This window comes from Macaca fascicularis, chromosome 7 (assembly GCF_037993035.2).
Source record: "Macaca fascicularis isolate 582-1 chromosome 7, T2T-MFA8v1.1".
In the NCBI taxonomy this organism is placed as follows: domain Eukaryota; kingdom Metazoa; phylum Chordata; class Mammalia; order Primates; family Cercopithecidae; genus Macaca; species Macaca fascicularis.
The window spans coordinates 52,806,044-52,876,579 of NC_088381.1; the positions used below are offsets into that span (position 1 = coordinate 52,806,044).

General features: G+C 48.2%; 3 protein-coding genes across 8 annotated transcripts in view; 1 reads left to right on the forward strand and 2 right to left on the reverse strand.

The window, feature by feature from the left end:
* Positions 1–18,420: 18,420 nt before the first annotated feature.
* Positions 18,421–48,566, reverse strand: SNUPN (snurportin 1). 6 transcript variants are annotated; one of them, XM_073996416.1, is made up of 10 exons: positions 47,932–48,044; positions 42,763–42,925; positions 38,670–38,814; positions 33,771–34,404; positions 30,913–31,017; positions 30,580–30,673; positions 28,550–28,647; positions 26,453–26,530; positions 21,816–21,896; positions 18,421–19,020 (listed from the first exon to the last, which is right to left on the reverse strand). In XM_073996416.1, the coding sequence occupies exons 5-10, from the start codon at positions 31,012–31,014 to the stop codon at positions 18,697–18,699; spliced, it is 777 nt and encodes a 258-aa protein (XP_073852517.1). In that variant the 5' UTR covers positions 31,015–31,017; positions 33,771–34,404; positions 38,670–38,814; positions 42,763–42,925; positions 47,932–48,044; the 3' UTR covers positions 18,421–18,696. The 6 variants fall into 6 exon arrangements, with proteins under 6 accessions (XP_073852517.1, XP_065403502.1, XP_065403503.1 ...); XM_065547430.2 differs by lacking the exon at positions 33,771–34,404 and adding an exon at positions 47,316–47,394; XM_065547431.2 differs by lacking the exons at positions 33,771–34,404; positions 47,932–48,044 and adding an exon at positions 48,500–48,566.
* Positions 48,567–59,171: 10,605 nt separating this feature from the next.
* On the reverse strand, positions 59,172–60,282 carry IMP3 (IMP U3 small nucleolar ribonucleoprotein 3). The gene has a single exon (XM_005560120.3). It carries the CDS (start codon positions 60,247–60,249, stop codon positions 59,695–59,697), a length of 555 nt encoding a protein of 184 aa, XP_005560177.1. The 5' UTR covers positions 60,250–60,282; the 3' UTR covers positions 59,172–59,694.
* Positions 60,283–66,957: 6,675 nt separating this feature from the next.
* The window catches only part of SNX33 (sorting nexin 33), a 10,777-nt gene continuing 7,198 nt past the window's right edge, over positions 66,958–70,536 (forward strand). Inside the window, exon 1 of the mRNA XM_005560119.5 lies at positions 66,958–69,619. Within this exon, the coding sequence (XP_005560176.1) occupies positions 68,149–69,619 (1,471 nt within the window). The 5' untranslated portion in view covers positions 66,958–68,148. The remainder of the gene's footprint in view (positions 69,620–70,536) is intronic.

Genomic DNA, 70,536 nt, shown 5'->3' on the forward strand with positions numbered 1-70,536 from the left:
TGCGACAGCACAATCCTGGCTCACTACAACCTCCACTTCCTGGCTTAAGCGATCCTCCAGCCTCAGCCTCCCAAATAGCTGGGACTACAGGTGCACACCACCAGGCCCGGCTCATTTTTGTATTTTTTGTATAGACAGGGTTTCACCACGTTGCCCAGGCTGGTCTCAAACTCCTGAGCTCAAAGCAATCCACTCACCTCAGCCTCCCAAAGTGCTAGGATAACAGGCGCGAGCCACTGCACCCAGCCAGATGAATTTTCATAAACTCATGTGTCTGTGCCCAATGCACAGATCAAGAAATAGAATATTCTCAACTTGCCAAAGCCTTGCCTTTTGCCCACCCCCCACTCCCCACCCCCTAGTCAGTTGCCACTCTGCTGAAGGGTAACCACTATCTTGCCCCCACTTTTTTTTTTTTTTTTAAAGAGACAGGGTCTCTCGCTCTGTCGCCCAGGCTGGAGTGCAATGGCGCGATCTGGGCTCACTGCAACCTCTGACTCCGGGTTCAAGCGAATCTCCTGCCTCAGCCTTCAGAGTAGCTGGGATTACAGGTATGCACTACCATGCCCATCTAATTTTTGTATTTTTTTTTAGTAGAGATGGGGTTTCACCATGTTGGCCAGGCTGGTCTCGAAGTAGTACAAGTCATTGATTGGAGACAGGAGAGGATGGAGTCTCTCAACTCACTATTTACACTTCACATTTGTTTTGCCCACTGATCCTCAGGACACCAGGGGTCAGTGATTTATCCAAAGTCACACAACTAACTAATTAGTATTGAGCTAGAACTTGAACCCAGGCATTCTAACTCCTGATCTAGGGACTGGGTGAGGAGGATAATTAATAAAGATATTTAACTGAGTGGGCTGAGAGAGAACTCAGCAGTGTTTTCAGAGGCACAGCTGTGTGTGTGGGCGTGTGGGTGTGTAAGGGAAGAGAATCACTGTTTTAACAGGACAATGTTTGGAAATTTCTGAGCACAAACGTGAATAACAAAACAAAGTACAAGGCAGCTGGCTGGCCGGCCACTTTGTTCCGAGAGGTAAATCCAGGAGACCCAGAGTAGAGAGGCAGCTACCTGGCTTGCCTCTAACTGCAGGCTTGAACCAATGAACTCCAATATGGTACTGTCATCCTGACCAATCAAATCTTAAAGGCTGGGCTGGGCACTGGGGCTCACACTTGTAATCCCAGCACTTGGGAGGCCCAGATGGGTGGATCACTTGAGGTCAGGAGTTGGAGACCACCATGAACAATCAACATGGTGAAACCCCATGTCTGCTAAAAATACAAAAAATTAGCCAGACGGGATGTTGCATGCCTGTAATCCCAGCTACTCGGGAGGCTGAGGCAGGAGAATTGCTTGAACCTGGGAGGCGGAGGTTGCAATGAGCCAAAATCACGCCATGGCACTCCAGCCTGCGCAACAAGAGTGAAACTCTGTCACAAGGAAATAAAAAAAAAAAAAAATCTTAGAAGACTGCAGAATGGCTTGTAATATCAAAAGACTGAAAACATTATGAGGCTGGGCGCAGTGGCTCACACCTGTAATCCTAGCACTTTGGGAGGCTGAGGCAGGCGGATCACACAGTAGAACAAGACCATCCTTGCCAACATGGTGAAACCCTGTCTCTACTAAAAATACAAAAATTAGCTGGGCGTGGTGGTGCTCGCCTGTAGTTCCAGCTACTCAGGAGACTGAGGCAGGAGAATCGCCTGAACCCGGGAGGCAGAGGTTACAGTGAGCGGAGATCGCCTTACTGCACGCCAGCCTGGCAGCAGAGCGAAACTCCGTCCCAAACAAACAAACAAACAAACATTATGGCCCATCAATAGAAAACTTAGTAAATAAATTACAGTACACACATACACTGAAATAACAGGCTGACATTGTGTCCTTACATTTATCCCACAAACTGTTCTAAATGACTTTCATTCATTTACTCTCACCATATTAGTATAAGAAAGGTGAAACTATGATCCTTATTTTACAAAAGGCATATATAGTAGATCCATATGTACTGACATAGCCTCCTTTTTTTTTTTTTTCCCTGAGACGGAGTCTTGCTGTGTCACCCAGGCTGGAGTGCCGTGGTGCAGTCTCAGCTCACTGCAACTTCCGCCTCCTGGGTTCAAGCAATTCTCTGCCTCAGGCTCCCGAGTAGTTGGGATTACAGGCATGCAACATCCTGTCCAGCTAATTTGTTGTATTTTTAGCAAAGACAGGGTTTCACCATGTTGATCAGGGTGGTCTCGAACTCCTGACCTCAAGTGATCCACCCACCTGGGCCTCCCAAAGTGCTAGGATTACAGGTGTGAGCCAACGTGACTGGCTGCTTTTTTTTTGGTTTGAGATGGAGTCTCGCTCTGTTACCCAGGTTGGAGTGCAGTGGCACGATCTCAGCTCACTGCAACTTCCACTTCCTGGGCTCAGGTGATTCTTGTGCCTCAGCCTCCCAAATAGCTGGGATTACAGGGGTGAACCACCACGCCTGGCCCCTCCTTGCTTTTAAATTTATTTTTTTTGAGGCAGAGTGTCACTCTGTAACCTCAGCTGGAGTGCAATGGCACAATCTCAGCTCACAGCAACCTCTGTCCCCCAGTTTCAAGTAATTCTCCTGCCTCAGCCTCTCAAGTAGCTGGTATTACAGGTGTGCACCACCACATCTGGCTTTTTTTAAAATTATTATTATACTTTAAGTTCTAGGGTAAATGTGCATAATGTGCAGGTTTGTTACATATGCATACATGTGGCATGTTGGTGTGCTGCACCCATGAACTTGTCATTTACATTAGGTATTCCTCTTAATGCTATCCCTCCTCTCCTCCCACCCCATGACAGGCCCTGGTGTGTGATGTTCCCTGCCCTGTGTCTAAGTGTTCTCATTGTTCAATTCCCACCTATGACTGAGAACATGCAGTGTTTGGTTTTCTGTCCTTGCGACAGTCTGCTCAGAATGATGGTTTCCAGCTTCATCTATGTCCCTAAAAAGGACATGAACTCATCCTTTTTCTTTTTTCTTTTTTTTTTTTTTTGAGACGGAGTCTCGCTCTGTCGCCCAGGCTGGAGTGCAGTGGCCGGATCTCGGCTCACTGCAAGCTCCACCTCCTGGGTTCACGCCATTCTCCCGCCTCAGCCTCCCGAGTAGCTGGGACTACAGGCGCCCGCCACCACGCCCGGCTAGTTTTTTGTATTTTTAGTAGAGACGGGGTTTCACCATGTTAGCCAGGATGGTCTCAATCTCCTGACCTCGTGATCCACCCGCCTCGGCCTCCCAAAGTGCTGGGATTACAGGCTTGAGCCACCGCGCCCGGCAACTCATCCTTTTTCATGGCTGCATAGTATTCCATGGTGTACATGTGCTACATTTTCTTTTTTTTTTTTTTTTTTTTTTTTTGAGACGGAGTCCCACTCTGTCACCCAGGCTGGAGTGCGGTGGCCGGATCTCAGCTCACTGCAAGCTCCGCCTCCCGGGTTCACGCCATTCTCCTGCCTCAGCCTCCCGAGTAGCTGGGACTACAGGCGCCCGCCACCTCGCCCGGCTAGTTTTTTGTATTTTTCAGTAGAGACGGGGTTTCACCGTGTTAGCCAGGATGGTCTCGATCTCCTGACCTCGTGATCCGCCCGTCTCGGCCTCCCAAAGTGCTGGGATTACAGGCGTGAGCCACCGCGCCCGGCCTACATTTTCTTAATCCAACCTATCACCAATGGACATTTGGGTTGCTTCCAAGTCTTTGCTATTGTGAATAGTGCCGCAATAAACATATGTGTGCATGTGTCTTTATAGTAGCATGATTCATAATCCTTTGGGTATATACCCAATAATGGGATCGCTGGGTTAAATGGTATTTCTAGTTCTAGATCCTTGAGGAATTGCCACACTGTCTTCCACAATGGTTGAACTAGTTCAAAGTCCCACCAACAGTGTGAAAGAGTTCCTATTTCTCCACATCCTCTCCAGCACCTGTTGTTTCCTGACTTTTTAATGATCGCCATTCTAACTGGTGTGAGATGATATCTCATTGTGGTTTTGGTTTGTATTTCTCTGATGACCAGTGATGATGAGCATTTTTTCATGTGTCCGTTGGCTGCATAAATGTCTTCTTTTGAGAAGTGTCTGTTGATATCCTTCACCCACTTTTTGATGGGGTTGATTTTTTCTTGTAAATTTGTTTAAGTTCTTTGTAGATTTTGGATATTAGCCCTTTGTCAGATGGGTAGATTGCAAAAATTTCTCCCATTCTGTAAGTTTCTCGTTCACTCTGACGGTAGTTTCTTTTGCTGTGCAGAAGCTCTTTAGTTAAATTAAATCCCAATTGTCTATTCTGGCTTTTGTTGCCATTGCTTTTGGTGTTTTAGTCATGAAGTCCTTGCCCATGCCTATGTCCTGAATGGTATTGCCTAGGTTTTCTTCGAGGGTTTTTATGGTTTTAGGTCTAACATTTAAGTCTTTAATCCATTTTGAATTAATTTTTGTATAAGGTGTAAGGAAGGGACGCAGTTTCAGCTTTCCACATATATATCCAGCTAATTTTTGTATTTTTAGTAGAGACAGGCTTTTGCCATGTTGACCAGGCTGGTCTCGAACTCCTAACCTCAGGTGATCTGCCCACCTCGGCCTCCCAAAGTGCTGGGATTACAGGCGTGAGCCACCACACCCAGCCTAAAATAGACATTTTGTTTTGTTTTGTTTTTCTGAGACAGATTCTCAATCTATCACCCAGGCTTAAGTGCAGTGATGCGATCTCGGCTCACTGCAACCTCCGCCTCCTGGGTTCAAGTGATTCTCGTGCCTCAGCCTCCCGAGTAGCTGGGATTACAGGCGCCCACCACCATGCCCGGCTAATTTTTGTATTTTTAGTAGAGACAGGGTTTCACCATGTTGCCCAGGCTGGTCTTGAACACCTGACCTCAGATGATCCCCCACTTCAGCCTCTCCAAGTGCTGGGATTACATGTGTGAGCCACCACACCCAGCCCAGAATAGACATTTTATAAAAGAAGACATTTAAATCTCAAACAGGCACATGAAAAGATGCTTAACTTCACTGATCATCAAAGAAATGCAAACTGAAACTACAATGAGTCCAGGCATGGTGGCTCATGCCTTTAATCCCAGCACTTTGGGAGGCTGAGGCGGGTGGATCACTTGAGGTCAGGAGTTCAAGACCAGCCTGGCCAACATGGTCAAACCTCATCTCTACTAAAAATACAAATATTAGCCAGGCACAGTGGCGCACACCTGTAATTCCAGCTACTCAGGAGGTTGAAGTAGGAGAACTGCTTGAACCCGGGAGGCGAATTGTGCCACTGCACTCCAGCCTGGGCAACAGAGTGAGACCCCATCTCAAAATAAATAAATAAATAAAACTACAATGAGATACCATCTCATCCTGGTGAAAATGGTTTTTATCCAAAAGACAGGCGATAACAAATGCTGGGAAGGATGTGGAGAATAGGGAACCCTCGTACACTTTTGGTGGGAATATAAATTAGTACAACCACCATGGAGAACAATTTGGAGTTTCCTAAAAAAAAAACCTAAAAATATAGCCAGGTGAGGTGACTCATGCCTAGAGGCTGAGGCAGGAAGATCACTTGAGTCCAAGAGTCCAGGAGTTTGAGTCCAGCCCGGGCAACACGGTGAGACCTCATCTCTACAAAATATAAAAAAAATTAGCTAGGAGTAGTGGTGCACACCTGTAGTCCCAGATACTTGGGAGGCTGAGGTGTGAGGATCACTTGAGCCTGGGAGATAAAGGCTGCAGTGAACTGTGATTACACCACTGCGCTCCAGCCTGGGCAAGAGAGTCAGACCTTGTTGAAAAGGGAGGAGAGGAGAGGGGAGGGGAAGGGAGGGAAGGTGTAGTGGAAGAGAGGTGTGAGGGGAGGGGAGGGAAAGGTAGGGGAGGGGAGGGGAAGGTAGGGGAGGGGAGGGGAGGGGAAGGTAGGGGAGGGGAGGGGAGGGAGAAGGGGAAGGAAGGGGAGGGGAAGAGAGGGGAGTAGAAGGGGAGGGGAGGGAGACAGGAGGAAAGAAAAAAGCTGAAAATAAAGCTACCAATCCCCCTCCTAGGTATATACCCCAAAGAAAGAAAATCAGTATACTGAAGAGATATCTGCACTCCCATGTTTATTGCCGCACTATTCACAATAGCTAAAATTTGGAAGCAACCTAAGTGTTCATCAACATATAAATGGATAAAGAAAATGTGGCACAGATACACAATGGAGTACTATTAAGTATAAAAAAGAATGAGGCTGGATACGGTGTCTCACACCTGTAGTTTCAGCACTTTGGAAGGCTGAGGGGGCAGATCACTTGAGGCCAGGGGTTGAAGACCAGCCTGGCCAACATGATGAATCCCTGTCTCTAAAAAACATATTAAAAATACAAAAATTAGTTGGATGTGGTGGCACACACCTGTAATCCCAGCTACTCGGGAGGCTGAGGCATGAGAATCGCTTGAACCTGGGAGGCGGAGGTTGCAGTGAGCCAAGATTGTCCCACTGCACTCCAGACTGGGTGACAGAGTGAGACTCTGTCTCAAAAAAAAAAAAAAAAAAAAAAGAAAAAAAAGAAAAGAAAGAGATCCTGTCACTTGAAACAACATGGATGGAACTGGAGGTCATTACGTTAAGTGAAATAAGCCAGGCACAGAAAGACAAACTTCCCATGTTCTCACTTATTTTGTAGGAGCTAAAAATTAAAATAATTGAACTCATGGAGATAGAGAGTAGAAGGATGGTAACCAGAGGATGGGAAGGGTAGTGGGGGGTGGGGGAGAAGTGGGGATGGCTAATGGGTACAGAAAAATAGCAAGAATGAATAAGAGCCAGGTGCAGTGGCTCATGCCTATAATCCCAGCACTTTGGGAGGCCAAGGCAAGTGGATGGCTTGAGCTCAGGAATTTGAGACCAGCCTAGGCAACATGGCAAGACTCTGTCTCTACTAAAAATACAAAAAAGATTACTTGAGCCTGGGACGCAAAGGTTGCAGTGAGCTGAGATCACGCCACTGCACTCCAGCCTGGGTGACAGAGTGAGACCCTGTCTCAAATTGTTAAAAAATTTAAAAACTAAAAAAAAAAAGAATGAGTAAGGTGTATTTGCTAGCACAATAGGGTGACTATACAGTACAAAACAATTTAATCGTACATTTCAAAATAATTAAGAATATAATTGGATTGTTTGTAACACAAAGGATAAATGCCTGGGATGGATACCCCATTTACCTTGATGTGATTATTACGCATTGCATGCCTGTATAAAAATATCTCATGTGACCCATAAATATATACGTCTACTATTTGATGTACCCACAAAAAAGAAAAAGAGAAAGAAAAAAAAATAGCATAAGTTTCAGGTCTCTGTCTAGAAAGCTTATCCTCCCCTCCCCGCACCTTCTTCACCAAACATATCTGACTCATCCTTAAGGTCACAGCTCAAAAGTCACTTCCCCAGCAGTATCTTCCTTGATTACTCCCTAAACTGAACTGCACTTTCTAAGACTCATAGCACCCTTTTATTCGTCAGAGAGCTGATCACAATTTGTAATTATGCACTTGTTTCTACATTCATTGGCCTAGTGTTTGTGTGCCCTACTAGACTGTATGCTTTAGGACAGCAGGACCACATCTGTCCTGTTGGCCCCTGAACTCCCAGCGCCTAGAAACTAGTACATAGTAGGCAAGCCCTTGATAAATGTGTGTGGAATGACTGAATCAAGGAAGATGGCCACCTCATCTATGAGACCTATCTTACCATTTTCCCCTTTGTTTTGTAAGCTCCTCTCAAACATTGCTCCAAAATCTCTACTGCCTATAAAAGAGACTTGCGTTGTGCTATAATGATGATCTGAGGCTAGGTGCAGTGGCTCACGCCTGTAATCCCAGCACTTTGGGAGGTTGAGGAGGGCAGATCACTAGGTCAGGAGTTCAAGACCAGCCTGACCAACGTGGTGAAACCCCATCTCTGCTAAAAACACAAAAATTAGCTGGGCACAGTGGTGCAAACCTGTAATCCCAGCTACTCAGGAGGCTGACGCAGGAGAATCGCTTGAACCTGGGAGGTGGAGGTTGCAGTGAGCCGAGATTGCGCCACTGCAATCTAGCCTGGGCTACAGAACAAGACACCATCTCAAAAAAAGGAAAAAAAAAAGATGATTTGGCTATAAAAGATTCACCCCACCCTGCCAAAAGAAATAAAGGTGGGCACAGTGGTGTACATCTGTAGCCCCAGACACTCGGGAGGCCGAGATGGGAGGATTGCTTGAGCCCAGGTGTTCAAGACCAGCCTGGGCAATGTAGTGAGATCCCATCTCTAAAAATATATATATCTATATAGAGTGCAGTGGTACAATTACAGCTAATTGCAGCTCTAACTCCTGGTCACAGGAGATCCTCCTATCTCAGCCTCCCAAGCAGCTAGGATTACAGGCACATATCACCATGCTCAACTAATTTTTAAATTTTTTGTAGAGACAAGGTCCTGCTCTGCTGGCCAGGCTGCTCTGGAACTCCTGGCCTCAAGAGATCCTCCTGCCTTGGCCTCCCAAAGCACTGGGATTACAGGTGTGAACCACCATGCCCAGTCTCATTTCTTTATTAGAAAGGACAGCTAGGGTGATTGCCTTTCCCTCCTCCAATGTACAAAGTGAGTTTTTAGGCTATCCTTTTAATCACATACACAGAACTAAATATAGTTCTTGTTCCTAGAAGTCTGCAGCATATCCAAGCACCTGTCAGCAGCCTGCCACACACCTCCATTCCGTCTTCTCAGCAAGGTCACCCCTCTGTGCAGCAGCAGAGAGGAGGGGCTCTCCTCCAGAGTGCATTCTTGTTCCACCTTAGTATTCTTCATTCACTCAACTAAAAGTTATTGATGTAACAAGTGCCAGGCATAATGCCAGGCACTTGGGACCTAAAGATGAGGAAGACCAGGTTCCTGACCTCATGGAACTTGCTAGGTAATAGGAGTGTGTAGTAAAGAACTTAACCTTGGGAAGAGAGTTCTGGCCTTTGCCCTTGGCTCCTGGGAGGCAACCTCTAAGCCCTTGGAATGTCTTGCCTGATAAAAGTATCTTTGTTTACCAGGAGGCAGACCTTAGGCCACACCGGATGGTCTAACAATGTGATTTAGGCAGAAGTCTTTGGGGCGTACCAGATAGTTTAGCAATGTGATGAGGGAGGAGGGGAGACTTTGGATCACACTTTATCAGCTAGACTTCTGGAGGGGCTGGAGACTGAGGTCAGTCACGTAGGCAGACAACCAGGTCCACATGAATGAGCCCCAGTAAAAATTTTGGACATCATTCCAGCCGGGCGCGGTGGCTTATGCCTGTAATCCCAGCACTTTGGGAGGCCAAGGTGGGCAGATCACCTGAGGTCAGGAGTTCGAGACCAATCTGGCCAACATGGGGGACACCCTGTCTCCACTTAAAATACAAAAATTAGCTGGACGTGGTGGCAGATGCCTGTAATCCCAGCTACTTGGGAGGCTGAGGCAGGAGAATTGCTTGAACCCAGGAGGCAGTGGTTACAGTGAGCCAAGATTGTGCCACTGCACTCCAGCCTGGGCAACACAGCGAGACTCCATCTCAAAACAACAATAACAAAAAACAAAACAAAACAAAAAACTTTGGATGTAAAAGCTCAGGTGAGATTCCCTGATTGGCAAAACTCTGAATATTGTTATGTATACTGGGAAAATTAACTCTGTCCATGATTCGACTGGGAGCTCTGCATTTGGAACTTTCCTGCTTTCTGCTCCATGCATCTCTTCCCTTGGCTGACTTTACTCTGTTGCCTTTCACTGTGATAAACTGTGACTGTGACTATAACAGCTTTCTTCTTTTTTTTTTTTTTTTAGATGGAGTCTTGCTCTGTCACCCAGGCTGGAGTGCAGTGGCACCATCTTGGCTCACTGCAAGCTCTGCCTCCCGGGTTCACACCATTCTCCTGCCTCAGCCTCCCAAGTAGCTGGGACTACAGGCGCTTGCCACCATGCCCAGCTAATTTTTTTTTTTTTTTTTGAGGCGGAGTCTCGCTCTGTCTCCCAGGCTGGAGTGCAGTGGCGCGATCTCGGCTTACTGCAAGCTGCACCTCCCGGGTTCACGCCATTCTCCTGCCTCAGCCTCCCGAGTAGCTGGGACTACAGGCGCCTGCCACCTCACTCGGCTAATTTTTTGTATTTTTAGTAGAGACGGGGTTTCACCGTGTTAGCCAGGATGGTCTCGATCTCCTGACCTCGTGATCTGCCCGCCTTGGCCTCCAAAGTGTTGGGATTACAGGCGTGAGCCACTGCGCCCGACGACTATAACAGCTTTCAATGAGGTCTGTGAGTCCTTCTGGTGAATTATATAACCAGAAGGTAGTCTTAGGGGCCCCCAAACTTGCAGCTGCTATCAGAAGGATAGTCTGTGGACTATTCCCTGAGTTTGGGAAATATATATGTAAATACATAAGTGTGATAAAATATTATAATCACTGTGAGAGCTGGCTGTATGGATGGGGAGGGCACAAAGAATGGCTACTCTACCTGCAGAGGAAAATGTTCAAACAAGTGTCTTTTGAATGGAGTCCTTCAAAGATGAGTAGGTATCTCCACCAGGTGAATGAAGTCAGAATGAGAGGGGATGGTGTAGGGGAAAAGTATGAAACAGAAGCGTTTATACACAGAACTGTAAAGCAGCATCACTGAAAAGTAGGCAGCAAAGGAGGCAAGGTAATTTATGAGGCTGGAGACATATACTAAGGTCAAGTCATGAATGAATTTACATGGCAGGATGAGAAGCTTCACATGTATCTTGCAGGCAATGGTACATCCTTGAAGTAACATGATGAAACTTACATTTTTAGAAAGGATCGCTCTGCTATGGCAGGGATGGATTCAAAGGGGAAAAGACTAGTGGCAGGGAAGCTAGGTAGGAGGATCTGGCAGTACCCTATGAGAGAGATGATGAAGGACTGAATTAAGGTTATAGAGGAAATGAGAGAAGTGGGAATTAAAGGACATGGTGACTCACTAGCTGTGAAATATAAGAAATGGAATCATCATTCCATTTATTTGTGCCCTCCCCATCCATATAGCCAGCTCTCACAGTGATTATATTTTATCACACTTATGTATTTACATATATATTTCCCAAACTCAGGGAATAATCCACAGACTACCCTTACTTCTGATAGCAGCTGCAAGTTTGGGGGCCCCTAAGACTACCTTCTGGTTATATAATTCATCAGAAGGACTCACAGACCTCACTGAAATCATTCTGATGATTCCTAGATTCCTAATATGGGTGACTAAGTGCCACTAACAGGGACAAGGATCCCAGGAAAAGCACGGTTGAGGGGGATTGAGGAGGAAAGGTATAGAGTTCAGTTTGGGACATGCTGAGTATTAAGGTGACTGGAGATGAATGGCAAGTAGAGAGATACAGGTCTGGAGGTATCAGCATATAGATGGCAGCTGAAGTCAGATAAGAAAAAGTTGGGGAAATGTCCTTTAGATTTGGAAAAGAGGAGACCACTAGTCCTTTGATGAGAGGACTTGAAGTGACAGGAAGAGAAGCCAAATTTCAGTAGGTTTAGACGTGAATGAGAAATGACCAAGTGGAGAAACAGCAAATGTAGATAAATCACTGCCAAACACAAGTGGATTAGGGTGACACAAACTCTTCCAATGCAGCCACTAGAACTCAGCATGACTTTTTCTGAGTTAACATTAAGACTGTAGGCCAGGCGTGGTGGCTCACACCTGTAATCCCAGCACTTTGGGAGACTGAGGTGGGAGGACCACGAGGTCAGGAGATCAACAGCATCTTGGTTAACACGGTGAAACCCCATCTCTACTAAAAATACAAAAAATTAGCTGAATGTGGTGGCACGCGCCTGTAGTCCCAGCTACTCAGGAGACTAAGGCGGGAGAATCATTTGAACCCAGGAGACAGAGGTTGCAGTGAGCTGAGATCACGCCATTGCACTCCAACCTGGATGACAGAGTGAGACTCAGTCTCAAAAAAAAAAAAAAAAAAAAAAAAAAAAAGGCCAGGCGCAGTGGCTCAAGCCTGTAATCCCAGCACTTTGGGAGGCCGAGACGGGCGGATCACAAGGTCAGGAGATCAAGACCATCCTGGCTAACACGGTGAAACCCATCTCTACTTAAAAAACATACAAAAATCTAGCCAGGCAAGGTGGCGGGCGCCTGTAGTCCCAGCTACTCGGGAGGCTGAGGCAGGAGAATGATGTAAACCCGGGAGGCGGAGCTTGCAGTGAGCTGAGATCCGGCCACTGCACTCCAGCCTGGGCGATAGAGCGAGACTCCATCTCAAAAAAAAAAAAAAGATTGTAAATACATAGGTGTGGTAAAATATTATAATGACTGTAAGAGCTGGCAGTTTTTGTAACAACAAAAAAAGACAGAGAGAGAGTGAGAGAAATACGACCAGGGGACACACTGCTATTCAATGATCAATAGATAATACTGGCTCCTCAGTTAAAAATGTAAGGGGCACTCTGAGATAGGTCCTTCAAGCTACCATTCAAAAATATCAAGTTGTGCTTGTTGATAATTTTGGCTGATATATCCTTTGATTCAATAAGGCTACTTATTCTGGATCTACTGGTTGAAAACTCTGGTCTTTTCTAGGTGCATGGGTTCCAGCAGTACTTGAGATAAAATAGCGATCTCAAATAGTGGTTCTTTGCTAACTCATGCCAAGCTGGCCCTCCTGCCAAGGCAAGCAAGGTAGGCCATGGCAATAGTATCAGTTAGAGACTGGGTGTCATGGCTCACGACTGTAATCCCAGCACTCTGGAAAGCCAAGATGGGTGGATCACTTGAGCCCAGGAGTTCAAGACCAGTCCGGGCAACATGGCAAAACCCCGTCTCTACAAAAAATACAAAAATAGTCAGGCATGCTGGCTGTAGTCCCAGCTACTTGGGAGCTGAAGTGGGAGGAGAATGTGATTGGCCCGTCTTGAGTTATGAACCTGACACTTGACTAAGGGAAGGCAGTTTTCCCAGACTATAGCATCACTCAAATATATTGCATGGGAAGATGACTCCACAATAAAAAGAAACTGGGGGCTGGGCGCAGTGGCTCACGCCTGTAGTCCCAGCACTTTGGGAGGCCAAGGCAGGTGGATCACCTGAGGCCAGGAGTTCGAGACCAGCCTGACCAACATGGAGAAACCCCGTCTCTACTAAAAATACAAAATTAGCCGGGTGTGGTGGCACATGCCTATAATCCCAGCTACTCAGGAGGCTGAGGCACTTGAACCCAGGAGGCAGAGGTTGTGGTGAGCCAAGACTGCACCATTGCACTCCATGCCTGGAAAACAAGAGTGAAGCTCTGTCTCAAAAAAGAAAAAGAAAAAGAAACAAACAAACAACAACAACAAAAAAGAAACTGGGTGCTGTTTAGAGGGTTGGCTAGAAAACTAATATGCAGTCATAGCAACCTATAACACAACCATCTTTTTTTTTTCCTTTTTTTGAGACAGGGGCTCACCCTGTTGCTCACGTTGGAGTACAGCGGTGCAATAATAGCTCACTGCAGCCTTGACCTCCCAGTGATCCTCCTGCTTCAGCCTCTCAAGTAGCTGGGATTACAGGCGTTAGCCACCATGCCTGGCGAATTTTCGTATTTTTTTTAGAGACAAGGTTTTGCCATGTTGCCCAAGCTGGTCTCAAACTCCTGAGTTCAAGTGATCTGCCCACCTTAGCCTCTCAAAGTGCTGGGATTACAGGCATGAGCCACCATGCCTAGCCAACACAACCATCTTTAAAACAGGTGGCAAAAGGTGGTTTGATAATCCCTAAAGAAATATGACCAGGTGGAGGCCAGGCACGGTGGCTCATGCCTGTAATCCCAGCACTTTGGGAGGCCAAAGTGGGCAGATCACGAGGTCAGGAGTTCAAGACCAGCCTGACCAACATGAAGAAACCCTGTCTCTACTCAAAATACAAAAATTAGCCAGGTGTGGTGGCACATGCCTATAATCCCAGCTACTCAGGAGGCTGAGGCAGGAGAATTGCTTGAACCCGGGAGGCAGAGGTTCCTGTGAGCTGAGATCATGCCACTGCACTCCAGCCTGGGCGACAGAGTGAGACTCCATCTCAAAAAAAAAGAAAAAAAAAAAAAAAAAGAAATATGACCAGGTGGAGCCTAGGCAACATGGCAAAAGCCCATCTCTACAGAAACTACAAAAAGAAAAAAAAAGAAATCAGCCTGGCATGGTGGTGTGTACCTGTAGTCCCAGCTACTCGGGAAGCTGAGGTAGGAGGATCATTTGAACCCAGAATGTCAAGGCTGCAGTGAGCTGTGTTCACACCACTGTACTCCAGCCAGGGTGTTACAGCAAGATCCTATCTCAAAAACAAACAACAACAACAACAACAAAAAAAACAGGTGGCCAGGTGTGGTGGCTCATACCTGAAATGCCAGTGCTTTGGAAGGGCAAAGGAGGAGGATCACTCAGCCCAGGAGTTCAAGACCAGCCTGGGCAACATAGTGAGACTTCAGCTCTACATTAACAACAAAAAAGACACACAGAGAATGAGAGAAATATGACCAGGGGACACACTGCTATTCAATGATCAATAGATAATACTGGCTCCTCAGTTAAAAATGTAAGGGGCACTCTGAGATAGGTCCTTCAAGCTACCATTCAAAAATATCAAGTTGTGCTTGTTGATAATTTTGGCTGATATATCCTTTGATTCAATAAGGCTACTTATTCTGGATCTACTGGTTGAAAACTCTGGTCTTTTCTAGGTGCATGGGTTCCAGCAGTACTTGAGATAAAATAGCGATCTCAAATAGTGGTTCTTTGCTAACTCATGCCAAGCTGGCCCTCCTGCCAAGGCAAGCAAGGTAGGCCATGGCAATAGTATCAGTTAGAGACTGGGTGTCATGGCTCACGACTGTAATCCCAGCACTCTGGAAAGCCAAGATGGGTGGATCACTTGAGCCCAGGAGTTCAAGACCAGTCCGGGCAACATGGCAAAACCCCGTCTCTACAAAAAATACAAAAATAGTCAGGCATGCTGGCTGTAGTCCCAGCTACTTGGGAGCTGAAGTGGGAGGAGAATGTGATTGGCCCGTCTTGAGTTATGAACCTGACACTTGACTAAGGGAAGGCAGTTTTCCCAGACTATAGCATCACTCAAATATATTGCATGGGAAGATGACTCCACAATAAAAAGAAACTGGGGGCTGGGCGCAGTGGCTCACGCCTGTAGTCCCAGCACTTTGGGAGGCCAAGGCAGGTGGATCACCTGAGGCCAGGAGTTCGAGACCAGCCTGACCAACATGGAGAAACCCCGTCTCTACTAAAAATACAAAATTAGCCGGGTGTGGTGGCACATGCCTATAATCCCAGCTACTCAGGAGGCTGAGGCACTTGAACCCAGGAGGCAGAGGTTGTGGTGAGCCAAGACTGCACCATTGCACTCCATGCCTGGAAAACAAGAGTGAAGCTCTGTCTCAAAAAAGAAAAAGAAAAAGAAACAAACAAACAACAACAACAAAAAAGAAACTGGGTGCTGTTTAGAGGGTTGGCTAGAAAACTAATATGCAGTCATAGCAACCTATAACACAACCATCTTTTTTTTTTCCTTTTTTTGAGACAGGGGCTCACCCTGTTGCTCACGTTGGAGTACAGCGGTGCAATAATAGCTCACTGCAGCCTTGACCTCCCAGTGATCCTCCTGCTTCAGCCTCTCAAGTAGCTGGGATTACAGGCGTTAGCCACCATGCCTGGCGAATTTTCGTATTTTTTTTAGAGACAAGGTTTTGCCATGTTGCCCAAGCTGGTCTCAAACTCCTGAGTTCAAGTGATCTGCCCACCTTAGCCTCTCAAAGTGCTGGGATTACAGGCATGAGCCACCATGCCTAGCCAACACAACCATCTTTAAAACAGGTGGCAAAAGGTGGTTTGATAATCCCTAAAGAAATATGACCAGGTGGAGGCCAGGCACGGTGGCTCATGCCTGTAATCCCAGCACTTTGGGAGGCCAAAGTGGGCAGATCACGAGGTCAGGAGTTCAAGACCAGCCTGACCAACATGAAGAAACCCTGTCTCTACTCAAAATACAAAAATTAGCCAGGTGTGGTGGCACATGCCTATAATCCCAGCTACTCAGGAGGCTGAGGCAGGAGAATTGCTTGAACCCGGGAGGCAGAGGTTCCTGTGAGCTGAGATCATGCCACTGCACTCCAGCCTGGGCGACAGAGTGAGACTCCATCTCAAAAAAAAAGAAAAAAAAAAAAAAAAAGAAATATGACCAGGTGGAGCCTAGGCAACATGGCAAAAGCCCATCTCTACAGAAACTACAAAAAGAAAAAAAAAGAAATCAGCCTGGCATGGTGGTGTGTACCTGTAGTCCCAGCTACTCGGGAAGCTGAGGTAGGAGGATCATTTGAACCCAGAATGTCAAGGCTGCAGTGAGCTGTGTTCACACCACTGTACTCCAGCCAGGGTGTTACAGCAAGATCCTATCTCAAAAACAAACAACAACAACAACAACAAAAAAAACAGGTGGCCAGGTGTGGTGGCTCATACCTGAAATGCCAGTGCTTTGGAAGGGCAAAGGAGGAGGATCACTCAGCCCAGGAGTTCAAGACCAGCCTGGGCAACATAGTGAGACTTCAGCTCTACATTAACAACAAAAAAGACACACAGAGAATGAGAGAAATATGACCAGGGGACACACTGCTATTCAATGATCAATAGATAATACTGGCTCCTCAGTTAAAAATGTAAGGGGCACTCTGAGATAGGTCCTTCAAGCTACCATTCAAAAATATCAAGATGTGGGTTGGGTGCAGTAGCTCATGCCTGTAATCTCAGCGCTTTGGGAGGCTGAGGCGGGTGAATAATGAGGTCAGGAGTTTGAGACCAGCCTGGTCAACATGGTGAAACCCCACCTCTACTAAAAATACAAAAAATTAGCCAGGCATGGTGGCGCATACAAGTAGTCCCAGCTACTCAGGAGGGTGAGGCAGGAGAATCGTTTGAATCAGGGAGAAGGAGGTTTCAGTGAGCAGAGATTGTGCCACTGCACTCCAGCCTGGGCAACAGAGCAAGACTCCGTCTCAAAAAAGAAAAAAAAAAAATCCAGTTGTGCTTGTTGATAATTTTGGCTGATATATCCTTTGATTCATGCCGCTGTCTCCAGAGTGCGCCCTTTGGGGAAGTAGTCCTTCCAGACCTGATTATTTCTGAACACAGCGTGGCCAAGTCACTATTGACACTAGCATGAACAGCTCCTGAACTGATACAGTTGGCTGCTGACAGCACAGACTAGAGTGCTCAGAAAATTATCAAACAGAGACTAAATGTCTAGGCACCTACAACATGTTCCTTGGCAAGAGGAACACAATGTTCCTATTGCAAAATTGACCTAAATTCAGGAAAGAGCTTATTGATGCAGGCAAATGCTTGAATCTGCAGCCAGCAGGATCATCAATGGATGAGGGTGGGAGGCGGGAATCTTCCTTCTCCAATTTTACAAGGTCAGCTTGAGCAGCTCTCTAAGAGCCGACACTGAGACTAGTTCCACTGGATGTACTGAAGTTGTGTAATCAGGCTCCAAATTACTACTACCTCTGCCCGAATCTGTTCCCAGAACTAATCAATCCAAAGGGACCACTGCATGTCAGACAAGAGCTGACCTGGACCCCTGTGAAAATTTGTCCACAGGACACTAGTGCTGCTGGAGGGAATGGTGAAGTACTTGCATCCACGACAGAGTCCTAGAAAGATGGGAAGCAATGTGGGAGCCGACTGAAGACACAGGAAGTGGGATCCATTTCCTGAACACAAGGCAGAAACTAATTAGTTAGTTTCCAACACAATCTTCCATTCTCACAGCTGCCAAAGAGCTCTAGTTTACAAATCTCAAGGGACCTTGTCTACTCAAAGTTTTTTCTTAGCTCCCTTCATCCATGACACAAAATCTAAAGCCCCCTATATCTCTCCAGCATCTTCTCCCAAACTGTCCTGGTAGGCTTCTTTTCTCATGGGAGTGTGAGCTCCTCAAGGGCAGGGACTAAGTCCTGTCCACCTCCATAACCCCTCCACTAGGCAGGGGCCTAGGACAAGGCTTATCTCCTGGTAGGCACAAATGTTTGCAGAAGGAGTGAATGAACTCCATTTGCATTTTATCTCTGGCAATGTCTAAACCAAAGAAAATCACACTTGTCTTCTCAGAAGAGGGAACATATTCAAATACCCAGAATTGCAGTTCCTGGTAAAACCTTTCAGCAGCAGCAACTGGAAACTCAGCAGAATCTTTGAGTCTAAAAAGAGTGAAATGGGCCAAGACTTGAACGGCCATGGTTGAAGTACCCCAGAGGACTGGGGTGGGAAGGGGAGATTCATGGCTATCTAAAGCTTAAGAACCACAAACCAGTTCTTTCTTACAAATCACATATATATATTTACATTGTGGATCTGGGATACACTTATCACAGTAGGAGCTGCTCAAATCAATCTGAATGCTACCCAATCTGGGAACTTCCCCATAACTGTTTGAGCCAGCATTTCAGATTATAGATAAGCTGTTTCCAGCCAGACTGGCTTTGGAAAGTTCACTCTAAAGAATGAAGTCACCTGTTGTCACTGTCCTCCTGCCCAGGATTCCTTTTGGGGCCGGGTACCATCCTGTGGCTCGTTAAGGAGGCTTCCCTCTTTAATTCTCCATGAGGCTTCCAGGGTGGTCTGGGCTATGGGGAGAACTCTTCAACTTGGGAGTAGAAAGGTGCTCCAACTCATAGTGCCCATTTTCAGAGGCCGTGTGTGTGAGTTTCTCCTTCATGCCTTCCTTCTGGCTCTTTTTGTGCTCCATAATCTGCTGGAGCTGGTGCCCAGCATAGTCTGGCTTGGTGGTCAGCGGCCCAGCTGGCACAGCTACACCAAGGACATCTGATACCATGTAGGGACGCAGCCAGCCCACCAAGGGAGTGCTTCCGGGGCTGTAGTGGGTCTGCTTGTGGTAGAAGAGAAGTCCATCTACCTATAAGATGGGGGGAAATTCAGGATCAAAATGACTTCTGGGGCCACATGTTTCTAGGAGAGCCTATACACACAAGGGCAGCTCTTGTGGTCCAACTCCTTTTTCTGGGTCACTGAAAGAGGAAAGAGTCCCAGCTTCTCACATATGCAGTTTCTCTAAATAAAGAAATGGCCTAGAAAACTAAATTTGAGAAAATAAAAACATTGGCTGGGCATGGTGGCTCATGCTTGTAATCCCAGCACTCTGGAGGCTGAGGCAGGCAGATTGCTTGAGCTCAGGAGTTTGAGACCAGCCTAGGCAACATGGTAAGACCTCATTTCTACTAAAAATACAAAAAAATACCCAGACATGGTGGCACATGCCTGTAATCCCAGCTACTCAGGTGGCTGAGGCACCTGAACCCAGTAGGCAGAGAATGCAGTGAGCTGAGACCGCACCACTGCACTCCAGCCTGGTGACAGAGTGAGATGCTGTCTCAAAAAAAGAAAAAGAAAAGAAAAGAAAAACATAAATAGCACTTTTCTGTTTACAGAGTGCTTTCCTGCCCACTATTTCCCTATCTTACCCATGACGGTGTCTGAGAGAAGGGGCTGCTCATACTCAGGGAGTTCTGAGGACCTCCTTAAAACACACAGTGAGTAGGAAGCAGGAATTCAACTTGAACTCTGGTTTTCTGTCCCTAGATTCCACGGACTTTCCACCACTTAGGGGTCTGTTTTACGGTGGATGAGCTCTGTGCATGGAATGAAAAGCAGAGGAACTGGACAGGCCCCTCTGAGGCAGCAGACTGCTGTGTACAGGGGAAACAGGCTGTCCAGATGCCCTGCTTCCCTGGCTACCACTGGCTGCCTAAACCTCCCCCTAAACTGTTTGTGAGCCATATTCTGGGAAACAGTTTTTCTCAACGGGAAGACCTCCTCCACATTTTATTTTCTATGATTTAGTGACTCATCTCTAAAAAGCATTTATTGTCACTGGGGCATAAGGGTTATAAATAAAGATGGTATTCTTACCACCTTCTTAATTGACTGAAAGAAATGCTGGCAACTCAGCCTTTGCCATTTCCTCATTCGGGAAGCTGTGATCCTTACACAAAATTAAATCCAGTTCAAGCAAATGCTTGCAGTGACTAGGCAGTTTTTTTTGTTTGTTTTTTTTTTTTAATCTTTTTTGAGACGGAGTTTCACTCTTGTTGCCCAGGCTGGAGTGGAGTGCAGTGGTGCAATCTCAGCTCAGTACAACCTCCACCTCCCAGGTTCAAGAGATTCTCCTCCCTCAAACTCCCAAGTAGCTGGGACTACAGGCATGTGCCACCACGCCTGGGTAATTTTTGTATTGTTAGTAGAGATGGGGTTTCACCATGTTGGCGAGGCTGGTCTTGAACTCCTGACCTCAGGTGATCCACCTGCTTCAGCCTCCCAAAGTGCTGGGATTACAGGTGTGAGCCACTGTGCCTGGCTAAGGCAGAATTTTTTTTTTTTTTTTTGAGACGGAGTCTCGCTCTGTCACCCAGGCTGGAGTGCAGTGGCCGGATCTCAGCTCACTGCAAGCTCCGCCTCCCGGGTTTACGCCATTCTCCTGCCTCAGTGGCCGGATCTCAGCTCACTGCAAGCTCCGCCTCCCGGGTTTACGCCATTCTCCTGCCTCAGCCTCCGGAGCAGCTGGGACTACAGGCGCCCGCCACCTCGCCCGGCTAAGTTTTTGTATTTTTAGTAGAGACGGGGTTTCACTGTGTTAGCCAGGATGGTCTCGATCTCCTGACCTCGTGATCCGCCCGTCTCGGCCTCCCAAAGTGCTGGGATTACAGGCTTGAGCCACCGCGCCCGGCCTAAGGCAGAATTTTTAAGGGAATGATGGGCAAAGGAAAATGTGCTTGTTGAGCCTAGAGAAGGTAACTGCAGGTTCTGAGGCCGACAAGACTGTCGAGGACTTGGGAGCCTCTGGGGCTGTGAGACTTTTTATTTTTGAGACAGAGTCTTGCGCTGTTGCCCAGGCTGGAGTGCAGTGGCTCAATCTTGGCTCACTGCAACCTCTGCCTCCCAGGTTCAAGCGATTCTCCTGCCTCAGCCTCCCGAGTAGCTGGGACTACAGGCATGTGCCAATATGCCCAGTTAATTTTTGTATTTTTAGCAGAAATGGGGTTTTGCCATGTTGGCCAGGCTGGTCTTGAACTCCTGACCTCAAGTGATCCACCAGCCTCAGCCTTCCCAAGTGCTGGGATTATAGGCGTGAGCCACCGTGCCCGGCTGCTGTGAGACTTTCAGTGCTAAAACAGGGCGAGTCGTCAGCAAACTGGAATGAGGTAGTCACCTGACTTATGCGCCTGCTCAGCAAGTGCTCCCGTCCCCAGGGGCCATCTTCTTTGGTGATGAAAGGATTAGGGGGTTTGGACATTTGTTGGGGTCATTCAGTCACAGAAGCCCTTTCACTTTATAAGCAGCCACGACAGTCAAACCAGGGACCTGGGTCTCAGCTTGCAGTAGGAAGAGGCACACAAGAAGGATCTAGGCATGGGAGTCTTGCTCCTATCTGGGCCTCAGTGTCTCCATCTGTAAGATGAGGGAGTTGGACGAGCTGTCCACTGGCCCTTCCAGGGCCAGCATTCTGACTTATCCAGCAGGGGTGGAGCTCAGGCTCTGAAGGGCAGCAAGTACATCCTTTCTCCAGAATCAGCTTTCAGTCCCTTTCTGATGCTTTGACACAGCACAATCAAGGAATATTTTAAGACTTTGTGTAACCAAGTCTCTCTGCAGCCTATTATCATGTCAAGGCAATAAAGATAATGGTTTCGTTACCTCAAAAGGGAAATCCATAGACAGCACATCACACAGGCTTTCGGGAGTGCAAGGGAAATTCTTTAGCCCCACAAATTTAAACTGAAATAGAAATTAGAACAAGGAATTAGTACATGTTATAAATGATATTGGCCCAAGCAACTGAAAATCTCTGTCAGGCCGGGCATAGTGGCTCACACCTGTAATCCCAGCACTTTGGGAGGCAGACGCAGGCGGATCACCTGAGGTCAAGAGCTCAAGACCAGCCTGGCCAACATGGTGAAACCCCATCTCTACTAAAAATACAAAAATTAGCCAGGCATAGTGGCATGTGCCTGTAGTCCCAGCTACTTGGGAGGCTGAGGCAGGAAAATAGCTTGAACCCGGGAGGGGGAGGTTGTGGTGAGCTGTGATCCTGCCACTGCACTCCGGACTGGGCGACAGAGCAAGACTCCATCTCAAAAAAAGCAAAAAGAAAAGAAAATCTCTGTCAAAGAAGAAAAATCTGTAGTCCCAGCTACTTGGGAGGCTGCTGAGGTAAGAGGATCGCTTGAGCCTGAGGTCAAGGCTGCAGTAAGCTGAGATCGCGCCACTGCACTCCAGCCTGAGTGACAGAGCCAGACCCTGTCTCAAAAACCAAACCAAACCAAATTAAACCAAGCCAAAACAAAAAAACAAAGAAGAGTTTTCAGTCTCATCCTTCTCTACCAATTCCCCTGTACTTACTCTCTTAACTACTAGGTCGTGGTTCCCAATCTTCCCCTTTTGTTTTAGAGATGAGATCTCACTCTGTCACCCACGCTGGAGAGCATTGGCACAATCACAGCTCACCGCATCCTCAAATTCCTGGGCTCAAGGATTCTCCCACCTCAGTTTCCTAGTATGTTGCGATTATAGGCATGAGCCACTGTACCCAGCCCCAACCTTCTTTAATCCACAAGAATCATCTGGGGAGTTTTTAAAAATTACTGATACTCGGGAGGCTGAGGCAGGAAAATGACGTGAACCTGGGAGGCGGAGCTTGCAGTGAGCCGAGATGGCGCCACTGTACTCCAACCTGAGCGACAGAGACTCCGTGTCTTAAAAAAAAAAAAAAAAAAAAAATTACTGATGCTGGCCAGGTGTGGTGGCTCACACCTCTAATCCCAGCACTTTGGGAAGCCAAGGAGGGCAGACCACGAGGTCAGGAGTTCGAGACCAGCCTGACCAATATGGTGAAACCCCATCTCTACCAAAAATATAAAAATTAGCCAGGCATGGTGGTGCATACAAGTAGTCCCAGCTACTTGGGAGGCTGAGGCAAAAGAATCACTTGAACCTGGGAGGTGGAGGTTGCAGTGAGCTGAGACTGCACCACTGCACTCCAACCTGAGCAACAGAGCAAGACTCTGTCTCAAAAAAAAAAAAAAAAATTACTGATGCCCAGGCCCTACCCTGCGATTCTGACTGAACTGGTCTGGGGTGGGATCCAGGTTTTTGTTTTTTTGTTTTTTTTGAGACAGGGTTGCACTCTTTTACCCAGGCTGGAGTGCAGTGGCACAATCACAGCTCACTACAGCTTCAACCTCTTGGGCTCAAGTGATCCTCCCACCTCAACCTCTCAAATAGCTGGGACTCTATAGGTGCATGCCACCATGCCTAATCTGTTTTTGTATTTTTTTGTAGAGATGGGGTTCTGCTGTGTTGCCCAGGCTGGTCTCAAACTCCTGGGCTCAAGCAATCCACCTACCTCAGCCTCCCAAAGTGCTGGGATTATAGGCACATGTCACCATGCCTGGCTAATTTTTTTTGTTTGTATTTCTTTTGTAGAGACGGGGTTTTACCATGTTGCCCAGGCTGGTCTGGAACTACCGAGCTCAGGCACTCCACCTGCCTTGGCCACCCAAAGTGCTGGAATTACAGATGTGAGCCACTGTGCCTGGCCCAGGTATTTTTTTAAAAGCTCTCCAGTGGGCCAGGCGTGGTGGATCACGCCTATAATCCCAGCACTTTGGGAGGCCGAGGCAGGCGGATCACGAGGTCAGAATGAGACCATCCTGGCTAACACAGTGAAACCCCGTCCCTACTGAAAATACAAAAAATTAGCTGGGCGTGTTGGCGGGTGCCTGTAGTCCCAGTTACTCAGGAGGCTGAGGCAGGAGAATGGTGTGAACCCGGGAGGCAGAGCTTGCAGTGAGCTGAGATTGCGCCACTGCGCTCCAGCCTGGGCAACGGCGCGAGACTCCGTCTCAAAAAAAAAAAAGCTCTCCAGTTGATTTTAACATACAGTCAGGACTGAGAACCACTGTATTATACTAGGTTGAGAGGTTGTGTGTTAATTCTCTTGGCCCCATGACAGCTACCACTAATAAAGGGCCAGTGAAATCCTTTTCACACCTGCAAGGGTTTTTAGACTGAAGCAGCATAACAAAGTGATTAGAACGACAAACTCTAAAGTCAGATTCCTTGGGTTTGAATCCCAGTCTGCCAATCATGTAACCTCCATATACTTCCATCTTGTAAAATGGGACAATAACAGCACATATCTACTTCATAGCGTCGCTGTGTGGATTCAATGAGATAATATACATAGAGCACTTAAACCAGTGCCTTAGAGAAAGCAGCCTTCCCCTTCCTCAATGCATGTTCCTCCAGGACCTAGATGATAATAACATCACTGAAAGTACTGATCATATTTATTCTCCTATAACTGGTTGTCTAATTCCCTTTAACATTTTTTTTTTTTTTTCCTGAGATGGAGTCTCGCTCTGTTGCCCAGGCTGGAGTACAGTGGCACAATCTTGGCTCACTGCAACCTCCGCCTCCTGGGTTCAAGTGGTTCTCCTGCCTCAGCCTCCCAAGTAGCTGGGATTATAGGCATGCACCACTACACCCGGCTAATTGTTTTTGTATTTAGTAGAGACAGGGTTTTGTCATGTTGGTCAGACTGGTCTCGAATTCCTGACCTCAAATGACCCACCTGCCTCGGCCTCCCAAAGTGCTGGGATTACAGGCGTGAGCCACCACATCCAGCCCTTGTCTTTAACATTTTTTGTAAGCAATCCAAGCAAATACCAATCTGCAGGGCTAATAAAATGCCCTGAAAGTAGTTGTCACATATTTAAATCACTGAGTAGATAGCAAGATGCCTGGGCTATCACACTGAACTGTAAGACTTTGAGGAAGGCAGTCCCCTCTCTGAGCCTATGTTCTCATCTATAAAATGAAGGCGCTGAATAGAGGAAAGCAATCTCTGCTCAGACACAAGAGCAGTGGTTCTTGAAGTGTGGGTGCCAAACCAGCTGTAGTAGTACCACCAGAGAACTTGTTAGAAATGCATATTCTCAGATCCCACCCTAGACCTACTGAATCAGAAACCCTGGGAGTGAGGACTAGGAATCTATGTTTTACCAGGCCTCCAGGTGCTGCTGATGCATGCTCAAGTTTGAGAACCAATGAACTAGTATTCTTTTTTTTTTTTTTTTGAGATGGAGTTTCGCTCTGTCACTCAGGCTGGAGTGCAATGGTATGATCTCAGCTCACTGCAACCTCCACCTCCCAGGTTCAAGCGATTCTCCTGCCTCAGCTTCCTGAGTAGCTGGGATTACAGGAGCATGTTACCACGCCCAGCTAATTTTTGTATTTTTAATAGAGACAGGGTTTTGCCATGTTGGCCAGGCAGATCTTGAACTCCTGACCGCAAGTGATCTGCCCACCTCAGCCTCCCGAAGTGCTGGGATTACAATCGTGAGCCACTGCACCTGGCCTATTTTTATTTTTTTTTTGAGACGGAGTCTTGACCGCCCAGGTTGGAGTGCAGTGACGCGATCTCAACTCACTGCAACTTCTACCTCCCAGGTTCACGTGATTCTCCTGCCTCAGCCTCCCGAGTAACTGGTATAACAGGCATGCGCCACCATGCCCGGCTAATTTTTTATATTTTTAGTAGCGATGGGGTTTCACCATGTTGGCCAGGCTGGTCTCAAACTCCTCACCTCAAGTGATCCACCTACCTTGGCCTCCTCATCCGCCTGCCTCAGCCTCCCAAAGTGCTAGGATTACCGGCATAAGCCACTGCACCCAGCCATCAATCATTATTTATTGAGTGCCTACCATGAGTATTATGTTAGGAGGACTTGTATATAATAATTCGGTTCTTGTAACAACCCTGTAAATCAGATGTTATTATCCTATTTTACAGATGGAAAAATCTAAGGGTAAGTGAGATTATTAACTTAACCTAGTAATAATTATTTTTAGTCTTTTTTTAGTTATTATTACTTCAATAGGTTTTTGGGGAAGAGGTAGTGTTTGGTTACATGAATAAGCTCTTTAGTGGTGATTTCTGATATTTGGTGCACTCACCACCCAAGCAGTATACACTGTGCCCAATTATCTCTCACCTCCCTTCCCCTTCTCCAGAGTTCCCAAAGTTGATTGTATCATTCTTAAGGCTTTACATCCTCATAGCTTAGCTCCCAATTATGAGTGAGAACATAGGATGTTAAATTAGTAATAAAAGCCAAAAATGGAATTCAGATCTACATGATTGATACTCTTCCCTTTATACCATGCTGCCTCAAAAAAGATCATTTTATACATAATGATTGTATTTAGATAACAGACCAATCCACACTACTCCCCATAAGGAACTCTGTGATCCTAACACCAGGTCTTACAGGATTGAGCTTGGTTTTCTCTCCCAGTCCTTCTTCTTCTGGTAACTTTGAATGCATCCAGTAGAATCGGAAATCAGTCTGCCACAGAGAAGGGAAACAGAAAGATTAAATACTTTCCGTTTCAAACTCTAATATAAACAAAAACACCCTATTCTATTTTTCTTTTTTTTTTGAGATGAAGTCTTGCTCTGTAGCCCAGGCTGGAGTACAATGGCACGGTCTCGGCTCACTGCAACCTCCGCCTCCTGAGTTCAATCGATTCTCCTGCCTCCCGAGTAGCTGGGACTACAGGCGCCCAACACCACACCAGGCTAATTTTTTTATTTTTGGTAGAGACAGGGTTTCACCATGTTGGCCAGGATGGTCTCGATTTCCTGACCTTGTGATCTCCCCACCTCGAGCCTCCCAAAGTGCTGGGATTACAGGCGTGAGCCACTGTACCTACCGGGCCTCTTCATTCTTTTAAATTATTTTGCTTTTGGAAATTTAAAAAGGCACATAGAGTCCTTTGTTTAAATTATAAAAATATATTTGGTTTTAGTTACCAAATTTGTAGGTTGTGAATACATGTAATAAAATATCCTTCAGCAGAATTAAAGCACAATATGTTCTAGATTGAATTTATGTTCTGAGTTGTAGGCTAGGTTCTGCATTTGGGCAAGATACTTAAGACCCGTGCTTCTTAACATCTCAGCTTCCGTATCTATATGTCAAGGACAGGCCAGGTGCAGTGGTTCATGCCCAGCACTTCGGTAGGCCAAGGCAGGTGGATCACTTGAGGTCAGGAGTTCAAGGCAGCCTGGCCAACATGGTGAAACGCTGTCTCTACTAAAAATAGAAAAATTAGCTGGGTGTGGTGGCAAGCGCCTGCAATCCCAGCTACTCAGGAGGCTGAGGCAGGAGAATTGCTTGAACCCAGGAAGCAGAAGTTGCAGTAAGCCAGATCGCACCACTGCACTCCAACCTGGGTGACAGAGTGAGACTCCGCCTCAAAGAAAAAAAAAGGATAATAATAGTACTTACCTTACAATAAGGAGGTGTTGTAAGGGATTTAATGAGCTAATGCACAAAGCGCTTAGCAATGCACATCTTGATTGTTATTGTTTGAATGAGATGCACTTTAGAATTCTGACTACCAACACCTAGCGTGTTTCGGAAACCTAGTGTGCAGGAATGGCTTAGAAAGAAGCAGACTATGGCAACAGGCTGCATGAAGATCACTGGAGGGCTGTTCACACATCGGCCTCGGGCCCATGGCTTCTGGTTCAGCAGGTCTGAGAATGTGCATTTCTACAACGTTCTGATATGCCTGGTCTGGAGACTACACATTGAGAACCACTATAATAAACTAATTGACAGGGAGCAAAAGGAAGTACAAAAACCCCCAAACCCACTATTATACAACTGGGACAATGATGGGGAGAGTGTTGTTAACAGGGATGGAGGCCTGTGGGGTTCACTCAGCCTCACCTGATGACTGCTGCTGTTACCTATTAAGAATCAGCAATAGTAAAATGTTGGGGGTATGGTGAAACTAAAGGGGAGAATATTGGGGCCTCTCTTCACTTAAAAAGTCTCCTCCTAGAGCTAACCTTTGAGATTTGAGGTTCTGGGTCATACCAAGGAAGCCCTGCCATTTTCAGGGTCAGGATGTGGTTGGTGAAGGAGTGGAGGTTGCAGGAGTCTAGTAGATGGTGACTTACATTCAATTCCACCTTCTCTTCCTGGGGCTGCCTGCACAAAGTGGCACCCCCACCCCCTTGCCCCACAATCTTCACTGCCAGAAATCCTCCCATACTCTGGAGAGAGATAAGGGGGTGGGTGCAGCTGCTACCAAGTCCCAGCCTACACCCCTGCCGTTTCTCTCTTTCCTCCTCTCAAGAACTGCATGTTTCTCTTAGTTCCTCCTATTTCTCTTTTAAAACTAAGCTAATTTAAACACACTCAAAGATGCAGGGAGCATTAGATAATGTTCTTGATATACCACATCCTGTACACACCAAGAAGTTGGTCACGTACCAAACCCACATGCTGAGCTGTTTTCCCGGGAGGAGAGGAGAAGACAGGAAGAGCCATGAGGGGAGGATCCATCCCTACCTGGCAATCATAAAAAGGGTGTCCCCGCCAGCACATCACATCCAGAACGTAGTAGGTCTGGTTTACCTCACTGTAAATGCAATCTAGAATGGTGTAGTCTGGGGACACAAAGCAGAAAGTTAGCACAGAGTTCTTCTTCCAACCAGGTTCCTTCCACCACAACCTAGGGAGCCCCATCCTAGAGGCTCCAGTCCAACAATCCTCAGTGCTTGCAGCAGTCACTGGCACTAAGGACTAAGGATTCACTGGGGAGAGAACCCTGCCTGGCTACCAGCTACAGCTTCATGGTGACTTGGGGTAAGACAGCACAAGACGGATCAAGGCAAACCTTAAGCAAAGTGAGAATTCTGAAGTTTTAGATAAACTGGCACATTTACTCACCTCAGAGAGGTTTAAAAGCAAGTCATCTTCCATTTTAGTTTACAACTGCTTTTTGAGTTTCTATCATAGGCACTGTGTTATGTGGGGAATATTAACTATAAATATTCCCTGCCTTTAAGGAAATTACCATTTGGTTAAGGGGATAAGATGATCACAGAAGAAAGAACTAAGAGTTAAATTACAGAGCTCATACTAACAGCAACAGGAGTTCCAGAAAGAGAAGTCTGGAGCAGCAGGAAATGCTTCAAGGGAGAGACGCAATACAAATAAGAGTCTTCTGGGACCAGGAGGGTTTAAACAACACGGCAGAGAGGTGAAGAGAGGGCATTTCAGACCCATGTACTGATGTGGCATGAGCAAAGGCCCAGAGGCAGAATGAACTGGGCACATGAGGGGAGGCAAGTCAGCTGAACAGAAGGTGGGTATAACGAGTAGGGAAGACATGGGATGGGGGGACAAAGCCTGCATGTGAAAGGCACTAAACACCAGTAAAGAAGTCAGATCTAGGCCGGGTGCAGTGGCTCACACCTGTAGTCCCAGCACTTTGGGAGGCAGAGGCAGGCAGATGGCTCTGAGCCCAGGAGTTCCAGACCAGCCTGGGCAACATGGCAAAACCCCATCTCTACCAAAAGTACAAAAAATTAGCCGGGCGTGGTGGCGCACTCCTGTACTCCCAGTTACTCAGGAAGTTGAGGTGGGAGGATCACTTGAGCCTGAGAGGTAACGGCTGCAGTGAGCTGTGATCATGCCCCTGAACCCGAGCCTGGGCCACAGAGTGAGACCATGTAAAAAAATAAAAAAGAGAAGTCTGGGCTCAGTACAGAGGACATGAGGAACTTCCAAAGGAGCCTGAGCAGGTAGAGAAGAAAGCAAGCCTAGATCTGTCAATTCCTGCCTGAATAACCATGGGTAAGTTATTTCTCCTCCATGACCTTAGTCCACTTAGCTAGGCCCAGTGGGGAGGAAGAAGCTAAGGTTACAACAATGAGAAAGGAGAAAAGGGAGTTTGGCAGGGAAGCGCCAGCATCAGTTGACTGTACCATTATAAAGCTTGGTATTCTCCAAGGGACATTTCCCCCCAAATCTGCATCTGTTGTCTCGTAATAGAAGTCCAAAGACATGCTGACCTTAATTCAGGAATTTATGGACCATCAGGCCTCATGGGACTGCATTTATTCTGTACCTGAGGAGGCTTGACCTTGAAGGGGAGGTGCTTGGTCCAGGGACCAGGATGGTGTCTACATGCAGTTTCAAAGATAAGCTTTCAGGCCAGGTGCAGTGGCTCACACCTGTAATCCCAGGACTTTGGGAGGCCAAGGTGGGCAGATCACTTTGAGGCCAGGAGTTCAAGACCAGCCTGGCCAAAATGGTGAAACCCAGTCTCTACTAAAAGTACAAAAATTAGCCGGGTGCAGTGGCGAACGCCTATAATCCCAGCTACTCAGGAGGCTGAGGCAGGAGAATCACTTGAACCTGGGAGGCAGAAGTTACAGTGAGCCAACATTGTGCCACTGCACTCCAGCTTGGGCGACAAAGTGAGACTCTGTCTCAAAAAACAAAAAAAAACAAAGATAAATTATCAAAGTGGGTCTTTAAAGCACATTACACTGTCTTTTACTGATTAATAAGTAGACACTCTATGTAGGTACCTTTTGCTGTTGAGTTTCGCCTATTGCCTCCTGGCAGAAGGGAAGAAAACCTGTTGACACAGTAGCCACTCTTGGTGTAGGCACTGGTAGAACCCTGCGTGGAGAGAAAGTTACCATTCTCATTAGACCTCAAGGTCTCCTCGCCCTCTTGCTTCCTCATTCTGCAGGAATGTTACTGGACCAAAGATGACTCTCAACAAATCCTTCCTGCAGGACAGTGTTTCAAGCTCCACTCCAGGCACAGCTGTTGTGGTGGATGAGGAAAATGGAGCAACAAACAATCCCTCCCACTACAGACTAGGCCTACTGGCATGGGGGCAGACAGTTACTCACCCTGGAGGCCACAATAAGAGCTCTTTTTCCAACAGGGCACACGACCACAATCCATTCCCGCCCCAAATCTGAAGGAACGTCAATTAACCACTCAGAAAGCATCAACTGGAAATGCAAAAAATAGTGTTAAAGATCAGCAAAGGTGTGCTACTTGAATGTCTACAATGTCAAGGCATTCATATCCTGTGTGTATATTAAAAACCCGAGTGAAAGAATGAGGGCAGAGAGTTGGACATGGTGGCTCACACCTGTAATCCCAACACTTTGGGAGGCTGCAGCAGGTGGATCACCTGAGGTCAGGAGTTCGAGACCAGCTTGGCCAACATAGTGAAATCCCGTCTCTACTAAAAAATACAAAAACTTAGCTGGGTGTGGTGGCAGGCACCTGTAATCCCAGCTACTAGGAAGGCTGAGGCAGGAGAATTGCTTGAACCCAGGAGGCAGAGGTTGCAGTGAGCAAAAATGGCACCATTGCACTTCAGCCAGGGCAACAAGAGCGAAACTCCGTCTCAAAAAAAAAAAGAATGAGGGCAGAAAAGGCTGACAGTGGCACCTCCATCCCATGTGCTCTAGGGAGTTGGTTGTGTCTCCTGCACAGCTGACAGGATGATGGGGGCCACTGACTGTGAATTTCGGCTTCTCTCCTCCATCTCCACCTGCACCCACACCATGCTTACTGCCTCACCTCCCGGGTCAGGGTGATGAACGCTCTTCCTTTCCTTACTTTGTCCATCTCCTCCTATCATCATTACTATTATGTTCCATGGTCACATCTCAGAGATGAATAAGATCCCTGACCTTGAGATGCTCTTCGACTAGACCAGCATTTCCCAAACTGATGCCCCAAATACGGTACTAAAGGATGTTAGGAAATCTGCCTTAAAAAACCAAACAACACCAAACCAAACCAACAAAAACAGTGATGTGGTGAAATTAATTTGGGAAGACAAACTCTTCCACTCAGTCTCTTCCATCTGTAAAGACTTTGTCCCACGGGCCGGGCGCGGTGGCTCACACCTGTAGTCCCAGCACTTTGGGAGGCCAAGGTGGGCGAATCATGAGGTCAAGAGATCGAGACCATTCTGGCCAACATGGTGAAACCCCGTCTCTACCAAAAATACAAAAATTAGCTGGGCGTGTTGGCGGGCACCTGTAATCCTAGCTACTCAGGTAGCTGAGGCAGGAGAATAGTTTGAACCCAGGAGGCGGAGGCTGCAGTGAGCCAAGCTCATGCCACTGCACTCCAGCCTGGCAACAGCGCGAGACTTCATCCCAAAAAGAAAAAAAAAAAGACTTTGTCCCATCAATTAATCCCTCCCATTGAATCTTTCATTTCTCCTTCCCTTTAGACACTCACTCCCAGTCTTAAAAAAAAAAAACCTTTTGTGGCCGGGCACAGTGGCTCACGCCTATAATCCCAGAACTTTGAGAGGCCAAGGAGGGCAGATCACGAGGCCAAGAGATCAAGACCATCCTGGCCAACAGGGTGAAACCCCGTCTCTACTGAAAATACAAAAATTAGCTGGGCGTGGTGACGTGCACCTGTAGTCCCAGCTACTCAGGAGGTTGAGGCAAGAGAATCACTTGAAGCTGGGAGATGGAGGTTGCAGTGAGCCGAGATCGCACCACTGCACTACAGCCTGGCAACAGAGCGAGACTCTGTCTCAAAAAAAAACTTTTTGTCCCTCAGCATTTCTGCTGAGTTACTCCACTTTCTCCTAGTTTAAAACTACCTAATACTTCTTGATGCTGCCTTCCTGCTCACTCTGACAGTCACAGTCCAGATTTGCTACCCACAGTCCTACTGAAGGCCCTCAGTGACCTCTTCCCATACCTCTTCCTTTTGTTTTTTTTTTTTTTTTGAATTGGCGTCTCACTCTGTCGCCCTAAGCTGGAGTGCTGTGGCACAATCTCACTTCACTGCAACCTCCACCTCCCGGGTTCAAGCGATCCTCCCATCTCAGCCTCCCTAGTAGCCGGGACTACAGGCACACGCTGTAGACTCCGTCTCAAAAAAAATGAGCCCGGCTCATTTTTGTATTTTTAGTAGAGACAGGGTTTTACCATTTTGGCCAGGCTGGTCTCGAACTCCTGACCTCAGGTGATCCACCCACCTCGGCCTCCCAAAGTGCTGGGATTACAGGTATGAGCCACCAAGCCTGGCCTCCCATACTTCTTCCTTATCCTTCCCACTCTACTCCTTGCCCTATATAATGCTACCAGCCACATCTTTCTTCTTGACACACGTTCTCTTGGCCCCATGACATAGCACTACTCTGTTTTTCCCTCTAAACATTCCTCCACACACTCCCCCAAAATATGTAATCTTCAGGGGGCTGTTTTAGGTCCCCCTTTTCTCTTAGATGCTGTCCCCATTAGGGGTGGATCTCATCTATTTCTATAGCTTCACTTGTTACTTCTAAGAGGATGCCTCCTAATGCTCTTTCATCTCCAGACTTCTTTCCTCCACACCCACCTATATTGCCAGATGTCTGTTTGGTATCTCTTTCTCTGTTTGTCTCCTCTGCACCTAAAACTCAGTATATCCAAAATGGAATTAACTACCTTCTGTTGCCTAAGTACTTCCACCCCTGAAACACCTACCCTTCCCTTCTGTATCTCATAACCTTGTTAATGGCATCACCACTCTGTTACTGAATCTTAGATTTTAAGCATAATCTAGACAAATTAGACTACATCAAAATTTAAAAATTCTGTGCTGCCAACAATATCACCAAGAAGACAAAAAGACAACCCACAGAATGAAAGAAAATATGTGCAAATCATGTATCTGATAAGGAACTTGTATCTAGAATATATTAAAAACTCTTATAGTTCAATAATAAAAAGATAAATACTCAATTAAAAAATGAGGCAGGCAGATCACGAGGTCAGGAGATCAAGACCATCCTGGCTAACACGGCGAAACCCCATCTCTACTGAAAATACAAAAACAAATTAGCCAGGCGTGGTGGCGGGTGCCTGTAGTCCCAGCTGCTTGGGAGGCTAAGGCAGGAGAATGGCGTGAACCCAGGAGGCGGAGCTTGCAGTGAGCCGAGATCGCGCCACTGCATCCAGCCTGGGCGACACAGCGAGACTCCGTCTAAAAAGAAGAAGAAAAAAAAAAAAGGGCAAAGGGCAAAGGATTTGAATAGACATTTCTCCAAAGAAGATATACAAATAACCAACACGCACAAGAAAACATGTTTAACATCAGGCCAGCGCAGTGGCTCACGCCTGTAATCCCAGGACTTTGGGAGGTTGAGGTGGGCAGATCACAAGGTTGGGAGTTCAAGACCAGCCTGGACAATATGGTGAAACCCCATTTCTACTAAAAATACAAAACTTAGCCGGATGTGGTGGCAGGGGACTGTAGTCCCAGCTACTTGGGAGGCTGACACAGGAGAATTACTTGAACCCAGGAGGCAGAGGTTGCAGTGAGCTGAGATCGTGCCATGGCACTTCAGCCTGGGCGAGAGAGCGAGACTCCATCTCAAAAAAAAAAAAAAAAAAAAAAGATGTTTAACATCATTAGTCACTAGGGAAATACAAATCAAAACCACAAGACACCACTTCACACCCACTAAGATGGCTATACTTTAAAGGATGGACAATAACAAGTGTTGGCAAAGCTGTGGAGAAATTGGAATACTTACGTGTTGCTGGTGGGAATGTAAAGTAGTGGAGTCACTTTGGAGAACAGTCTAGCACTTCCTCAAAAGGTTAAACAGAGTTATCATATATAGACCCAGGAATTCCACTTCCAGATATATACACAAGAGAAATGAAAACATATGCTCACACAAAAACTTGTAGTACATGAATGTTAATAAGGGCATTATTTGGCCAAGTGCAGTAGCTCACACCTGTAATCCCAGCACTTTGGGAGGCCAAGGTGGGTGGATCAGCTCAGGTCACAAGTTTGAGACCAGCCTGGTCAACATGGTGAAACCCGCGTCTCTACTAAAAGTATAAAAAGTAGCTGGGTGTGATGGCACACACACTGTAATCCCAGCTACTAGGGAGGCTGAGGCAAGAGGATCACTTGAACTCAGGACATGGAGGCTGCAGTGAGCCAAGAACATGCCACTGTACTCCAGCCTGGATGACAGAGTGAGACTCTACCTCAAAAAAATAAATAAATAAAATAAATTTAAAAATCAAATAAAAATGGCATTATTCATAACAGCCAAAAAGTGGGAGCATTTCAAATAGCCATAAACTGAAGAATGAATAAACGAAATGTAGTCTATCCATACAGTGGAATATTATTTGGTAATAAAAAGGAGTGAAGTACTGATATATGGTACAACATGATGAACCTTGGAAACCTCATGCTAAGTAAAAGAAGCCAGTAACAGAAGTCCACATATTATATGATTCCCTTTCTATGAAATGTCTAGAATAGGCACAGAAAGTAGATTAGTGATTAGGGGCTACAGGGAAGAATGGAGAGTGACACTAATTAGTATGGGGGTTTCTTTTGGGGATAAGGAAAATGTTCTAGAATTAAATAGTGGTGATGGTTGCACAGTCTTGTGACTACACTAGGGCACTGAGTCAGGTTTATTATAGTGATCTGCTGTTTCATGGCCTGAACTTCACCCTGGCTGGTCTGGGGTGGCTGGGCAGGCTCACTTTATTCAAAAACATTAAACTACACAATAAAAATAGGCAAATTGTATGGTATATGAATTATATCTCAATATAACTGTTTAAAAAATAGTCGTAGCAGCTAATACTTGTGGGGCAGTTATGGGCTCTGGACTAGGTATTTAAGGTACATTAGCATTATTTCATTTAATCCTCCTACCAATCCTGTGTGATAAGTACTATTACTATCCCCTATTTTACAGATAAGAAACCAAAGACTTAGAGTGGTTAAAATATCTTGCTTAAGGTCAACACAGAGCCTAGCTTTGAGATCAGATCTATGTGACCTCAAAGCTTACATCCTTGACCACTTCTTATACTGCCTCTCATATCCAGTCCACTGCTAAGTTCTTCTATTCTATCTGGCAACATTTATTTTTTATTTATTTTATTTATTTTTTATAGAGATGGGATCTTCATATGCTGCCCAGGCTGGTCTCAAACTCCTGGCCTCAAGCAATCCTCCTGCCTTGCCCTCCCAAAGTGCTGGGATTACAAGTGTGAGATACTATACCTGGCCTCCCTGCATATATATATACACATATATATATATATATGTTTGTTTGTTTTGAGATGGACTATAGTTTTGTCACCCAGGCTGGAGTACAATGGCATGATCTCGGCTCACTGCAGCCTCCACTTCCCAGGTTCAAGTGATTTTCTGCCTCAGCCTCCCGAGTAGCTGGGATTACAGGCACCCACCACACTTGGCTAATTTTTGTATTTTTAATAGATGGGGTTTCACCACGTTGGCCGGGCTGGCCTCGAATTCCTGGTCTTAGCCTCCCAAAGTGCTGGGATTACAGGTGTGAGCCACTGTGCCCGGCCCCTACACATATTTTTGAGGCCTGTTACATCTCTTCTGCCATACTCCTTCCCCTAACTCTATGCCACTCCACCCTAACTGGACTGCAAACTGCTCCTGGGCACACCATATACTCCTTTCCCGCTTCTGGGCCTCGTGCTCAGCCTGTTTGTTCCCACTGCCTGGAATGCCCTAAAATGCACTGCACTTCTATATATTAATGTCCTACTTACCCTTCAAGGCTGCCTCTTCCTTCATGAACCCTTCTCTGATTTCACGCCCCCTCCTTCCTCCCTGGTTGGAATCTCACTTTTTTTTTTTTTTTAGATGGAGTCTTGCTGTGTCACCCAGGCTGGAGTGCAGTGGCGTGATCTCAGCTCACTGCACGCTCCGCCTCCCAGGTTCAAGCGATTTTCTGCCTCAGCTTCCCAAGTAGCTGGGACTACAGGCGCCTGCCACCACGCCTGGTTAACTTTTTTTTGTATTTTTAGTAGAGACAGGGTTTCACTGTGTTACTTTTTGATAGCACAAAACATCTTCTACACCTATTCTAGGAGTACAGGGGCTATTTCTGCTCCACATCTATCTTCCCATGTCATAGCATAGTTTAACACAGAGCAGGTCTTTCAATAACGCTTACTGAACAAAACTGAATTGTACTTTGTCACAGAGGATGTTATCTATACTGTATTTGGGGTAAAGACACGGGCTGTGGGAGTGCATGCAAGAACCATATTCCATTGTTTTTTATTTAGAGATGGGGTCTCGCCGGGCGCAGTGGCTCACGCCTGTAATCCCAGCACTTTGGGAGGCTGAGGTGGGGTGGATCACCTGAGGTCAGGAGTTCGAGACCCACCTGGCCAACATGGTGAAACTCTGTCTCTAGGCCGGGCGCGGTGGCTCAAGCCTGTAATCCCAGCACTTTGGGAGGCCGAGACGGGCGGATCACGAGGTCAGGAGATCGAGACCATCCTGGCTAACATGGTGAAACCCCGTCTCTACTAAAAATACAAAAAACTAGCCGGGCGTGGTGGCGGGCGCCTGTAGTCCCAGCTACTTGGAGGCTGAGGCAGGAGAATGGCATAAACCCGGGAGGCGGAGCTTGCAGTGAGCCGAGATCGCGCCACTGCACTCCAGCCTGGGTGACACAGCGAGACTCCGTCTCAAAAAAAAAAAAAAAAAAGAAACCCTGTCTCTACTAAAAATACAGAAAAGTAGCCGGGAGTGGTGGCAGTCGTCTGTAATCCCAGCTACTCAGGAGGCTGAGGCAGGAGAACTGCTTGAACCCAGGAGGCAGAGGCTGTAGTGAGCCAAGATTGCACCACTGCACTCCAGCCTGGGCAACAAGAGTGAAACTCCATCTCGAAAAAAAAAAAAAAAAGAGATGGGGATCTCACTATGTTAGCCAGGTTGGTCTTGAACTCCTGGCTTCAAGTAATCCTCCCACCTTGGCCCCCCAAAGTGTTGAGATTACAGGTATGAGCCACCACACTCAGGCCCAGGCAGGGGAGAATTCTGAGATGACAAGATACTTGGGTTCTAGACGCAAGTATACAATAGCAGGGTAGACCTCTCTCCCAACTTGGACCCATACCCTGCTTCCTGAAATACCTGAGCTGCCCGGAACACAAGAACAGTCTCTCCCCATGCTTCTTTCCCTATGGTACCACAGCCATGTTGGTTTCCTCTCCGGATCTAAAAGGGCACTGAGTCAGGTTTATTATAGTGATCTGCTGTTTCATGGCCTGAACCTCACCTTGGCCAACTGGCTGGTCTGGGGTGGCTGGGCAGGCTCGCTTTATTCAAGAGCAGCTATACTTCCCACCTGCCACCGCCTGAGTATGAAATTTCAAAACTGGCCTCATAGTACACTGCCTGGGAAAGATTCTACCACCCAGAGAAGTGGAAGGAGTCAGTGGTAGTCTGGGCAGGCCCCATCCAGAACAGTTGTGCAGTGACAACTAAAAAAAATGACAAGGACAAGGAGTCTGTTACTATATCAATAGCTCAGGGACTTTCTGCAGTGGGCTGGCAGCCTTTGGTAACAGCATAGACTAATAGTTCCCAAACCCCACCACCCACAGACTCCATCAGTGATTCCTAGTCAGTCCATAGCACAGTAAGCCATCTCTTCTTATCATCCCATACGCTCTATGTACATTGGCATGTTCTTTGCAGTTCCTATTCCTTTTCCCTGCCTCATTCTCCTCTCTTTATGACAGCATTTATTTCAGTGGGCTTTGACTGCATAGTAAAGGGAGTGAGATTAGTTGGGTCTAATCTTCTCTGGACGACTTACTTGATTAGCATAGCGTTTTGGTAACTTCTTGACAGTGTCAATGTCCATTTCTTCATCATCTTTCTTATCTTCTTCCTCACTCTCCATCCCTGTCCAGTCATCTTCAGCCAGTCTTCTGGCATGGTTCACATAATCCAGCCGCTTGCTGGAAGGAAAGAAAAGGCATAAGGACAGATTTTTTTTTTTTTTTTTTTTTAGACAGGGTCTCACTCTGTTGCCCAGGCTGGAATGGTGCAATCTCAGCTCACTGCAGCCTCGACCTCCTGGGCTCAAGTGATCTTCCCACCTCAGCTTCCGGAGTAGGTGGGACTACAGGCACATACCACCACCCCTGGCTAATTTTTGTATTTTTTGTAGAGATGGGGTTTCACCATGTTGCCCAGGCTGGTTGCAAACTCCTGGCTTCAAGTGATCTGCCTACCTCAGCCTCCCAAAGTGCTGGGATTATTAGGCACAAGCCACCACGTCTGGCCAGGGCAGGTCTTTATGTCTTCTAGGAAGATGCCCTATAATGCGACACATTTAATTCGAAAGCTCCAAATTTGGGAGCAGCTTAGGGATTCTGGTGGAAGTAAGAAATGATGGAATCTCCTTTGCAAGGCTAAACCAGTGACTGCCCCCTCAAAATCCTAAATAGGGAAACCCCCTCTGAATACACTCAGTCTTCCTCAGAGTTTCCTAAGAATGCAAAATAAAATATCTAAAGAAATTTCCAAGGTTCACTAGCTGGAAAGGCTAATTTCACCCCTACCCCATCCCACCCCAGATGAGAGCTGACACCTTCCTGCCTAGCAGACAGCTCATCCAAAAACCCCAGGGATGGAAGAGAAGAGCCACTGAGATGTAGTGAGAAGTCTAAAGCAAGGACAGCTTCTGGAGATTTCTGCTTTATACATCTTTTTTGTTTTTAAAGAGAATTTTTTCTTTTGTAGGGACTGTAGATGTATGCCACTGTGCCCAGCTTATACAGCTTTCTCAGAAGCCTGGTCTTTCTCCAGTTCCTGTCTAACTTTCAAAAAAGGCCACTTAGTTTACAATTTAATATATTTTATTTATTTGTTTCCCTTTATCATTATCTTGTTTTAAAACAACACATGCTAGAAAGTTTGGGAAACTGAATAGAAAAAAAAAGAACTTTGTGGAACCTAATTGTTTCAAAGTGATTTGGAAATACCACATAACCTCCCACACTTGATTTCTTCAATGCTAAGGCAGGAATTCCACCACTGAGGCAGTGAAACCAACACAGCTGGTTTCTCTTAAACACATACATGTTCATGCTCACTACAAAAAGGCACACACCAGAGAGAACATATGAAAGCACAATGGTCTTTTATCTCGAGAATAAAAGAGCTGGTATATTTGTACATGTGTGAAAGAAAGTCTGCCTGTGGTTATTTCCTGAGCATTGTCTGTCATCACAAAAGAAGAAAACTGCCCAGACGCCCATCAGGAAGGACTGGCTAGATGGCATTATGAAGTATCCATTCCATGGAATACCTGGCACCATGAAAAAGGAATGATGTGGTACTTTATGAACTGATATAGAATTTCTCCCCCAAAACACCACTAAATAAATGTGCAGAACAGTATATAGTATACTGCTACTTGTGTTTAAAACAAAAAAAAAAAGGCCAGGCGCAGTGGCTCCTGCCTGTAATCCCAGCCCTTTGGGAGGGTGAATTGGTCAGACCATTGAGCTTACGAGTTCAAAATTGGCTTAGGCAACATAGTGAAATTCTGTCTCTACCAAAAATACAAAAATTAGCTGGGTGTGGTGGCCTGTGCCAGTGGTCCCAGCTACTTGGGGGGCTGAGGTTACAGTAAGCCAAGATCATGCCACAGTACTCAGCCTGGGTGACAGAGTTTAAAAGAAAAAAAAAAAAAAAAAAAGGCCAGGCACGGTGGCTCAAGCCTGTAATCCCAGCACTTTGGGAGGCCGAGACGGGCGGATCACGAGGTCAGGAGATCGAGACCATCCTGGCTAACATGGTGAAACCCCATCTCTACTAAAAAATACAAAAAAACTAGCCGGGTGAGGTGGTGGGCGCCTGTAGTCCCAGCTACTTGGGAGGCTGAGGCAGGAGAATGGCGTAAACCCGGGAGGCGGAGCTTGCGTGAGTCGAGATCCGGCCACTGCACTCCAGCCTGGGCGACAGAGCGAGACTCCGTCTCAAAAAAAAAAAAAAAAAGCTTTTATACATATATTACCACACACACTTGCTCATATATACATAGAATATCTTCAGAAGGGCCGGTCGTAGTGGCTCACATCTGAAATCCCAGCACTTTGGGAGGTCAAGGTGGGAGGATCAGTTGAGCCTAGGAGTTCAAGATCAGCCTGAGCAACAGAGGGAGACCCTATACCTACAAAATATTAAAAAATTAGCCAGGTGCTATGGAGTGTGCCTGTAGTCCCACCTACTTCAGAGGCTGAGGTGGGAGGATCACTTGAGCCTGGGAGGTTGAGGCTGCAGTGAGCCAGGATCTGCACACTCCAGCCTGAACAACGGAGTGACACCCTGTCTAATATATATATATATTTGGAAGGATACACAAGAAACTAATAATACAGGAGAGGAACTGGATAGCTATGGGACAGAAATGGGAAGAAGACTTCACCATATACTCTTCAATTCATTTATTTTATTTTTTTGAGAGAGAGTCTAGCTCTGTTGCCCAGGCTGGAGTGCAGTGGCGCGATCTTGGCTCACTACAACCTCCAGCTCCCGGGTTCAAGTGATTCTCCTGTCTCAGCCTCCTAAGTAGCTGGGACTATAGGCGTGCACCACCATGTCGGGCTAATTTTTGTATTTTTAGTAGAGACAGTTTTTTGCCATGTTGGTCAGGCTGGTCTCGAACTCCTGACCTCAGGTGATCCACCCGCCTCGGCCACCCAAAGTGCTGGGATTACAGGCGTGAGCCACTGTACCTGGCCTCTTCTGTATATTTTAAATTTTCAATCATATAAATGTATTACCTATTCAAAGATAACTACATTTTTAAAAATGGGGAGAGGAATGATCTGGAAATGTATTCTGCAAAGCCACCCAGAGCCACAGGGAACCAACCATCTCTGCCAAACACAACCAGTGATGCAACACTGGGCAAAATGCAGACTGTATGGAAACTATGCAGCTGTTAGTAGTTTCTTCTGATCCCTAATTCCTTAATTTATGACCCAGAAGAGGCCCATGCTGCACTGAGAATATAAGAATCAGCCCCACCTTCAGAGCAGCTCAGCCTTAAACACTCTTATCCTGCCCTATTTCCCTGTTTGCCCATCTTGGCACTTAGAATTAAGTGTATGGAAGACATTTCCTCAGATTCCCTTAGAAATTATTTGTCTTGAACTCCCAAGAGTGCCACAGAAACATATGGGCTGACGGCAGATGGGAAGACCACACCAATACCAGCATTCAGAGTACAGAAGCCAAACACAAGCATCCCAGGAAATGTGGGGAGTGAAAGTCTGGGCGTGGCTTTCACAAGTTCCTAAACCACAGAGCTCAGTACAGCTGCCAGGAAAAAAAAGAAAAACTTAACCAAATAATTGAGCTTTCGTTTAAAAGTTTGGTCTCTCCCTACTTCCTCATCTCCTAAGCTCTGGGTATAAAAGAAACCTATTGGCCGGGCGCGGTGGCTCACGCCTGTAATCCCAGCACTTTGGGAGGCCGAGAAGGGCGGATCACGAGGTCAGGAGATGGACACCATCCTGGCTAAACCCCGTCTCTACTAAAAAATACAAAAAATTAGCCGGGCGTGGTGGTGGGCGCCTGTAGTGCCAGCTACTCGGGAGGCTGAGGCAGGAGAATGGCGTGAACCCGGAGGCAGAGCTCGCCGTGAGCGGAGATCGCGCCACTGCACTCCAGCCTGGGCGACAGAGCGAGACTCTGTCTCAAAAAAAAAAAAAAAAGAAACCTAACTCTGCCAGGATTTACCCCTCCGAATCCTAATCTGTGGGCAAGAAGATCAGCCAGCCAACAAAAAGTCTACTTTGAAGGGGGACTCTGTAGAGACAAGCCTAGAGCCTTCGGAATGGTTCACAGCTCCTAGCCCAGAGAAAGAAGCCAAGGAGTTAAAGCTTCCTTACGATTTCTGCAGTTCCAGTAACCGCCGGCGGCGCTCACTCTGCTCCAAGGAACTGTACTTGGACTTGTACTGGGATAGGCGGGGGTGTGGGGCAGCTGTGCTGTTCAGATCTTGAGACACAGAAAAGCTACTAGCCAGGGCTTGACTCAACTCTTCCATCTTCCCTACAAGAAAAACGTAAGAAAATGGTTCATTCATTTCATATCATCTCCTGTATACAGGCAGTTATGCAGTTATGACATAATATGATGTCCACATTCCTGAAAAAACATTAACTTAATGCAAAATCACAATTGTTTCCATGAGAAAAAAGGAACTTAAAGGGTAAATTAGTCATATATTAGCAATAACATTATTTTCCTACAGATATTTCCTTTTTTTCTTTTTTTTGAGACAGTGTCCTCTCTATCACCCAGGCTGGAGTGTAGTGGCGCAAGCATAGCTCACTGTTGCCTCAATCTACTGGGTGAAGCGATCCTCCTACCTCAGCTTCCCCAGTAACTGGGACCACAGGTGTACACCACCACATCCAGCCAATTTTATAATTTATCGGTACAGACAGGATCTCCCTATGTTGCCTAGGCTAGTCTTGAACTCTTGGGCTCAAGCAATCTTCCCTCTTCAGCCTCTCAAAGTGCTGGGATTATAGGTTTGAGTCACTGCGCCCCGCCTTTTCTGAGCAGTTCCTCTATAGTTTCCTGAATAGCCACCACTCATTAACCAATGTAACTCTCTATGCAGTTTATTCAACTGTTTAATTGAATTAATTTCAATTAATTCACTTAATTACTTTATTCAATTGTAAATTGAATTTATTTAATTCTCAACTAAGTGTCAACTCATATTATGAAAATTTAGTTCCAGAGGAAACACTGGTTCTAGGGTCCCTGGAGGAAGACAAGAGGAGTCAAAAACCCCAAACTTGCTGGGCGCAGTGGCTCACGCCTATAATCCCAGCACTACTGGAGGCTGAGGTGGGTGGATCACGAGGTCAGGAATTTGAAACCAGCCTGACCAACATGGTGAAACCCCATCTCTACTAAAAATACAAAAATTGGCCGGGCACGGTGGCTCAAGCCTGTAATCCCAGCACTTTGGGAGGCCGAGACGGGCAGATCACGAGGTCAGAAGATCGAGACCATCCTGGCTAACACGGTGAAACCCCGTCTCTACTAAAAAAATACAAAAAACTAGCCGGGCGAGGTGGCGGGCGCCTGTAGTCCCAGCTACTCAGGAGGCTGAGGCAGGAGAATGGCGTAAACCCAGGAGGTGGAGCTTGCAGTGAGCTGAGATCCGGCCACTGCGCTCCAGCCCGGGCGACAGAGCAAGACTCCGTCTCAAACAAACAAACAAACAAACAAAACCAAAAATACAAAAATTAGTTGGACGTGGTGGCAGGCACCTGTAATCCCAGCTACTCGGGAGGCTGAGGTAGGAGATTCGCTTGAACCTGGGAGGCGGAGGTTTCAGTGAGCCGAGATCGTGCTACTGTACTCCACCGTGGGCGACAGAGCAAGACTTCAAAAGAAAAAAGAAACTCTAGCCAGGCATGGTGGCTCATGCCTGTAATTCCAGCACTTTGGGAGGCCAAGACAGGAGAATCACTTGAGGCCAGGAGTTCAAGACCAACCTGGACAATGTAGTGAGGCTATGTCTCTACTTTTTAAATAAAAAAGTAAAAAATTATTTTAAATTATATTTTATTTTTAAAAAATCTGGTTGTTACTTCCTCATAGTCTAGTTTTGTTTTGTTTTTAGGTGGGCAGAAAGAAGGTTTCAGGGTTACTTATGTGGGACTCACTTGGAAAAGAGCTAGGATGTGGAGGGCTGCTTAACAAGTAACACCAATGCGCCAGTAGTGTGAAGAACTTACATAAAGTACATTAGGGAAACAAGACAAGTAGATGTCATTTTGAAAACAGACTTCCCACTTCAGGTGGACCCTAAAGAATGGGAGTGGGGAGAAAGGTGAATTCACACTTTATTCACACTCCTGTGAGCCTTAGACTATAAGAAAACAGGAACATTTGGGAGAAATCTGACTCGCACTGCTGGGCTGGCCCAACCCTCTGGTTCTAGTGTAAACCAGAGGGCACCTCCAGTGCTTAACCTCCATCCCAGGCCAGGTCCAGTGCTCTCAGCACCAAAATCAACAGGTTCATTCCAGAGCCTCTACAGTGAAAAATACAACTCCATAGCCCTCTACTTGGCCAGTGAGTTACTTTCCATTGCCCAAGTGAAGTCAGATCTTTTTCTTCATTTGAAACATTAGATTTTGTTTAATTAATTAATTTTTTTGAGATGGAGTCTCGCTCTGTCGCCCAGGCTGAAGTGCAGTGGTACGATCTCGGCTCACTGCAAGCTCTGCCTCCCGGGTTCATGCCATTCTCCTGCCTCAGCCTCCCGAGTAGCTGGCACTACAGGCGCCTGCCACCACACAAGGCTAATTTTTTGTATTTTTAGTAGAGACAAGGTTTCACCGTGTTAGCCACGATGGTCTCGATCTTCTGATCTCGTGATCCGTCCGCCTTGGCCTCCCAAAGTGCTGGGATTACAGGCGTGAGCCACTGTGCCTGGTCGATTTTGTTTAATTTTTTTTTTTTTTTTTTTTTTTTTTTTTTTTTTTTCCGAGACGGAGTCTCGCTCTGCCGCCCGGGCTGGAGTGCAGTGGCCGGATCTCAGCTCACTGCAAGCTCCGCCTCCCGGGTTCCCGCCATTCTCCTGCCTCAGCCTCCCAAGTAACTGGGACTACAGGCGCCGCCACCTCGCCCGGCTAGTTTTTTGTATTTTTAGTAGAGACGGGGTTTCACCGTGTTAGCCAGGATGGTCTCGATCTCCTGACCTCGTGATCCGCCCGTCTCGGCCTCCCAAAGTGCTGGGATTACAGGCTTGAGCCACCGCGCCCGGCCGATTTTGTTTAATTTAAAAGGAACTTAAAAATTGTGGTTTGCCAGGTGCAGTTGTGCTTGCCTTTAGTCCCAGCTACTCTGGAGGCTGAGGCAGGAGGTACGCTTGAGCCCAGGAGTTTGAAGCCAACCTGAGCAATATAGCAAGACCCTGTCTGTAAAATGAAAAAAAAAAAACTGTGGCTAAATTCACGTATCATGAAATTCGTCATCTTAACCATTTTTAGGTGTACAGTTCTGTAAACTTAAGTATGTTCAACACTGCTGTGCAGAACTCTTTTTATCTTGAATAACTGAAACTCTATAACCTTTAAACATAAAAGAAATTTTTTTTTTTTTTTGAGACAGAGTTTCGCTCTTGTTACCCAGGCTGGAGTGCGACCCCACCATTTCAGCTAACTGCAAGTCCCGCCTCCTGGGTTCACGCCATTCTCCTGCCTCAGCCTCCCTGGTAGCTGGGATTACAGGCGTGCGCTGCCACGGCTGGCTAATTTTGTACTTTTTTTTTTTTTTTCCAGTAGAGATGGGGTTTCTCCATGTTGGTCAGGTTGGTCTCCAACTCCTGACCTCAGGTGATCCGCCTGCCTAGGCCTCCGAAAGTGCTGGGATTACAGGCGTGAGACGCCGCGCCCCGCCATAAAAGGAACTTTTTAGTAGATAAGATTAGCCTATTATCAGTGTGAATTTAAGATGTGTCTTTTTTTTTTTTTTTTTTTTGAGACGCAGTCTTGGCTCTGTCGCCCAGGCTGGAGTGCAGCGGTGCGATCTCGGCTCACTGCAAGCTCCGCCTCCCGGGTTCACGCCATTCTCCTGCCTCAACCTCCTGAGTAGCTGGGACTACAAGCGCCTGCCACCACGCCCGGTTACTTTTGTTTTTGTATTTTTAGTAGAGGCGGGGTTTCACCGTGTTAGCAAGGATGCTCTCGATCTCCTGATCCCGCCCGCCTCGGCCTCCAACAGTGCTGGGATTACAGGCGTGAACCACCACGCCCGGCATTTTTTTTTTTTTTTTTTTTTTTTGAGATAGGGTCTCGCTCTGTTTCCCAGGCTGGACGGCAGTGGTGTGATCTCGCCTCACTGCAGCCTCCACCTCCTGGGTTCAAGTGATTCTCCTGCCTCAGCCTCCTGAGTAGCCGGGATTACAGGCGTGCACCACCATGCCCGGCTAATTTTTGTATTTTTAGTAGAGAAGGGGTTTCATCATGTTGGCCAGGCTGGTCTGAAACTCCTGACCTCAAGTGATCCGCCTGCTTCAGCCTCCCAAAGTGCTCGAATTACAAGCATGAGCCACTGCACCCGGCCTGAGGCATGTCTTAATATCTTTGCAGTGCAACCAGGGATTGCCATTCCTGAGTGACTGAGGCCTCATGATGAGTGCTTGGGATTCATATGGTATGTTATTCAAATCATCCATAATGGTATATATGCTATTGTCTCTACTTTTCTGTACTTTTGTGTAAGTTTGAAATCTTTCATAATAAAAAAATTTTTTAAGTCATTATGTCTTCAGTTCATCACCAAAGTAATGACCAAATCCAAAGCACCTTTACTAGGCCTATCATGCACTATCTTGGTGTGGGCTCCCGCTCTGCCAAGAACCACACAACCTTTAAAGCTGATGTCCTGGATACTGGGGCGGTTCCTTTACCTTCCTTCAAGGCTGTTCTTGGCGAGCTCCTGCTGTTTCAACCCATTCCTTGGATGGTGCTGCCTCCAAGTGTTCGGACCTTAGCCCAAGGTGGTTTTATTCTCCACCATTATCCCCCGCCTCCAACTCCCTAAAGTACGACCCTACCAGGCCCCGCCCACGCTCCACCCTCCCTCCCTGTCTAGCCCCTTCCCCCATCCGTTCCCCCTCCTTCGCGTCTTCCCATCCGGCGCCCCCGCCTCGCGTTCCCTGGGTCCACATCCTGCCAGTCTCCGCGTTTCCCTACCCCTGCTACCGGGCTCCAACCCCGGGGACCCTATCTGCTCCATTCGGCCGTGCGCGCCGCCACCGCCCCGCACCGCCTTTTTCTAGGCATGGGGTCATCTAGGCCATGCGTGATTCACCCCTGCCCCACAAAAGTCCCTGAAGGGTCCTGGCCGGACAGTACGGAATAGAAGAACGGAAACTCTCCCAAAAGGAGTCCCCGGCCTGGCTCTACCCCTCCAGATGACGCCCCGGGAGGCCAGAGTGCGGGGCCGGCCACAGGGAGTCACAGCCCGGCACCGAGAGGCAACTCGACAGCTGGCGGGGCCCGGGCTCGAACCCAGGGACTCACCCAAACCGAGGTGACCGTCGCACGCGCCGCTGCCGCCACCGGGACCGACCAATCACCTGCCCTGGGAGAGCTGGGCCCGCCCCCCCTAGCGGCTGCCGCACCGCTGGGCCCACAGGCCTCGAGCCCTGAGTTTCCGGCTCCTCCCTACTTTGCGAACGCTGGGAGTTCCGTTGCCTGCAGGCCGTTACTTCCGCCTTCAACGGCTGGCGCATTTCCCAACGGCTAGGGTGGGGGCCCTCCTGCATTTGCTTTGCACTGTCCGGGACCCTTCCTGCAAGATGACTTGACCAGGCCGAGGCCTCCCTCCTGAGCACAAGCTCTCGGGGCTCCTTTCGCCAATGGGAGGAGGCTGATCTTGTGGCCCGGCATTCAAGGCCCTGGGTCCTGCCGCCTCCCGCAGATGCTCCCGGGTCTTAGGGCTGCACCTGGAGTCCCCTTCCCCCTCCTGCGCCCGTCCTTTTAAACGGACAGTGCCAATTGCGTGGATTACTCCTCCTAACCCCTCACACCCAAGTTTCAGACACAGACCTTCGCTCCCCCACTTGCCCTTACAAAAGCAGAAACATACCCCGATTATTGCCTGTTTGCTGCTGTTGCCAGCTTCTTTCTCACTCGGCTGCGGGCTGAGTAATGGCAGGGACCTGGCTTGATTCCTACTTAAGTAGCCAGAGTCCAGCATAAGGGATGGTGCTCAGTAGACCCTGGGTGAAGGAATGATTGAATTGGTGCAAGAGATTAGGGGAAGCGGCAGAGATTTAGGAGATTGAGTCCTACCAGGGTGTAGCCTCTGCAAGTCGGGACGGCTGAGATTACAATTTTTAAAACAATATTTATTGAATGCTTACATTCATACACACCCTGCTTCACACCCATCATCTCATTTAATTTTTTTCCTTTTTTTTCTTTTTTAAGCCAGTAGATATTAACTCTCAATCATGACACGAAGAAGTAGACACACTGAAGCTCAGAGAGGTTAAGTAATTTGGCCAAAGTAACATAACTTTCTTTTTTTTTTTTTTTTTTTTTTTTTTTTTTTTTTTTGAGACGGAGTCTCGCTCTGTCACCCAGGCTGGAGTGCAGTGGCCGGATCTCAGCTCACTGCAAGCTCCGCCTCCCGGGTTCACGCCATTCTCCTGCCTCAGCCTCCCGAGTAGCTGGGACTACAGGCGCCTGCCACCTCGCCCGGCTAAGTTTTTGTATTTTTAGTAGAGACGGGGTTTCACTGTGTTAGCCAGGATGGTCTCGATCTCCTGACCTCGTGATCCGCCCGTCTCGGCCTCCCAAAGTGCTGGGATTACAGGCTTGAGCCACCTCGCCCGGCCAGTAACATAACTTTCAAGGAAAATGTTTGAATTTGCTGAATGTTTGATGTATAGAGAAGTTGACTACTAACGTATGACAGAAGCAAAATATCCACCTTTGGCACATTTTTTAGTCCAGGGAATGCTAAGATGTGGACTTGTGTATTTCATGCACATTACACCATACATTCAGACTAAAAATAACAGGAAATTAGGCTGATGAAAGGCTACTACTAGACTGGTAAAAAGGGTGCTGGGGCCCTCGAAGGCCAATTTTTTTGGACCTGAGATTTTATTTAGGTGGCTCTTTCAGTGGCCAGGCTGAGCAAATCTGTCCACTAGGGTATTTATTTGGTGCATCCACGAATAAAAGCTCATGTCTGCCTGATTTATGAGACTGACAAAAAAAGAGAAGCCCAGGGCCTGACTTCACTAGGGAATTTTGACACACAGGATATTAGGTATTTTGTATCCAAACCACCATCCCTTACAACCACGGAGGTCACATCTAATGGTCAGGACTGCACAGAAGAGAACAAAGACCCTAAACGTTGGAGGAAAATAGACTAAGACTGAGAAAGAAGTTCCCAAATTCATGCATGGAGGTCCAGGAGAAAGGTTCTAGTTCCTCACTTAGCTGAATAACTTCCCGTATCACTGAAAAAACAAAACAAAACCAGGCCAGGCACAGTGGCTCACGCCTGTAATCCCAGCACTTTGAGAGGCCAAGGTGGAAGTAGCCCATGAGTTTGAGACCAGCCTGGGCAACATGACAAAATCCAGTCTCTACAAAAAAAAATTAGCTAGGTGTAGTGGTGTGAGTCATGATCCCAGCTACTTGGAAGGCTGAGGTGGGAGGATCACTTGAGCCCCAGAAGTCAAGGCTGCAGTGAGCTGTGATTCTGCCACTACACTCAGCCTGGAGACCCTGTCTCAAAACAAACAAAAACCAAAGCACCTGGCCCAGGGGTTCATTTAGAGCCAGTGGATGTTTCAGAAGGGGCTACCTCTGGAATCTCAGCTTCAGAATGTTGGCCACATACACACACTGTGCTTAACGGCTTTAAATCAATTAATTTAAGAAAAAAAAGCCGGACTACATGTATTTAAAAGGGCAACATTGGCCAGGTGTGGTGGCATATGCCTGTAATACCAGCACTTTGGGAGGCCAAGGCGGGCGAATCACCTGAGGTTAGGAGTTCGAGACCAGCCTGAGCAACATGGAGAAACCCCGTCTCTACTAAAAATATAAAATTAGCCGGGCATGCTGGTGCATGCCTGTACTCAGCTACTCAGGAGGCTGAGGCAAGAGAATCGCTTGAACCCAGGAGGCAGAGGTTGTGGTGAGCCAAGATGGTGCCATTGCACTCCAGCCTGGGCAACAAGAGTGAAACTCGTCTCAGAAAAAAAAAAAGTAATTGCAGTTTTTGCCATTAAAATTAATGGCACCAACCTAATATAATCTTGCTAGATAGATGTGGATGTCTGCAGAAAGCTGTAAGTCTGGAGACTTTATAAAAATCAGAGATTAGCAAGTGTCGAAGTGATAAGGAGTCACACTAATAGAATTTTTCTTTGATGTAATCAGAAAAATTCAAAGAGGACAGAAGAGGGAAGAACCACTTTCTCACTCTATTATTCAATGACATTAAAGTGGAATCTGTGTATCCCTTAAAATCTTCTAGTTGCCCATGGGCAGGAGAATCCTTACCTAGAGAAGAGGAGGTTGAAAGCAGGAAGGTGTCCAGCCCAGAGAGGAAGTGGAGGGCGGTAAGATCACAGAGGCAGCTGGGACACAGGGGCAGGTAAGGGCCTGCAGGCCACAGTGGGGAGTTTGGATTTTACCTCCATTGCTGAAGAGGTTTTTTTTGGGGGGGGCTGCAGAGGGGCTTTATTTTTGTTTTTGAGACAGATCTTCCTCTGTCGCCCAGGCTGGACTGCAGTGGCATGATTTCTGCTCACTCCAACCTCCATCTCCCGGGTTCAAGCAATTCTGCCTCATCCTCCTGAGCAGCTGGGATTACAGGCATGCACCACCATGCCTGGCTAATTTTCATATTTTTAGTAGACATGGGATTTCACCATGTTGGCCAGGTTGGTCTCGAATTCCTGACCTCAGGTGATCCGCCCCCCTTGGCCTCCCAAAGTACTGGGATTACAGGCATGAGCCACCATGCCTGTCCGCAGATGAGGGTTTTTAAATAGTTATGAGATAGCAGATTCTGGCTTTAGTGAGCTCTCACTGGCTGCTTGGTAGAGAACTGAATGTAGGCAACTAAGTGTGGAGGCCTGGAAGTCAGTGAGCAGACCTGGCATGAAAGTATGTTGGGGGATGTGATAGGAAGTAGCTGGATTAAGATATAATCTAGAAATAAAACCTGGACATTTTGTTACTCTTTTTATTGAGATGGAGTCTTACTCTGTTGCTCAGGCTAGAGTGCAATGGTGTGATCATAGCGCACTGCAGCCTCAATCACATGGGCTCAAGTGATCCTTCCACCTCAGTCTCTCAAGTAGCTGGAACTACAGCTGCATGCCACCACACCCAGCTAATTTATTTATTTATTTATTTATTTGAGACGGAGTTTCACTCTTGTTGCCCAGGCTGGAGTGCAATGGTGCAATCTCAGCTCATTGCAACCTCCACCTCCTGGGTTCAAGCAGTTCTCCTGCCTCAGCCTCCTGAGTAGGTGAGATTACAGGCATAAACCACCATTACTGGCTAATTTTGTATTTTTTAATAGAGATGGGATTTCTCCACATTGGTCAGGCTGGTCTCAAACTCCTGACCTCAGGTGATCTGCCCACCTTGGCCTCCCAAAGTGCTGGGATTATAGGCCGGAGCCACCAGGCCCGGTCTAATTTATTTTTTTAGAGACAAGGTTTAGCTATGTTGCCCAGGCTGGTTTTGAACTCCTGGGCTCAAGAGATCTTCCTGCCTTGGCTTCTCAAAGTGTTGGGATTACAGGTGTAAGCCCCATGCCTGGCCAGTTTATTACTCAAAAAATAGGGGAAATTAGCAAGAATTATACATGCGTCCTAGTCTAGTCCCCAGCCAAGACTTTCCCCTTGAGGTTTATTAGATCTGAGAGAAAATAGGAAAGGGAACAACTTCCTCCCTAACTCGATGTTGTTAAAGGCCAAGGCCATGCACTGTCTAAGTCATCCTGAGGACCAGTGCTTCTCATTGGCCGCTTGGAGACACCTTGTAGGACAGTAAAGTCAGTTATGGGCCGGGCGCGGTGGCTCACACCTGTAATCCCAGCACTTTGGGAGGCCGAGGCGGGCGGATCATGAGGTCAGGAGATGGAGACCATCCTGGCTAACATGGTGAAACACCGTCTCTACCAAAAAATACAAAAAATTAGCTGGGTGTGGTGGCAGGCGCCTGTAGTCCCAACTACTCAGGAGGCTGAGGCAGGAGAATGGCGTGAACCTGGGAGGTGGAGCCTGCAGTGAGCTGAGATTGCACCACTGCACTACAGCCTGGGCGACAGAGCGAGACTCCGTCTCAAAAAAAAAAAAGTCAGTTATGGCTGGTCGCGGTGGCTCACACCTGTAATTCCAGCACTTTTGGAGGCTAAGGCAGGTGGATCACGAAGTCAGCAGTTTGAGACCAGCCTGGCCAATATGGTGAAACCCCGTCTCTACTAAAAATAGAAAAATTAGCCAGGCATGGTGGCAGGCGCCTGTAATCCCTGCTACTCGGGAGGCTGGGGCAGAAGAATCACTTGACCCAGGAGGCAGAGTTTGCAGTGAGCCAAGATTGTGCCACTGCACTCCAGCCTGGGCAACAGAATGAGACTCTATCTCAAAAAAAAAAAAGAAGCCAATTATGCTAGGAGGAAGAAGCAGACGTGAAAGGGTGGCAAAGTCAGGCAACAAAGGGAGTCACAGGAGCCAGGCTGCAGAAACTATAGCCACACGGGACCCTAAAGCTCAAGGGAGCCAAACCTCTTCCCTACTCCCACCGCACCCCACCCCACCCCCATTCCAAGGTCCCTGAGCCAGTCCTGGGTGAGAGGAATCATGAAAGTGGTTAAGGGTTAAGGTCTTGGGCCCTGGAGCTAGATGGCCTAGATCCAAATCCAGACTCAGTTACCTGCTGGCACGGTTGCCTGGGTTTGTTATTTCACCCTCTGTGCTCAGTTACCCTCTCTGTAAAATGTGGTTAACAACAGCACCTAGCTCATAAGGTTGTTACAGCGTTCATTGAGCTAATCTAGGTGAGGTGATTAGACTAGTACCTGGCACAGAGTAAGTCTTTAAAAATGCTGTTTTGTTAGTCTTTAACTTGTTATAAAATAACCTCTCCATGACTATTTACTTATATCTACAATAAATAAATTGACGCCTACTTAGGTGAGCCCAAGAGAATCTCTTCCCTACAGACAAAAGTGCTTGCCCAGACTTGAGGGGAAATAGTTTGCCCGGGTTAGGTACAGGCAGAGGGTGAGGATTTTAATCCAGACTTTCAGCCCTTATGGACTCCAAAATCCCTGATTTTTTTTTTTTTTTTTTTTAGACGGAGTTTTGGTCTTGTTGCCAAGGCTGGAGTGCAGTGGCACGATCTCAGCTCACTGCAACCTCTGCCTCCAGGGTTCAAGTGATTCTCTTGCCTCAGCCTCCTGAGTAGCTGGGATTACAGGCGCACGTGCTACCATGCCTGGCTAATTTTTTGTATTTTTAGTAGAGATGGGGTTTCATCATGTTGGCCAGGCTAGTCTCAAACTCCTGACCTCACGTGATCCATCGCCTTGGCCTCCCAAAGTGCTAGGATTACAGGCATGAGCCACTGCGCCTGACTTTTTTTTTTTTTTTTTTTTTTTGAGACAGGGTCTCACTCTGTCACCTAGGCTGGAGTGCAGCAATGTGATCTTGGCTCACTGTAACCTCCACCTCCCAGGCTCAAGCAGTCCCCCAATACCAGCCTTCCAAGTAGCCGGGACTACAGGTGCTTGCCCCCACACCCAGCTGATTTTATTTTATTTTATTTTTTTAGAGACGGACTCTTGCTCTGTTGCCCAGGCTGGAGTGCAGTGGCGTGATCTCAGCTCACTGCAACCTCCGCCTCCCGGGTTCTAGCAATTCTCCTGCCTCAGGCTCCCGAGTAGGTGGGATTACAGGTGCACACCGCCACGCCTGGCCAATTTTTTGTATTTTAGTAGAGACAGGGTTTCACTGTGTTGCCCAGGCTGGTCTCAAACTCCTGAGCTCAGGCAATCCACCAGCCTCAGCCTCCCAAAGCGCTAGGATTACAGCACTTAGAGCGTTTACAGCACTTTCAGCCACTGCGCCTGGCCTGATTTTAGTATTTTTAGTAGGGATGGGGTTTCGCCATGTTGCCTAGGCTGGTCTTGAACTCTTGACTCAAGCAATCCCCCACCTTGGCTTCCCAAAGTGTTGGGATTATAGGCATAAACCTGGCCAAAATCCCTGATTTTTATCCCATGGACCCATGGAATGTTACCTGCCCTGTAATTTTTTTTTTTTTTTTTTTTTTTGGGAGACAGGGTCTTCCTGTGTTCCCCAGGCTAGAGTGCAGTGTTGAGATCACAGCTCGCAGCAGCTTCTACCTCTTAGGCTCAAGTGATCCTCCCACCTCAGCCTCCCTGAGTAGCTGGGACCATAGGTGCATGCCACCAAGCCCAGTTACTTTTTTTTTTTTTTTTTCCCCTGTAAAGACAAAGTCTTGCTATGTTGCCTAGGCTGGTCTCAAACTCCTGGGCTCAATACTCCCACCTCAGCTTCCCAAAGTGCTGGGATTACAGGCGTAAACCACTGCACCTGGCCCCTGCCTTATATTTTAAGAGGTCTACTTTCACTCCTGATTTTCAGCTCATTTGCTGAATGAGTGAGTGATTTGGTTCATCTCTGCTGAGACTTTGCCCTTCCATGCAGGGAAGCAGCCTGGCCCCAGGTAGGGGGGAAATGTCCTTTACAAACTGCCCAGGGGCTTCAAAGTTGGGACCCATTCTTGGATTTTTTTTGGGTTTTCTTTGAGATGAAGTTTTGCCCAGGCTGGAGTGCAATGGCCTGATCTCGACTCAGTGCAACCTCCACCTCCTGGGTTCGAACGATTCTCCTGTCTCAGCCTCCTGAGTAGCTGGGATTATAGGGGCCCGCCACTATACCAGGCTAATTTTTTGTATGTTTAGTAGAGATTTCTTTGTATGTTTAGTAGAGGTTTCTCCATGTTAGCCAGGCTGGTCCGGAACTCCTGACCTCAGGTGATCCACCCGCCTCGGCCTCCCAAAGTGCTGGGAATATAGGCGTTAGCCACTGCATCCAGCCTTTCTTGGATGTTAAAACCAAGGTTTGTCCTAAAGATTGCACAGCTTTCCTGAGCCAGGGCTGGGGATTGTTGGGGCAGCAAAGCACCTCTAAATTTTTCTCTACTTTGCAAGTGTTGACAGCACTCTTTTATATCCTTTTCTCTAAATCAGAAACAGAGCAGAAACTAGAGCCATCTCATCCTGCCTCTTCCTATCATAGAAGGGAGATGGAGGGAGGCCTAGAGAGAGAAGCAGCTTATGCCCCTAGTCCCACAGCAAGTCAGAGGCAGGCAAGACCCCTTTTCCCTGAAGTCCCTGCAGCCTCTCTGCCCCTCTGGTGCTGGAATAGGATGCAGCATCTGTGTGATGTTTGCTCTGTGCCAAGCACTGGGCTAGGAACAAGCCCTGTGCTTTTCAAAGTGTGGTCCCCTGACTAGCAGCACCAAAATCACCTGGAAACTTGTTAGAAATGCAAATTCTCAGGTCCACCCCAGACCTCCTGAATCAGAAACATGAAGGGGGCCGGGCGCGGTGGCTCATGCCTGTAGTCCCAGCACTTTGGGAGGCCAGAGGTGGGCGGATCACGAGGTCAGGAGATCGAGACCATCCTGGCTAACATGGTGAAACCCTGTCTCTATTAAAAATACAAAAAATTAGCCTTGTGTGGCGGCGGGCGCCTGTAGTCCCATCTACTCGGAAGGCTGAGGCAGGAGAATGACCTGAACCCGGGAGGCGGAGCTTGCAGTGAGCTGAGATCCACCCACTGCACTCCAGCCTGGGCGACAGAGCAAGACTCCGTCTCAGAAAAAAAAAAAAAAAAGAAAGAAACATGAAGGGAGTGGAGACAGCATTTGTTTTCACAATCTTTCCCAAGGTTCAAATGTGGCATGCTCAAGTTTGAGAACCACTGCTCTAAGCCATAGTAGGCTCACTCCCGGTGTAACTGAGTGGCTAAAATTGTAGAACCCAGAGCCAGAGGGAATTAGGTGCAACCTGCCTCCATCACTAACTCTGTGACTCAGGTAAGCTATTATCTTTGAGCTTTAGTTTTGTCAGCGATAAAATGGCCACAATAGTGCCCATAAGGTTGTTGTGAGGACTACATGAGACAGCACAAAGCCTAGGGTATAGTAAGCACTGTCGGGGTAGCCATTATTAGCTAGCTGAGTGATTATTTATTTTATTTTTTATTTTTTTGAGACAGTCTTGCTCTGTTGTCCAGGCTGGAGTGCAGTTGCACGATCTCGGCTCACTGCAACCTCTGCCTCCCGGGTTCAAGCAATTTTCCTGCCTCAGCCTCCCAAAGTGCTGGGATTACAGGCGTGAGCCGCCATGCCTAGCAGATTTTTTTTCTTAAGTCTAAAGCTTTTATTCTTGTTTTATTTATTTATTTATTTAGAGACGGAATCTCACTCTGTTGCCCAGGCTGGAGTGCAGTGGCATGATCTCGGCTCACTGCAACCTCTGCCTCCCAGGTTCAAGCTATTCTTCTGCCTCAGCCTCCCAAGTAGCTGGGTTTACAGACATGTGCCATCACATCCGACTCATTTTTATATTTTTGCTAGAGACGGGGTTTCACCATGTTGGACAGGCTGGTCTTAAACTCCTAGCTTCAAGTGATCTGCCTGCCTCGGCCTCCCAGAGTGCTGGGATTGCAGGCATGAGCCACCGCACCTGGCCTGAATTTTGAGGTTTTTATCTGCTTGGGTCATGGGTGCAGGATCCAATTACTCCAAGGGGGCTGATCTATCTGCCATGCCTTGTGGGTCTGGAGGGCCACAGAGGTCCTGCCTTGTACAGTCACTTTCTTTTCCTCCATGAGATCCACAATCTTGGGAGTCCTGAGGATGTTCCTCCAAATGGGCAGACTATGCCCAGCCACCAGAGCTGGAGAGCAGGATTCTCTCTCCTTCCACTTCTAAAGGGACAGCACTGAAATAAACATGGCCTCTGGAGTCACGTGAGACTGGACTTGAAACCTAGCCTTGGACAAGTTCTTATTCCAATTGTTTCCCAAACTGAAGTTACAGATACCACCAACTACCTTGCAGAGTTGTTGGTAAGAGTGAATGGCAGCCTAGCATTAGCAGGGCCTAGATGAGAGTTCGTTCCCTTCCTAACTTGAATATCACCTTTTCCTTAAAGCCTTCCCAGTACAATGTTTGCTCCCTCCTCACACCTTTATACAGCATCCTGTGGAGACCGATCACATTGTCTAGTGCTGCTGCTTTTCTCTGCTGGTTTGTAAATTCAAGTTCAGAGACTCTTTCTGAACTCTGACACACACCAAGGGCTGGGTGTGCTGATACTGACACAGTCCCAGTCCATTGCTTACTGGCTACATAATCTTTGGTAATTTGACCCAGCTCTGCCTCAGTTCCCTCATCTGAAAAGTTGAGAATTGGATTTTCCACTTTATAGGATTGTTGGGAGGTTGAAATGGGCCAATACAGGTGGTGCACTTAAAAATGGGGCTGACATATAGCAGAAGTACTTGGTATGACATCATCCCATGATGTAGTAAGTCCCCTTCTCTACATCATTTCTTCACCAAATGCTGCCTCACCTGGGGAAGCGAACAAGGAACCCCTAAAAGCCAATCCACTGATCTCAGCATCCTATTTATTCTCCTTTTAGAGGACCTGGCCAAGCACGGTGGCTCACACCTGTAATCCCAGCACTTTGGGAGGCTGAGGCAGGAGGATTGCTTCAACTTAGGAGTTTGAGATCAGCCTGGGTAACATACCAAAACCCTGTGTCTACAAAGATTAAAAACTAGCCAAGTGTGGTGGCACATGCTTATAATCCCAGATACTGGGGACGCTGAGGTGGGAGGACGGCTTGAGCCCAGGAGATGGAGGCTGCAGTGAGCTGTGCCAGCTCCACTGCACTCCAGTCCGGGCCTTGTGTGAAAAAAAAAAAAAAAGAAAGAAAAGAAAAAAATAATAAAGAAATCTTGAGTAAAACTTGGTAGTCTCCCTTCTAATTCTCTATCACTGCTGTCATCTAAATTTTCAGGAACCTCCCAGGCCACTTCTAACCGCTAGATGGCCAAGCTACAGGGTGATTATTTCCTTAGGCAAGCAAACATCCCAGCCCTCTAATACGGTATTTCCTGGGGCTGGAATATCAACAGGAAGTTATGTGAGGAAGAGCTCTGCCAAAACACTCATTCCAAGGAAGGGACTGGTAAAGTGACAAATTTGCCCAATCCTGTACAACATCCTGCATCCTCCACATCTGGCCCCTGTTGCACATCTCATCCATAGGCAGATCGCTCGCTGCTGACCCTATTCTTCTCTGGGCTCCTAGGACCTATAAATATGACTCTATATAAGAAAACCAGAGTCTGGGCACAGTTTGCTCATGCCTGTAATCCCAGCACTTTGGGAGGCCGAGGCGGGCGAATCACGAGGTCAGGAGTTCCAGACCAGCCTGGCCAACATGGTGAAACCCTGACTGTACTAAAAATACAAAAATTAGCCGGGCGCGATGGCGGGTGCCTATAATCCTAGCTACTCGGGAGGCTGAGGCAGGAAAATTGCTTGAACCCGGAAGGCGAAAGTTGCAGTGAGCCGAGATCGCTCAACTGCACTCCAGCCTGGGTGACAGAGCGAGACTCCATCTCTAGAGAAAATAAAGGAAAACCAGACAGATTAAAAAGTTGCACTTACAAAGCAGTTGGGGCATTTATTGGCATTTAAACAAGGGAGGAGATCCTGAACACTAGTCTCGCTCAGTTTATAAAAACTTAAGGCCAAACTCTCCATCATCTGTACACAGCTTAACCACGGCCAGGAGCAAGAATTGGAGTTAAACGAATTGAACCAGTCCAACTACAAGACTAGATAAAGGGAAACAGGGCGTAGGGATTTGCGGTTTTTCCTTTTAGATTACCAAGTTTCCAACACAAGAAGCCAACAATACCCCAGTGCAGCACCAACTTACTTCCCACTGCTTTCCAAGGCAGAGTCAATTAATAATCAGTAGTCCAAGTTCTAAGAACATTTCCTGGAAAACAAGGACGCATCTCCCGTGGCTCTATGCAAGGCCTGCCACTGATGAATCAAGTTCTTAAGAACCTACGACCATCTGACACCCTTGGGGAAAGCACCCTCATAGAATCTCCAGAATCAGGCCTCAGTTTTCCCATCTGTAAAAGACAGCCATGGAAAGTGGGAGATCCGCTAGGCTTCCAGATCGAAGTCATCGCGCTCCTCATTGTACTCCAGCACGTGCCGCTTGATCTTGGACGAGTCCACCCAAGTGACAAAGTCCTCCATGCTGCGCGTGACAAGGAAGGCGGGGTCGGTAACCACATCAGGGCCCACGCGTACGTGCCCTTGCTCCACAAAGGCTACGGCAGCCTGAAGGTGCTGCGCCATGCGCAGCTTGAGGAGCACGGTGGGAAGGCGGCGGCGGCAAAAGGACGAGGCCGTGACGAAGTCGCAGAGTTCTAGCGAACCGCGCGTGGGCACCAAGCCGAGAGCATACAGCTTGTCCAGCAGCGCGGCCGAAGCGCGCACGCGGAACTGGTCGCGTTCGGGCAGGTCGCGCAGGCGCCGCGCCAGTTCACGGACCGCACGGCTCAGCTGGTTGTAGCGCGTGTAGTCCTCACGCCGCTGCAGCCGGTAACGCCGCAGTACGCGCAGCTCGTGCAGGTTGTGGTCGGTGACCTCCCAGTTCAGGAAGTCCACCTGCTTCAGCAGTTTCTGCTCGTGGAACTTAAGCTTCCGCACCATGATGGCGGCAGCCGCAGCACCAGGACCCGAAGCAGATAGTGCGTTTCAGTACCCGCGCGATTTCCGCCGCGGCGCACCAAGACCTGGACGGTCTGGGACCCTGGGCCAATGAAAGAAAGGCTTAAAGTCACGCCCTCATTTTCCATTGGCCAGGGTGGGACCACGCCCAAGCACTGGGATCTCGCGTTTCTTTTCTGCGCGTTTGCATAGGGAGGGGGTAGAAGCATTGCGCGGGGGGGCGGGTCCCTAGGCGGCTACGCGGGGTTTTTAGTAGCCAAGACTGTATCCCTTTGTGCGGCAATCATTTCCTCCTAGACTTCTGTCCTTTGGGGACTTTCAGAGTCTCCCCCGCAAGAGCTGAAGAGGCCATTTCTGGGGAAGAAGGGTGACTGCGGCTTGTTGATTGGGTTTACTGTGCTAACTTCCACTGGGCTCTTGCCATGCCGTGGGGGAGCTTGCCGGAGCCGGCTGTCCTGGGACTGACCTGGTAGTCCCCGCCTCCCGCCAGCGTCAGGTCCTTCACCTGGCAAGCAGAGCGATCTCTCATTGTCACGTTGGGCTGGGTAGCACCGAACCCATGAAATCCCGATTGCCTGGCCGCTTCCTAAGCGCACATTATAATCGGGATCTATAAGGGAGCCGCCTGGACATCTGTATTATTAACTAAGGTGTCAGATGATTCATAAAACCCAGCAAGTTTGAGAAACTTGGACTATAAGTACAAGTCCAAACCCTTTAGTCTGTGCTCAAATGAATTATCCTGACATAAATTTCTGGCCACCAAGTATTGAGTTAACAAATGTAATGCTGTTTCGGCTAGTTGCAGCTGTAAGTTACATCTGGTGTAGCGCTGCAGACCTAACCCCTTTTTGCCCAGGCATTTAACTTCTCACTGATCATTTTTGTTTTGTATGCTTTTCATTGTCTTTTACAATACAATATTTCTGGGTGGGGCGCGGTGGCACACGCCTGTAATCCCAGCACTTTGGGAGGCTGAGGTGGGAGGATCATTTGAGGCCAGGAGTTCAAGACCAACCTAGGCAAAAAAAGAAAAGAAAAGAAAAGATAAAAGCGAGATCCTGCCTCTGTAAAAATTCTTTTTTTTTTTTTTTTTTTTTTTTTTGAGACGGAGTCTCGCTCTGTCACCCAGGGTGGAGTGCGGTGGCCGGATCTCAGCTCACTACGAGCTCCGCCTCCCGGGTTCACGCCATTCTCCTGCCTCAGCCTCCCGAGTAGCTGGGACTATAGGCGCCCGCCACCTCGCCCGGCTAGCTTTTTGTATTTTTTAGTAGAGACGGGGTTTCACCGTGTTAGCCAGGATGGTCTCGATCTCCTGACCTCGTGATCCGCCCGTCTCGGCCTCCCAAAGTGCTGGGATTACAGGCGTGAGCCACCGCGCCCGGCCAAAAATTCTTAAAGAATTAGCCAGGCATGGTGGTGTGTGCCTGTATTCCTGACTACCTGGAAGGCTGAGGTGGGAGGATCACTTGAGCCCAGGACTTGGACACTGCAGCGAGCTACAATGGTGCCACTGCACCCCAGCTTGCACAACAGAGCCAGACCCTGTCTCAAAAAATATATATATTTAAAAAAAATTCGATATCTGGAAAATAATAAACATAATATGTAAATTATAAAGTATAATAAATACTCATGAATTTAGCCAGTTTAAGAAAACATCACCAGGCTAGGCATGGGGCTCATGCCTGTAATCCCAACACTGGGAGGCCAAGGTGGGAGGATCACTGGAACCCAGGAGTTCAAGACCAGCCTGGGCAACATAGTAATACTCAGTCCCTGTGGACAAAAAAAAAAAAAAAACATTAGCGAGGCATGGTGGCAGCACCCATAGTCCCAGCTACTGGTGGGGGTTTCGGGGTAAGAAGGGGGAGGATCCCTTGAAGCCAGAAGTTCAAAGATGCAGTGAGCCATGATCACACCACTGCACTCCAGCTTGGGCAACAGAACAAGATCCTGTCTCTAAAACAGAAAACTAATACAGATCATTTGCTTTTTAAAATCTAATGGTTTTTTTTTTTTTTTTTTTGGAGACGGAGTCTTGCTCTGTCACCCAGGCTGGAGTGCAGTGGCATGATCTTGGCTCACTGCAACCTCCGCCTCCTGGGTTCAAGCTGTTCTGTCTCAGCCTCCTGAGTAGCTGGGACTACTGGCACCCGCCACCACGCCTGGCTAATTTTTTGTATTTTTAGTAGAGATGGGGTTTCACTGTGTTAGCCAGGATGGTCTCCATCTCCTGACCTTGTGATCCACCTACCTCGGCCTCCCAAAGTGCTGGGATTACAGGCATGAGACACTGCACCCGGCCCCAGAGTAGGTCTTACTGAGAAGGTGATATTTTATAGGGTGTAAGCCATGTGTGGATATCTAGAGGGAGAACATTTCAGGAAGAGGAAACAGTGGAAATGCCTTAAGGCAGGAATGTGCCTGGCATGTCAGAAGAATAAGAAAGCTATTTTGGCTGGAGCAGAGTGGGCAAGGAGGAGAGGAAGAGATTAAAGAGCTTGTAGTCCCTTGAAAAGACTTTGGCTTTTATGTTGAGAGGCAGATACTTCGGGATTTTGAGCAAAGGATTGACACTTATGTTTTTTGTTTGTTTTTGTTTTTGAGATAGGGTCTCACCCTGTTGCCCAGGTTGGAGTGCAGTGGTACAACCAGGGCTCACTGCAGCCTCAACCTTCCAGCCTCAAGCGATCCTCTTGAGTAGCTGGGACTACAGGCACATGCCACCATGCCCGACTATTTTTTATTTTTTATTTTATTATTATTATTTGAAACAGAGTCTTGCCCAGGCTGGAGTGTAATGGCGTGATGTTGGCTCACTGCAACCTCCGCCTCCCAGGTTCAAGCGATTCTCCCTGCCTCAGTCTCTCAAGTAGCTGGGATTACAGGCACCTGCCACCACGCCTGGCTAATTTTTGTATTTTTGGTAGAGATGGGTTTTCGCCATGTTGGCCAGGCTGGTCTCGAACTCCTGACCTCAGGTGATCTGCCCACCTCGGCCTCCCAAAGTGCTGGGATTATAGATGTGAGCCACTGTACCCGGCCGCTAATTTTTAAATTTTTTGTAGAGATGGGGTCTCACTATGTTGTCATGGCTGGTCTTGAACTCCTGGGCTCAAGCGATCCTGCTACCTCAGCCTCCCAAAGTGCTGGGATTACAAGCATAAGCCACCACACCTGGTTCAGAAATTCAATTTTGGACATTTTGGGTTGGTGGCATCCATTAGACTTCTGAGGGGAGATGTCAAGGAGAAATAGATATATGAGTTAGGAGTTTTTTTTAAAAAGGGCTGGAGATTTTAAAAATTGGGCATTACTAGAATGAGTGGTATTTGAAGTCATTCGGCTGGATGAGATCATCAAAGGAGTGCCTGCGGATACAAAAGACAAGAGGACAACTCTACTGTGGTTACTCTAATGTTAAGAATTATAGGAGGCTTGCTGGGCACCGTGGCTCATGCCTGTAATCCCAGCACTTTGGGAGGTTGAGGTGGGCGGATCACGAGGTCAGGAGATCGAGACCAGCCTGGTTAACATGGCAAAACCCCGTCTCTACTAAAAGTACAAAAAATTAGCCGGGCATGGTGGCAGGCACCTATAATCCCAGCTACTCGGGAGGCTGAGGCAGGAGAATGGCATGAACCCGGGAGGCAGAGCTTGCAGTGAGCCGAGATCACACCACTGTACTCCAGCCTGGGCGACAGAGCAAGACTCTGTCTCAAAAAAGAAAAAAAAGCCGGGCGCGGTGGCTCAAGCCTGTAATCCCAGCACTTTGGGAGGCCGAGACGGGTGGATCACGAGGTCAGGAGATCGAGACCATCCTGGCTAACACGGTGAAACCCCGTCTCTACTAAAAATACAAAAAACTAGCCGGGCGAGGTGGCGGGTGCCTGTAGTCCCAGCTACTCCGGAGGCTGAGGCAGGAGAATGGCGTAAACCCGGGAGGCGGAGCTTGCAGTGAGCTGAGATCCGGCCACTGCACTCCAGCCTGGGCGACAGAGCGAGACTCCGTCTCAAAAAAAAAAAAAAAAAGAATTATTGGAGAGAAGAGGATGAACCAGTGAGGTAGAAGGAATATCAGGAGAGTATGTTCTCTCCAATGCAAATGAAGAAAGTGTATCCAGGAGGAAGGAGTGATCAACCAGGTCAAATGCTACCAAAAGGTTAAATAAGAGAAGGACTGAGAATAATACCATTAGGGTCCAGCAACACCAAGGATATTGATGACCTTGACAAGAATAGTTCAGTGGAGTGTGGGAGTAAAAGATTGGCTAGAGGGATTTAAAGAGAGAACAGAAGAAAAGAAATTGGACGCACTTAGGAGAGAGAGTTATTTCAAGGAATTTTGCTGCAAAGGTGAGCAGAGGAATGGAGCAATAGCTGGTGGGGAAAGTGGAGTAAAAAAAAAATTTGAGATGGAGTCTTGTTCTGTCGCTAGGCTGCAGTGCAGTGGCGGGTGCAATCTCGGCTCACTGCAACCTTGGCCTCCCGGGTTCAAGCGATTCTCCTGCCTCAGCCTCCTGAGTAGCTGGGACTACAGGCACACGCCACCACGCCCAGCTAATTTTTGTATTTTTAGTAGAGACGGGTTTCACCATGTTGCCCAGGATGGTCTCAAACTCCTGAGCTCAAGTGATCCACCTGCCTTGGCCTCCCAAAGTGCTGGGATTACAGGTGTGAGCCACTGCACCCGGCCCTGATGCTATTGTTAAACTCAGTTTAGAGAAAGGCTATGTGGACAGAAGATAGATCACAGGGAAGCGGGGTCCTAAAAGCATGTGGGGAAAACGTATATTCAGTCTTAGAGATGCTAGGAGGAACTGTGTCTTTAGAATCAAGGCTGCCCCATGACAGGAAACAAGGTTTTAAGGTTACTTGACTAAGAGACTCGTCATACCTTTTCCCCTCTTGGAGGTTCCGGACTCACTGAGCTAACTTTCTGGTAACTGGGCTTCCCAAGGGGTAGCCCAAACTGCCTTGATCTATTGATGCAGAAATTCAGTTCTGCTTGACAGTTTTATTTCGCTGTGCAAATTAATACCTAGCCTTCTGGGGTTTGTACACAGGCCTTTATTCTGGTCAAATGCCAGACCTGCAAAGCTAGTCGGATGCACTCACTCAACCAGTGAAACTGGGTTTTGGGGCCAGAGGTCTGGGAACCATGTCCCTCAAAACAGCCAAAGGTATCCATCTTTAGCAGAACTACCTTGTACCAGTTAATCTGCAATAAGTGACTAGAGAGAGAATGAAGGGAAGATCTAGCTGGACAGGGTAGACAAGACTCCAGGGTACAGCCAGGAAAGGGGATCCTCCTGAAGCCTTTGCCTCATCTTAGGCACCTCCTCCTTCAGGAAGGTTTCCTTGATCCTTGCTCCACCCAGGCTGGAGTAGGTATCCTCATGTGCACTTTTCATGGCACTGACTAGTCACACTGGGCAGGGAGCATTTGTCTACTTGTCACAATACATCTGAGCTTTTGGAAAATAAGGATAATGTCTTAATTGTCTTTGTAGCTCAGGGGCCTGGTGCAGAGTAGATACTCAGTTAATGTTTCTTGAGTGCATGACTTGGCTGAATGAATGACAGAGAATGGATTGATTAAAGACAAGAGAGGATGGACTGTAAGCCCCCCAGGATAGGAACCCCGACTGACTTGTGGTGTACTCCCCAGTGCCCAGCACAGTGCCTAGCAGATTCAGTGCCCAAAGTGTTCCAGATATGCTGACCGAGGATCAGATCCCACTTGCCTCAAGACTCTCTACCTGACCACCTCTCTCCTTGCTGCCCCTGGCTAGTACAGAACATCCAGTCCCGCTGCCGCACTAAGCAACACGGAACCGGGTGGCACCTAGACTTGTTCCCTGTCGCTGCAGATGTAGGGTAGTGTCTTTCCCTCCTTCCAAGCTAGTCGCCCAGGGCAGGGTCGCCCTATCTGGCTAGGGTGCTGCACCCTCAGCTGTCGGTATCTTAGGTCAGACGCCCGGAACGCGCAGGCCGTTTCTACCCCTCCGGAAAACAATCTCCGAGCTGCGCCACGACCCCGTCCCTGCGGAGCAGGAGTGAGGAATGGGAAGGTGGGAAGGCGAGCCCGCGACTCTGCTCCCCAACCCCAGCTGGCACGGCTTTTCACGCACCTCTCCCCGCCCGGCCCGATTTCCCCATCCTGGCTCTGGCGCGGTGCTCCTTGCAGCCCCACGCTTTGCAAACTTTGGGAGTTTTACTCCATTTGCGTCACGGAAAAGGCAGGAGGATGACGGAGTCCAGGAAGCGAGGCAGCAGTGGCTGGCAAGCTCCACCGCCGGGCGCTCCAACCACGGGGGCGTGAGGTGTCTCCCGGCGAGGGCAGACAGACGGAGGGAGAGCAGAGGAGGTGGCGGTCCCAGAGACCAGCCCCGGAGGCTCTCGGGCTCCCTCGTTCCCGGGTCGTTTCCTCCCTCTTGCCTCCGGGACTGAGCGAGGGCACTGGCCAGATGGGAAGCCGCGCGGAGGAGTAGGCGGGGGCTCGGCTGCAGCGCCCCGGGCCCGCGGGAGGGCGGAGCTGGCCGTCCCTGCCCCGCCGGGACGCACGGAAGTGCAGCGGAGTTTGCCCGATTCTCCAGCCTGCTTCCCCCTCCCTCCTCCCTCTCCCCACCCCTCACCTCCCCTTTGGCGATCCCCTCCTTCCTCGGGACGCCACCTCCCGGAATCGCGTTTTTGTTTTGGAGCTGCCTTCTCGCTGGCGGCGCGGAGGGTCTGCGAGCGCAGGGGAAGGCAGGCTGGGGGCGCAGCCCGCCCCCCACTGGCCGGGTCCCGCAGGGCGGAGCGGAGGACGGACGGACAGACGGCCAGCCGCGCCATCTGCTCGCCGGAGCTCACTCTCCAAACTCCAAACTGTTGAGTGTGTGCGTGCACGCGAGGGTGGGGGTCGGGGGTCGTAAGTCCCGGGTGAAGAACTGGTTTCTGCTGGGGTTACCTTTGGACGGGGTTCCTGGGATTCAGAGCAGGGTCAGCGTCAGTCTCAGAAACTGCTGAGGAATTAGGCAAACAAAAGAGACCACTCAGCGACTGGCCAGAAGTCGCCCGACCGCCTCGTCGCGCCCCCTCCTTCCTCCGGGGTTGGGACTGGCCACTTCTGGGGCGGGGAGAGGGCGCCCGAGCCGGCGGGGGCTCCGGCTGCGCAGCCGGGGTCGAAGAGTTGGCGGCCTGTTGTGTAAGCCTCAGTCCTTGTTTTCCCGGCCTGGCTCGTTGTGAAGCCGGACACATCCACCCTTGGACTCGATTCAGGCGGCTGCTGCTTTTCTCCTTGCCCCTCTTGGATTTTCCGGATATTTGAAAACCCAGTGGCCCAGGAGCAAGAGGAGGAGGAAGGAGGAAGGGGCAGATCTGCAGAGGAATGTGAGAGCCTCCCAAAGCCAGAGTGGCCAAAAGAATCTGGGAGCCAGAGGGACAGCCGAGCCCTGCCTGGGTTTCTGGAATGGTGGTTTCCGAGTGAGTCTCTTCTATTTTAGAACGTTGTTCCAGTGGAAAGTGTCGAAATTTTCCCCTCGCAGGGCAGATTTCTCCAGGTCACTTGACTTTTCTTCTGGGAGTAGGAGTTAGGAGAGACTCCCCTCTAATCCCCCAGGGGCTGCTAAGGGAGGAGGCTATGGACATGAGCCCTCCCTGCTCACAAGCATATGCCCGGAGACCTGATAGGGCAGTTTCTGGGCCGTGGACATTGCTTTGAAGAGCAGAAGATTGGACAGCATCTGTGGGTGCTGAGACCCCACCTTAGGACCTGAGAGATTGAACTGTGTAAGCGCCATTCAGCTGCGAGTGCATTCTTGGACTTCCTTGTGAGCATCCCGGGTCTGGACAGGACCCTCTCCTTCCCATCTGTCTGTACCACCCAGCCCAACCATGGCACTGAAAGGCCGAGCCCTCTATGACTTTCACAGTGAGAACAAGGAGGAAATCAGCATCCAGCAGGATGAGGACCTGGTCATCTTCAGCGAGATCTCACTGGATGGCTGGCTGCAGGGCCAGAACAGCCGTGGGGAGACAGGGCTCTTTCCTGCCTCTTACGTGGAGATCGTCCGTTCTGGCATCAGCACCAACCATGCTGACTACTCCAGCAGCCCTGCAGGCTCTCCGGGGGCCCACGTGAGCTTGTACAATAGCCCCAGTGTGGCCAACCCAGCTAGGAGTGGTGGGGGCAGTGGCTTCCTCTCAAACCAGGGTAGCTTCGAGGAGGATGATGATGATGATTGGGATGACTGGGACGATGGATGCACAGTGGTGGAGGAGCCACGGGCTGGTGGGCTGGGCACCAATGGGCACCCTCCCCTCAACCTCTCCTACCCTGGTGCCTACCCCAGCCAGCACATGGCCTTCCGGCCCAAGCCACCACTGGAGCGGCAGGACAGCCTGGCATCTGCCAAGCGAGGCAGTGTGGTGGGCCGTAACCTCAACCGTTTCTCATGCTTTGTGCGTTCTGGAGTGGAGGCCTTCATCCTGGGTGATGTGCCCATGATGGCCAAGATCGCTGAGACATACTCCATTGAAATGGGCCCTCGTGGCCCCCAGTGGAAGGCCAACCCCCACCCATTTGCCTGCTCTGTGGAGGACCCCACAAAACAGACCAAGTTCAAGGGCATCAAAAGCTACATCTCCTACAAGCTCACACCCACCCATGCTGCCTCACCTGTCTACCGGCGCTACAAACACTTTGACTGGCTCTATAACCGCCTGCTACACAAGTTCACTGTCATCTCAGTGCCCCACCTGCCTGAGAAGCAGGCCACAGGCCGCTTCGAGGAGGACTTCATTGAAAAGCGGAAGCGGAGACTCATCCTCTGGATGGACCACATGACCAGCCACCCTGTGCTCTCCCAGTACGAAGGCTTCCAGCATTTCCTTAGCTGCCTAGATGACAAGCAGTGGAAGATGGGCAAACGCCGGGCGGAGAAGGATGAGATGGTGGGTGCCAGCTTCCTGCTCACCTTCCAGATCCCCACCGAGCACCAGGACCTGCAGGACGTGGAAGATCGCGTGGACACTTTCAAGGCCTTCAGTAAGAAGATGGATGACAGTGTCCTGCAGCTCAGCACCGTGGCGTCAGAGCTGGTGCGTAAACACGTGGGGGGCTTCCGCAAGGAATTCCAGAAGCTGGGCAGTGCCTTCCAGGCCATCAGTCATTCCTTCCAGATGGACCCCCCTTTTTGCTCTGAGGCCCTCAACAGTGCCATTTCTCACACGGGCCGTACCTATGAAGCCATCGGGGAGATGTTTGCTGAGCAGCCCAAGAATGACCTCTTCCAGATGCTGGACACACTGTCTCTCTACCAGGGCCTGCTCTCTAACTTCCCTGACATCATCCACCTACAGAAAGGTAAGACCCAGTGCAGGCAGGAAACCCATCCTGAGTCTGACTCTCTGCTGGGCCCTGGGGAGATGGGGATGGCCTGGATAGAATGGAGCAACTTATCTTTATTTCTCTGTCTCAATCATTCATTTAACAAATGTGTTGGACTGGGCATGGTGGCTCATGCTTGTAATCTCAGCACTTTGGGAGGTTGAAGTAGGAAGATCAATCACTTGGACCCAGGAGGTTGAGACTACAGTGAGCCCGATTGTGCCACTTCACTCCGGCCTGGGTGACAGAGTGAGACCCTGTCTCTAAAACAAACAAACAAACAAACATGTTGAGTATCAACTCTGTATCTGTGCAAATGTGCTTCTAGGTACAGGAATATTGTTGTGCACAGGCCTGGTCTCTGTCCTCATGGAGCTTGATATTTACCTTCTTGTCAATTCATTCATTTTCTCTGGATCTCATTTACCCATCATGCATGGTGTCATGCTGGGTTCTGAGAACACACAGATGACCGGGCCCCAGGCCTTGCCCTGGAGGAGCCGGTAGGCCCTTGGGAGACAGAGACCCAACCCAGATAACAAGAGCTCAGAGTGGGGGCCTGTCTTCTGCCCCTTGCAAGTTCACCTCCCCACCTTTGCAGCTTTGCAAGTTACTCTCACCACTGTGTATTCTCTCTATGAGCGTCTTGTCTGTGTGCAGGAAGATCCCTGTCCCCATTTTGCGGATGAAGGAGTTAGTGTCCACAGAAGAGTGGTTGCACAGCCTGTGGCCCGGCTGGGACTGTCCTTTCCTCCTGCCACCTCCCCAAGGACACGTCCATGTTGGCCGCTTCCCAAGCCTAGCCGTGTTTTCAGTTGTCATGACCCCCTCCGTGGGGGAGGGACAGGATGGGCCTCTGCCTGTTACTGCTGGGGCTGTCAAGGAACTGCCGG

Coding starts and splice junctions, on each gene's coding strand:
- SNUPN (XM_045397383.3), bottom strand. CDS start 48,176: ATGCAGGAGGGCCCCCACCCTAGCCGTTGGGAAATGCGCCAGCCGTTG. Junction 30,674..30,912: donor CTCTTATTGTGGCCTCCAGG/GTGAGTAACTGT, acceptor CTCTCCACGCAG/GGTTCTACCAGTGCCTACAC. Junction 19,021..21,815: donor CTATGGATTTCCCTTTTGAG/GTAACGAAACCA, acceptor CCCATCTTATAG/GTAGATGGACTTCTCTTCTA.
- IMP3 (XM_005560120.3), bottom strand. CDS start 60,249: ATGGTGCGGAAGCTTAAGTTCCACGAGCAGAAACTGCTGAAGCAGGTG.